This window comes from Triticum urartu, chromosome 6 (assembly GCF_003073215.2).
Source record: "Triticum urartu cultivar G1812 chromosome 6, Tu2.1, whole genome shotgun sequence".
Lineage (NCBI taxonomy): Eukaryota > Viridiplantae > Streptophyta > Magnoliopsida > Poales > Poaceae > Triticum > Triticum urartu.
In genome coordinates this window covers 87,854,365-87,925,679 of record NC_053027.1, presented here as the reverse complement: position 1 = coordinate 87,925,679, position 71,315 = coordinate 87,854,365, and the positions used below count along the sequence as shown (strand labels likewise).

General features: G+C 46.3%; 3 protein-coding genes across 9 annotated transcripts; 2 read left to right on the top strand and 1 right to left on the bottom strand.

Moving 5' to 3' along the window:
- Positions 1–21,905: 21,905 nt before the first annotated feature.
- LOC125514720 lies at positions 21,906–27,670 on the top strand. 4 transcript variants are annotated; one of them, XR_007286590.1, is made up of 5 exons: positions 21,906–21,956; positions 24,847–24,906; positions 26,668–26,841; positions 26,934–27,098; positions 27,191–27,670. XR_007286590.1 is itself a non-coding variant. In XM_048680070.1 (5 exons), the coding sequence occupies exons 1-5, from the start codon at positions 22,194–22,196 to the stop codon at positions 27,308–27,310; spliced, it is 603 nt and encodes a 200-aa protein (XP_048536027.1). In that variant the 5' UTR covers positions 22,027–22,193; the 3' UTR covers positions 27,311–27,670. The 4 variants fall into 4 exon arrangements, 2 of the variants coding, with proteins under 2 accessions (XP_048536027.1, XP_048536026.1); XM_048680070.1 differs by lacking the exon at positions 21,906–21,956 and adding an exon at positions 22,027–22,280 and having other exon boundaries at positions 26,937–27,098; XM_048680069.1 differs by lacking the exon at positions 21,906–21,956 and adding an exon at positions 22,071–22,280.
- Positions 27,671–32,676: 5,006 nt separating this feature from the next.
- LOC125516593 (SNF2 domain-containing protein ENL1-like) lies at positions 32,677–38,429 on the top strand. The gene is made up of 16 exons (XM_048681975.1): positions 32,677–32,709; positions 33,245–33,466; positions 34,271–34,326; positions 34,415–34,505; positions 34,946–35,083; positions 35,173–35,250; positions 35,724–35,933; positions 36,023–36,094; positions 36,741–36,824; positions 36,921–37,039; positions 37,145–37,256; positions 37,371–37,439; positions 37,543–37,637; positions 37,938–38,066; positions 38,162–38,282; positions 38,370–38,429. Exons 1-16 carry the CDS (start codon positions 32,677–32,679, stop codon positions 38,427–38,429), a joined length of 1,689 nt encoding a protein of 562 aa, XP_048537932.1.
- An 8,098-nt stretch (positions 38,430–46,527) lies between these two features.
- On the bottom strand, positions 46,528–55,128 carry LOC125514719 (pathogenesis-related homeodomain protein). Of its 4 annotated transcripts, none has more exons than XM_048680064.1 (11): positions 54,840–55,128; positions 53,435–53,898; positions 52,608–52,773; positions 52,408–52,525; positions 51,466–51,581; positions 51,006–51,356; positions 50,306–50,539; positions 49,014–49,103; positions 48,597–48,647; positions 47,453–47,701; positions 46,528–47,319 (listed from the first exon to the last, which is right to left on the bottom strand). In XM_048680064.1, exons 2-11 carry the CDS (start codon positions 53,863–53,865, stop codon positions 46,834–46,836), a joined length of 2,292 nt encoding a protein of 763 aa, XP_048536021.1. In that variant the 5' UTR covers positions 53,866–53,898; positions 54,840–55,128; the 3' UTR covers positions 46,528–46,833. The 4 variants fall into 4 exon arrangements, with proteins under 4 accessions (XP_048536021.1, XP_048536022.1, XP_048536023.1 ...); XM_048680065.1 differs by having other exon boundaries at positions 51,030–51,356; XM_048680066.1 differs by having other exon boundaries at positions 50,306–50,506; positions 54,840–55,127.
- Between the last annotated feature and the right edge of the window lie 16,187 nt (positions 55,129–71,315).

Sequence of the window (71,315 nt, the reverse complement as noted above, 5' to 3'; positions counted from 1 at the left end):
GTTAGGCCAATAGTCATCCACCGTGGAGTTGATGATCATGACGGTGAAGCTGAAATCAATCACGGCCAAGTCAGCCGCGGGAACAGACAGATGAACCGGTCGCGGCGTTGTAAGCCGACGCGGACGGGCGAGAGAGTCGGTCGCGACGTTGGAAATGGCACGGACGCGGGCGAGTCGGTCGTGAGTGTGGATGACAAGTCAACTGTGTGTGTTGATGTAGCGGGGGTGGCGACTTGCGCACGTATCCATCCGGCAACATGGCACATACAAGCGCTAGTGCAAAAATAATATTGGCGCACGCCCCCTTGCGACACCTTTGTAATGAAATATGGTCCTGCAAAAAAAATCACAGACCAGAGTAACTGTTCTCGAATAATATGTGCTGATAAAATATATAAAGAGGATAGCACCTGATGTTCGCTTAGACTGGTCAAATGACTTAGACTAGCAGTTGGAGCACTAGTACCCTTTTTGCTCAGCCCGCCTACCAAGGAAGGTGGGGGAACAACAAAAATCAGACTGCCTTACTCTTGTATCTACCATTCTTAAGAAGTTGCTCCCCACTTCTCCCTATTCTCTCCACATGCACATTGTCCACGTCAGCTTCATGCCACATCAACATTCACATGAGTCTAATTCTTAACATGCATGATGACATGTCATCTTGCCGTTACCAGCATGCAGAACGGACCAGGGACCGCTCCCGTCCCACGCTCTTCCATAGCGCGTGTGCACGGTATAATCCGCAGCCCAAGTTGCAACTGCACCTCACGACGTGCCATCTAGACTTTTTTAACTGGAATAGACGTGCCCATCTACTCCCTCCGTTCTAAATTACTTGTCTTGAATTTGTCTAGATACTGATGTATCTAGACTCATTTTAGTGCTAGATACATCCGTATACAAATCTAAGACAAGTAATTCGGAACGGAAGGAGTAGCTAGCTTGATGCTAGCCCATGTAAAAATCAGGCCGTGGCTGGCTTAGTTGGTCGTTTGTTCTGGCCCATGTAAAACTGACATATCTTCTAAAAAAAACTAATCACAATACGACGCCCAACCTTCGTCTTCTCTTCCGCTCACCGCCGCCGCTCTCTCTTCTGTCCGCAGCCGCCGCGCTCTCTTCCACTCGCCCCCTTGAAACGGCAGCCACAAATGCACAAAAAACCGCAGTATTTATCGCCTCTCATTTCCTCCCCCCCCCCCCCAATCACCGGGGGCAGTGGATGCCTTCGTGTTTAAAAGGATGCCTGCACTGCCATCATCTCTTCGCGTCCTACTCTCGAAACCGGCCTGGCGTCCTCCACTCTGGTAGGTGATGCTCCATATTCTCAGTCACCCCGAATTTTTCCTATCACCGAGACTATGCTTTTGAATCTTACAGCTTGTGCATCGGAACCAAAGGTGCTCGATCTGACAGGTCTCTTGCTACTCCATTGTTATGCAGGCTCTCCTCTTTAGAAAAGCTCATTGCTTCAGTAGTCCAGCCAATGAACAGTTAGCCATATGCAGATTTGTTGGCTTTGGCCATATACATTTAGTCATATTGAATGTTATATTTCATTTAGTTTGACCGACAAAGATTGTGCTTTATTTACCCATTATACACGTCTTGGTATGTGTTCCTTAGAGAAGATCTATGGAGTATAGACAACAAATCAAATACATGGTAGGAAGTAAGCAAGGAAACATCAGAAGATATTTTTCGCATTCCATTGTACAAACACACTCGAATGTTATGCCCTTTGGGTAAAAAAAGATTATGCTTTCAAGTGTTACTTCGCTAGGTTAATGTTTCATATAATCCATCACTTGGGGTTGCTATCCATGAATCTGTGAGTATTGTATCATATTATGACAAGAGGTATTCATCCATAAAAAATAAGTACTCATGGTTTATGCAGATATGGATCTGCTATCATGCTTAAACTTTCTTTCTTCAGTTTGATGATCCAGAAAAGTTTGTTGTTGCTCGCACTCGCTTCATTGATTCACAGATCTCTTGCTACTCACCTTGGTACGCAATCTCTCATCTCTTAAATTAATTATTTAGAATACCTTCTATTGTTTTCATCCGTATTTTCTCCCTTATTTAGTTTCAGTGGCCCCCCTCCTGGGTGGCCCTCTTAAACCTCATGTAGAACTGGCACCATATAACAACTTCTCTGGACATACGTCTCTTCGGACATTGAACTATATAAGATTAATATTTAATAATACCAAAAGTGAATTATACATTTCCTAAAACTTTAAGATGACATGATGCAGGTGTGTCCTTGACATGGCCGCAATAGTGCTAACATATGGTAGAAACAGTAGTGTAGCATTTGAGGATTTGGACAAGTGAACTTTTAGTTCAGCCACTAGATTTTATTGAAGAGAAGAAAAAATGAAAAGCATGTTGGCACCTCAACTGGTTCCTTGATTATATACCTGGAAGCATATATACACTATTTAATTTATAGAATATTTCACATTGTATGTAGAGATAAAGTTACAAAGTACAAAGACGTTAGCATTACTGTGACTAAGCATAACCAATCAATTTCAGGAGGTTTGGTGTTCCGACAAACAATTTGTAAGTACTATCACTAAGCAACACTATGTAGCAAAATGACCCTAGAACGTCAAGTACGAATGGGCAATTAATGCAACAGGCATGCCTACTGAAAATTGGTTTCTTATATTATATTCATTTCACTTTTTACCCTCATTGACAATATACACATATCTTCCCCAGGACGCCACCATATTCAAACAATATTGTGGCATGTTCTTTTGCCGTTTCAATAGGAGAAGCTTAAGAGATACACAGATGCTATCGCAAAGATGAAGATCACAAAAGAACTGAAGTTTATGGCTCTCAAACGTGAGTCTGCGCCTGAACACACTGCGAACCCAATCTGTTGGTCATCTATTCTCTTCCATTGGATACATCGAGTGTGAAAAGAGCGGGACACCATATATCCATCTTGCGGTAACTGAAGAAGGAAAATCTGTAAACAACAACAAATAGTTCATGCTAGGAATATGATTCATGCTACAGCCTGCTAATAGTTTTTCATGCAGTGCATATTTATACCACCAATTTTTTAAATAATTACCTATTTGTGAACGCTACCCAATTATTGATAAATTATTTTATTCTTTGATACACGAATGTTACTTCAAAGTCCACGACAAAATCCCGCAGCAACGCGCGGGGCGTCATCTAGTTGCTATAGAAGAAACGTCGCGTAGTTGCGATATTAGAGCCGTTGTGTCCTTGTGCCCACGTTCTCCTCCCCCACCTTATCTGCATGCACACAGGTGCTCTGTCCCATCCATCTCTCTGGATGTGCATGCGTATGCCACATTGATGATGTGAGTGCATGCTTTCTCTTTACTGATTTACTGGCCCCCGCATGTTTGTTTTTAATCAAGATCTGTAGGACAATGCGACGGCGATTCTGTAGAAGTGCATGCTCTAGCCAATGCAACCAAAAGACCGATCTTAGAGAGAGGGCCGGACATTATACTCCAACACTCCCCCTCACGTCTATGTTCGTTTGGAGCTATATAATGTGGGCAGCGGAAGCAGGGGCAGGCCGCAATTATTTATTGTGTTTATTGGGTTTTGAACCATGAACCTATTGGTTGTAAGTTTATGCACCTAACCAGTTCATCCATCAGACCGATCTAAGGAAGAGACTAGGCAACACATTATACGTCAACACTCCCCCTCACGTGTGGCTCCCTCAGACCTAAACGTGGACCGAAAGTGGGCTACAATTTAATTGCGCCAGCCGGGTCTTGAACTCAAGACCTCTTGACTTTGATACCATGTAGAAGTGCATGCTCTAGCCAATGCAACCAAAAAACCGATCTTAGAGAGAGAGCCGGACATTATACTCCAACAGATTCAACTATGGGTGAACCGGCCTTGAAGCAGTAGTGAGTTTAGCGACCCGTCGGTAGGGGTGATTCGCAGGCGCTGGATGTGTGCGACGGATCAACAGCCAGTATGTAGGCGGCTCCTGGTTAGGCCAACTCCACCGCACGACCCCAAACGGACGTCTGTTTTGTCTGGATTCTGTACGTTTGGGTAGGGCAACGAGGTCGTGTCCGGGCGTGTCCTGGGATGCGGTGGTCGTGCGCCCAGCGTGCGGCCCCATCCCTTTGCCCCATCCTGTCCGTCAGGGCCAAAAATGCCCATATTTTCATCAAAACTAGTTTTACAACCCAAATTTGTCTGAAAATTAAAATAGTTTTACAACCCAATTGAAATTGTCTTTAATAAAATAGTTTTACAACCAAATCAAAATTGTCTTGAGTGAACATAAAATGGACCAATACATCTATTGGTTGCCAATGTGATCCCACACGTGCTCAACCAAGTCATTTTGAAGATTCAAATGAGTGTGCCAATCACGCATCTCACGGTGGAATTGGGCAAACTGTTCAAATGTGGCCGGGTCTTGGTGCAGGGGCTCAATATTTTCACCTTGATAATCAAATCCTTGGTTGAAGATACTCTCATCACGCTCGTCCTCGACGATCATGTTGTGCATGATCACACAAGCAGTCATCACCTCCCAAAGCTTCCTTTCATCCCATGACAGTGCGGGGTTTCGAACGATACCCCACCGGGATTGAAGCACACCAAAAGCACGTTCCACATCCTTTCTAACACTCTCTTGCATTTGGGCAAATCTCTTTCTCTTCTCACTTTGGGGTTTCGAGATTGTCTTCACAAAAGTTGACCACTGAGGATATATACCATCTGCTAGATAGTATCCCTTGTTGTACTGGTGGTCGTTGATCTCAAAGTTGACAGGTGGGGAGTGGCCTTCTGCAAGCCTCGCTGTAGCACGTTGATATCATTGTGAGAACCTGCCATGCCGAAGAAAGAATGACATATCCAAAGATCCTGCGATGCCACCGCTTCTAATATGACAGTGCACCCTTTGACATGCCCCTTGTACTGGCCCTGGCAAGCAAATGGACAGTTCTTCCACTCCTAGTGCATACAATCTATGCTGCCAAGCATGCCTGGAAAGCCTCTAGCTGCGTTGGTCGCCAACAATCTCTCTGTATCAGCGGCAGTTGGCTGCCTCAAGTACTCTGGGCCAAACACCTCGATCACATCCTGGCAAAACTTGTAGATTGACATCAGACATGTTGTCTCACTCATACGCACATACTCATCCACCAGATCGCCTGGAATTCCATATGCAAGCATGCGGATGGCCGCGGTGCATTTCTGGTAAGAGGAGAATCCAAGCTTGCCAAAAGCATCCGTCTTGCACTCGAAGTATTGGTCATGAGCAACCACTCCCTCTCGGATACGATTGAACACATGCCTTGCCATTCGAAAACGGTGACGGAATTTATCCGGCTTGAAGAGCGGGGTGTTGGCAAAATAATCGGCATAGAGCAGGGCGTGGCCTCTCTCCCTGTTGCGGTTCAGGTTGGGAGCACGGCCAGAGACTGACCCCCTGTACCGAGGAAGCTGCCATTGAATGTGGTCGTGAACGACCAGTGCAGCCACCACAAGATCTTCATCATCCGACGTCGAATCGTCCGATGAACAAAGGAAGTGATGGAAGAAAACTTGTTTCCACTGTCCATACCTTTGGGGGCAAAATGCCAAACACCTCGCAGTCGTGGTGGCGAAGAGGCCGCGATGATCACCTCGACGCAGTAGGGGTGGTTGCCGGCCGGCTACTGGCCGCTCTGGAGCTCTCGTCGGAAGCTGCCGAGGCCACCGTGGTACGTCGCCGGCGGTCGTGTCCCCTCTGCGACCGGCAAAGACGGCGACGGCCAAACCTCCGATCGACGGCCAAAACTACGGCCAAAGCGTGGGCGTGGTGGCGGCCATGTCGAGACGTGGTTTGGTAGGGATGGTCGGGGGCTGTGCGGTGAGGAGGCGGTCGGAGAATAGCGGCGGCGCTGGCGGCGGCGCTGGGCGGGAGAGAGAGGGTGGAAGCATTGGGAGCAGAGGGACTGCTAGTGTCCCCGGCAGGCGGGCCACGGGGGGGACAAGGGCATGCTTCCAGGCCGTCCGTGCGCGTCCGTTTCACCCCAAACCGAGCGCAAGTTTGGGCCGGGGATGAGCCGAAAACGGACGGAATCCAGACATTTGTCCATTTGAGGCCGCGCGCTGGGCCACGCTATTCGTCCATTTTACCCCAAACGGACGTGCGCGGACAGGATGGGGTCGCGCGGGTGGAGTTGGCCTTATGGCACCGGCCAGAGACGGTTTGGGATGCGGCAGCGCGCGAGGCAGCCCGGCGCAGCGGAGTCAAAGGATGGGCAACGCGCAAGGCGGCCCGGTGGCTCAAGAGGCCGGGGCACAACACGGCGTGGCATGGCGGCGGTTTGGAGCCCGGTGGAGAGGCAGCCTGACCACTTTGACGAAGACGACTCGCGGCCCGGCCGGAGATGCCGCAAATGGTGTCGGAGCGGCTCGGAGGCCGGTTCGATGCGGGGCGCTCCACGGCAGGTCCACGGAGGCAAGCAGAAAGGCGACTGAGGCCCCAGTGAGGCGGGTTACGCCCGTGGCCGATGACTTGACCCGAGACCGTGGTACGAGGTGAACGACAAAGGAGGTGCCCAAGGTCGGGGCGGCTCACTGCTAGGCGATGGATGCAGCTCGAAGTCGTTGAGGTGCAGCCATAATGGTGAAGATGTGGCGACGGCGACTTATGGCCTCAGGGGAGCTCAATGCAACGGTGGGTAACGTCGACTCACGGCAGGAGTAAGCCGGCGAGGTATTTGGCGAGGCCGGCTCTGCCGTGGTGGCTTGCGGAAGGATGAGATGCGCGACAAGGCGGGGCGACTCGGCCGTGCGAAGAAGTGTTTGGTGCGAAGCGAGTTGGTTCAGGAGGGAGAAGTGGCAGTTTAAAGCTTGCTCCAGTGACTTGGCATAGACAGGGCAGAGCTGGCGATTTGAGCGGCTCTGAAGGCCGGGTAAGGCCACATCGGCGGGTCAGAAACACCTGGCCGGCTCATTGAGGTAAGGCGACTCATCGACGACGGCTTTCAGGACCGCAACCGTACATGGCCTTGACCCGTGACCCGAGGTAGCAGAAGAATCCGCGGCAATTCAACAGTAGCGGAGAAACGCCGGCGACTTAGCGCAGGGTCGCGAGTGTGAGATGAGGCCCGAGGCAGCGTCAGATGGAGGCGGCCGACCATAGTGAAAACAGTGCGAGGCGAGTCACCGCAACGGGTCAGAGACATAGCTCGGTAGGCCGGCTCAACAACGGAGGCGGCGCAAGGCTGGGCTCGAGGCCGCGTTGATTTGCGGCAGAGTCGGAGTAGCAGGTAGCGGCTCACAGCGGCTCGGAGTCGCGGCAGAGGGCCAGCCCGGGGCCTGAGGCGGGCGGATTGGCGAAGCGCGACGGTGACTTGACAGAGGCTGGCGGCTCACGGCGCAACACGTGGTGTATGGCGCGACAACGTAGATGGAGCGGTCAATGAGGCGCCGACGGGTCGAAGTAGTGGCAGGTTAAAGCGAGGGCACGACCGGTCCATCTTCGAAGCAGCAGATCAAACGTGACGCGGCGGGTTAAGCGCGAGGTGGCTCAGATGCAGGGCGGCGGTGGCTTGGCCATGGATTTGTGCGGAGGCGGAGCGACGGGTCGATGGGAGGCGGCGCAAAGGAGCGCTAAGGCAGGGTGACTCTCGCAGCAACAAACCGAGGCGGAGAGGCACTCGTGGAACGGCGGCTCATAGCAGAGCGGTCGCAGATGGCGACGAAAGCAGTGGAGCCAGGAGGTTTCAGGAGACGGCTGCTCGACGCAAATCCGTGGAGGCAACGGCGAGTCAAGGCCGCAACAAACAGCGGTGGTCTGTGATTCTAATGACGCCGTCTCAACATGGCGTGTCCATGGCGGAGATGGAGCTTGGCGACTCAGAGGCGAAAGGCGGGTCACAACGGTGGGAGTGTGAGGACGGCTCAACGAACGCTCCAGCGGAGGCGACTCGGAATTGCTCTGCCGAAGGCGGGTTAGGGCAACTCCAACGCAGGGACCCAAACGGACATGGATTTTGTCCGCATTTTGTCCTTTTGGGTTGTCCGTCCGCTAAGCGGACGTGAGGCGGACACGCACGGCGTGTGGATAGACCCAACGCACAAGACCAAAAAGCGGACAAGCGAGACTGCCGGCGTCCCTCGAGGCCACGCTCCTCCGCGGCCGCGCGTACTGGACGTCTTGCCCTGGTGCTCAGCTAATGGCAGAGCCGAAGGCGAAGAGCACCTACTGCTTCTTGAGCTGCGAGTCGAAGTTGAGTTGGAAGGCGAGGTAGATCTTGGGCGTGGTCGTGGCCGTCCTGCACCATCGCGTTCCTCGTCCGCCGTCGCTGCCGCCGCGGCCTCTGCTCCTCCTCCCGCGGTGCTCCTCCACCCGAGGCGGCCTCCGACCGCCTCCGCTCCTCCTCCCGCCGCGCTCCTCCGCCCGCCACGGCCTCCACCACCGACCTACCGGCTCGCCGCGCCGCCGTGTTCCTCCGCCAATGGCCGGCCGCCCGCTGCGCTCCTCCGCCGCCATGGCCTGCACCACCGGTCGGCCGGCCGCCGCAGCCACCGCGTTTCTCTCGCGCCGCCCGCCGCAATCCTCTGCCGCTATGGCCTACACCTCGAGTCCTCGTATGGCAGGAAGTGCAAGTCGCTGCCTGGTGGGTCCAGGCCGGACACGAGAGGGAAGGAGCGGGCGAGAGCGGACGAGAGGAGCGCCCAGTTTTGTCCGCCACGGACCCATTCGTGGCCCATTTTTGCGCCCAGTTTGGGTTGGGACGGACACAGAGCTGTCAGGACCCCGATTCCAAGTCACATCGATCTAGCCGGTAACACCTCATATCACTTTGCAGCCTCACGCACGGTATTCCCACAGGTGTCGCCTTACCATGGCCCGGGACCGTTTGCGCCATTTGGCTCACGTATATGATAGTGTCGCTAGCAACCATATGACAGAGAACCCGGGCCGACATGGCTAGTCGTGAACCCAAAGCGGCACTAACCCAGAAGTCCTTTACCGCGGACACAGCTATTCGAATAGATCATTTATAACCCTGCAGGGGTGTACCTCTTCACACACGCTCTCGCCACTTACCACCATGTACATGTCATGTATCTCGGCAACCTTCAAGCGGAAGCCTAGCGAGGGAGTCGGCCACGACCTGACTAACCACACAAGTCTCTAGTCCAGGTTTATCGCCTATTCGGGTTCCATCCGCGAGGAGATCCGGCCGGAGTTTCGCTCACAGCCCCAAACGATGTGTGCAGGGTTCCCGGGACACCAAACGGGCACCCGGTACACCGTGCCACGGTGTATCTACCGCATCATAGCCCACCCCTAGGGTCAGCGCTACGCACGGCCGCCAACACATATCCTACAAACACCAGAAACTAGTTGCAACTCCTGGACAGAGGGCAAGGGCAGTTAATAAGTCGAGAGGGTCCATTGGTTTCGGGCCCAATGCGTGGTAGTAGTTGTTCATGGATCACAAACACAGAACTCAGTTCCTGAGGATAGTTTCAATGAGACAACCCACCATGTACTCCTACATGGCCTCTCACCGCTACCTTTACCAAATCGTGTTCACACAGTAGGACATGTTCATCACTGCTCCAATTCATCCCCGATGAATCAGACCTGACTCAACTCTAAGCAGTAGCAAGCATGACAAACAAGCATGAATGAGTAGGCACATCAGGGCTCAAACAACTCCTACTCATGCTAGTGGGTTTCATCTATTTACTGTGGCAATGACAGGTCATGCAGAGGATAAGAGGTTCAACTACCGCAGCAAGTAACAGTTGAATCGTTGTTGTCCTAATGCAGTAAAAGAGGGCAGGAGCGAGAGAGTGGGATTGTATCGGAATGAACAAGGGGGTTTTGCTTGCCTGGCACTTCTAAAGATATCATTGGGTCTTCATCAGTGTCAATGATCACAGCGTCGGTACAACGTCTATCGAGAGGGGACAACCACCGACAACAGAGAAGGAATACAATCAATGCAATGCACAGCATGATGCATGATAATGACATGGCAATATGTTGTTGATTGAGCTAATGCAACTAGCAACACAATTAAATGAAGTTGGTTTGAATACAAGATTCAAATTCAAACTCCATATATGATTAGTTAAATGCCATTTATTTGTTTTGTCCAAAATAGAGGACAAACATTGTTCAAACATGCATGAAAATGGTACAGATGGATTCCTTGAATTTTTCTGATAATTTTTCATATATAATTTATTTCATTTGGATTTACGGTTGATTTACTATGAATTTTTGAAGTTTAGGCAATTTTCTGGAATTTTCTGAATTATTTTTAATCTAGAAATGACTTATTGCGTCAGCACTGTGTCATGCCTGCATCACCAAGTCAACAGCAGCGGTCTAGGTCAAACCTGGCCAGTGGGGTCCACTGGTCAGTGACACAATGTTGTTCAGTGTCAAAGACAGGTGGGGCCTGGTCAACGGTGACGTGGCCAGGTCAAACTGACATGTGGGCCCGTGGGGTTAGTTTAGTCTAAACAGGAGCTAAGCAGTGTTAATTAGGCTGTGGGGCCCAGTAGTCAGTGGCTTTGGGGAGGGTTAGCTGGCGGTGATTAGCGCTAATCACGCGGCCACGTCGGCTCGCCGGAGTCCCACCGGCGGCGACCAAATCTACGGCGGAAGCTCGCCGGGGTTGCGCTATAGGCGGCGTATGGACGCGTGAAGGCCACCAGAAGGTAGCCCGAGCACGCCCGCATCTAGCTAGCCGCATGGGAGGCCGCGTGGTCACCGAAATCGACTACAGCAAGCGCATCTGCGGTGGCCGGAGTTTGGACGTGGAAGGGGTCGACGCTACGGTGCACTAGAGGGGAAACCGAAGGGTGCTGCGTGCTCCTCGAAGTGCAGCGAACACGGTGACGCGCTCAGGCGCAAGCTGGGTGGCCCTGGCCATGGCGGTGAGGAACTACGGCGGCGATGAGCTCTCGGGTCCGGTGGTTAGTGCGGCTACGGCACACAAACGAGGAAGAGAGGAGAGGGGAAACGACGAGGTGCTCATGGCGAGGCCGTCGGGGTGCTCAGCAGGCTCGGAGGAGGTCCGGTGCAGGTGGAACGGCGGTGACGATCTCGGCGGACCGAGGTTGAAGAAGACGGCGTGGTCGGCGTTTGAGGGCGTTCGGGCTTGCGCTTGTTGAGGGGGAAGCTTCACGGCGTCGAGGCGGACAGCGGGGATAGCACGGAGAGGCGTGGGGACGGCTGTGGCCGCGGTGGTCGGCGATGGTGGCGAGGGTGGCGTTCGGCCATGAGAGGGAGAGAGAGCAGAGGAGAGGAAAGAGGTCCAGGGAGAGAGGGGAGAGGACGAGGGGGTCAGGGGGTGTGCGTGGCGGCGACCAGGCAGTCGAGGGGGGCACGCAGGCAGGGAGGAGCCAGCGCGGCTCGCCTGCGCATCGGGCACGCAGCTGCTTCTCCTCCTGGCAGGAGGAAGAAGACAGTGCTGCCCCTGGTGGGCCGGGCTGGCTTTGCCCAGTAGGCCACTACAGTGGTGGGCTGCACGGTAAGGTTCCTCTCTTTTATTTCTGTTACCTTTTCTAATTTCTGTTTTTCTGTTCTGGTTTAAAATAAATAGTAAACCATTCATAAAATCCTAGAAATAATTATGGGTGCTTTCTGAGTTATTCCAGTGACCCTTGACAATTTCCAACATTTTTGGAGCAACTAATATATATATATATAGCATTTAAATAGCTCCAATTCAAATATGGTTGAATTAATTCAAATTCCAAATATGTCCTGCAAAAATGTCAACCATTTTCGGTAGATGCTTCCACCTTGATCCAGAAATGATGAACATTTTTAAAGGGCATTTTGAAATTATTGAAAAAGATTTTAGTAAACCCTAGTTGGTTTAAGGGGGGTGCTGGGGGTTCTGTCATCCCCATTTCAGTTTCATAAAAAAATAAACATGATGCCATGATGATCATGCAAGAGTAAGCAAAGCTAAGCTAGGGCTGTGACAACTCACCCCCACTAAACAAGAATCTCGGCCCGAGATTCAAGACGTGAGGTAAGAAGGAAGGGGGGTTACAAAACTATTGCAGTCTTCTTGATCCAACTGCCCCTCCCGAGGATGTTGACTCATTGCGTCATCTTGATCTTAACGTCTTTGCTTTCGGGATCTTCATCCAACATGACGACGGCAGAAAGAAATTCTACAGGAATCGATCTCCTCGGAGATCGAGCACTCAAGATCAACTCATGGAGTGAGATATAAAACATCTCTTGAGCTGAGACACGAAACACACATCAGGGGTGATGGAAAGAAGCGGATGATAAAGGTTCAAATTTGGTAGGCAACAATTCCACGCTTAAGTAGGATGGTGCATGGTTTCAAAGTAGCGAGGAGATAATTGCCATGATACCATAACGAGACATCTTAAGGAAGGTGACTCGCAGAAATATTCCCTTAAGTGGCAAAAAGAATTACTTTTGATTCAGAGATCATTGAAACTCTTCATACCAGCTTAAGGCAATTTACAATTGATCATTTGAGATAGCTCGAAGAGATGGCATACTCGGACTAGGATGGATGATGTGGACTATCTTGTTGAAGACAACACAAGGGATGTTTTTGCTTAAGCGTGCTCTCAAGAACTTGAGCATTTCCATATTCATCAAGGTTCTACCAACATCCGTGGCGAGGATCCTGGCAACACGACATACTACCATGATGACTAGTGATGGATGATGCGGATACAAAGGAGGATAACACCTTCTCAGATCTTCCCTTAGCGAGGCTAAGGGAACAGAATCTGGACAATCGACCGAGAGACATTTAGCACTCTGCCTCTAATGTTCTCCTTGATGTGCTAGCGTAATCCATTCATAGATATGGTTTGATATCTAGAACATCAAGTAAAAGGTCGGACTTCGAAAGCTCAAGAATCCATAAGGAATAACTACGGAGGCAGATCCTGTGAGATCCTTATGGGGAGGTGACCAACTTCTTCAACCAGGACATCCACGTTAGGTGTGTTGGCCACGGCATCCACGGTACCGGTTACAGAGGGACCAACAATACAGTTCTTGGAGTACGTTCCAACCAGCATATCTGCCTGAGATTCAGATCTGGTTGGTGTTAGGATATTCCAGACTCATCGAGTCTAGAAAGAAAATGAAAGTTTGCAACACAAATCGACGAGATGTCATTGCGAGATTCTCAGGAAATGGACTATGGTAGTAAGCTCCAAAACATGAGCTGGTTCTGCTAAACACATGTGAACATGTTGTCCCGGACAAGCATGACCACATAGTAGTCTTACAATGGAACACTACCGAGTCCTAGTTGGGAACCATCATCAAGGATATCGAAGTCCTTGCATAAGTCATATGATTAGCTCTTATGAAGAAACTTCTTTTCCCTGAACAAATCAGCCAGTGGCTTGGTGTGGTAGGGAATACAAATGGAATGGAGGTAGCGAGCCTGTCAAACCATAGAATACTTCGCACATGCATGACTGACTTGGGATGGTACCAGAGGAAACAAAAACAACCTTTCTCGAACTCACGGCGGCAACTTGCATCGTTTGTACGTGAACTTAGAGGAGGTCACTACTTTCATCCAAACATATTCTACATGAACGGGCATGAAGAAAATGCTTACACAAGTTTTCAACACTAGCTGGATGTTCAACACAAATCATGGAGGAGACAAAATGCTGCTGATGGGCTCAACATCAACTCATCGAAATTTCCATATCACTGGACTTCCACCATTATGTGAACAATGTGATAGTATTGGTCAGACCAAAAGATGTACTGGTGTATGCTCGAGGGATCATCCACAAGTAAGACAATATTACGAACATCGTTGGTTCTGATTTGACTTGACGATAGCCCATACTCAAGTCAAAGTTTTGACAAGGCAATAGATCCAACAACTGATCACGAGGACCAATCGATGGAGATATCACCTTCCTTCAGCACACACACACACACACAAAAGGATATCCCTTAACTTGAACTAAGTCAGACAAGTTTCTATCTTCCAACTCTCCAAGTTGTTGTTTATCTTAACCAACCAGCTCAGGGATATCCAACACGGATTCTTGGAGAAGGGGTGGTTTACAAGAAACCAACTTGATCACGAACTTAACATAGCGGTCAGGTGACAACCTGGTAGCACTTCCGAGAAGATATTCAGAGAGTCACGAACCACCGATATGTTACTAAGCTCGAGAACAACCTTGCTTTTCAGGGCAAGTTGATATGATCAAAAGAGTGAGGGATTGACACAATCCTAACTCATTGATCGAAGAGTGCACCGGAAATAAGGACTAGGTAGCACGATCAATCTTAGGATGATGATTCAATAACCAACACGCTAAGAATGAGAATATTGCCCATTAACTACCAAGCAACGAGGTTGCTAGGAGTACCGATTTCACACATCACAGTTCACTTGTCGGCATTCCGGTTATGGCAACACAGGACCGAGGAATGAACGATGATGGCGAGAGTATCGCTGCATCAAAAATTCATAAGAGAAGGTGCAATTCTCATGATGTTCCTGACATAAAAGTGGGTAATACTTCGGGGTAGAACAGAATCAAAGCTTGATTGCATTTGATCTGCGGAATACAACTGCTTCGACCCAATCCTAGAAATGGATGAGGTACTGGAGTTTGTTTCTCCTAGTCATTCTGAACTAGAATGGCTTGACGGACCACAGGAATAATAAGCATCGATAACACGGATGCACAATTACTCCTGACTATCAATTGATAGATGATGGTTGGAATACAAATGAAGAGGGACAACTCAAGGGAACATATATCTTTTTGAGTTGTGGATACATAGGTTAGTATGTTGAGCAAAGCTCAACATTTCTCCCGGATAACCCATGCAGAAAGGTAGAACTGGCAGATTCACAATGTAGAATGGAGAACTCATTAAGAGCACTCTGGTTGTGATCTTTTGATTCAAACAAATTTTCTGCCAAGGATGATTCATGGTATTTGGAAGAATGATATACCATGGACCTCGAGGACTAATGCAAAGGTTACTAATATCCTAAAGGTACGAGCAACACTATCGACACGAGGTAAGTAGAGTGAATCTTGGGTCAAGAACCCAAGAGTAGAATGCCTACTACTAAATGGCATCACGGGATGCTTTCGAGAATGGTGGCCAGAATCATCACACCGGGAACACAAAGCATTGATAGATTACTAGGTGACTCCCTAAGACACCTAGGGTCATAATAATAGCTCCGACATATAAGTCGAGGTAATAGAGTACCTCAACTCACCGATTAGTGTGGTTAAACTAGCCCAAAGGAACGTTGGTAACGGGAGGAAGGAATTTGCAAATGCATCAGACTAGTTAGAAACCTGGGATGACTCGGACAGCATAACGACTGTAAATGCTCAAAAATATTTGAGACATCCTACAAAATAGTGGCATGACCGCTCAACATCACCATATCAAGGTTCTGAGATCAACTAAGAACACATGGAAGTAGTAGGAACTGAACAGAGGCTTGAATACATCAATCCTATAAGTCTCTAACATAGTAACTCGTCATCCTGATAGATAGATGAGAAGGCCTAGTTCTTAATCCCCGTAGAAGGGAAGAGGTTGACTCAGATCAGAAGGCCATGAGGTATAAGGAGTAAAAAGAGCCTTACGTTCCCTTCCACAATCAATTCCCTTATATAACTAAAGCATTTCTAGACTCAACTTCGACCAGTTTGGCTTGGTAATCCTACAGGCAGTCAGGCTCTGATACCAAAGCTGTCAGGACCCCGATTCCAAGTCACATCGATCTAGCCGGTAACACCTCATATCACTTTGCGGCCTCACGCACGGTATTCCCACGGGTGTCGCCTTATCATGGCCCGGGACCGTTTGCACCTTTTGGCTCACATATATGATAGTGTCGCTAGCAACCATATGACAGAGAACCCGGGCCGACATGGCTAGTCGTGAACCCAAAGCGGCACTAACCTATGGGGACATGCATACACGAATCACATCGAGCATGTCGGTCAGCAGCGTGTGAATCCGGGCTGTAGCACTGGGCTAACAGGACTCCGGGAACCCGGGCTGTAGCAGGCTAGGCAGGACTCCGGATTTCACCGCGTGACATTTTCCCGAAGGGACAGACACAGGAACGAAGTGAAACACATGTCGGCTAATCAAGTGTCCTGAGCAGTAGTGCTGGGCTAGCAGGACTTCGGTGAACCGGGCTGTAGCGGACTACTATGGCTCATGGAAGCGCTAGACTGCATTTCCCCATAAGAGAGGCTGCCAAGGATAAACAACTAGATTGTCGGATCCCACACATACCAAGCATTTCAATCATACACACAATATGCTCGATATGTGTAAATACAACATGGCATCACAACATAACTCTACGACTCAAGTATTATTCATTAGGCTCCGAGGAGCGAGATATTACAAACATGGTCTCATGACCCAACAATCATAGCATACAGATCAAGGCACAAATGGAAGCTTAACATGTCTGAGTACAGACATCTACAAATGGAAAAGGCTAAGAAGCCTGACTATCTACCAGATCCTGCCGGGGGCACAAGATCGTAGCTGAGGTATCAAGCTAAACGTCGAAGTCCACACGAAACTACTAGCGAGACTGATGTCTCTCTGCAAAATATAAAATAGGCAAACGTGAGTACAAATGTACCCAGCAAGACTTACATCAGAACTATCTACATATGCATCGGTATCAATAAAGGGGGTGGTGGAGTTTAACTGCAGCAACCAGCTTTGACTCAGTGGCTAACCTGAACTACGACTGCAAGCAACTCTTTTGAGGTGGCGCACACGAGTCCACATCTTCACCATATCAATACACCACTATGGATCCGCTCCCGTCTCCCTACGAGAACGCCATCCATAGCACTCACGCTTATCTTGCGCATTTTAGAGTATCCACTTTCACTTGTGTATGAACTGTTATAGGCAACCCAGAAGTCCTTTACCGCGGACACGGCTATTCGAATAAATCATTTATAACCCTGCAGGGGTGTACCTCTTCACACACGCTCTCGCCACTTACCACCATGTACACGTCATGTATCTCGGCAACCTTCAAGCGGAAGCCTGGCGAGGGAGTCGGCCACGACCTGACTAACCACACAAGTCTCTAGTCTAGGTTTATCGCCTATTCGGGTTCCATCCGCGAGGAGATCCGGCCGGAGTTTCGCTCACAGCCCCAAACGATGTGTGCAGGGTTCCCGAGACACCAAACGGGCGCCCGGTACACCGTGCCACGGTGTATCTACCGCATCATAGCCCACCCCTAGGGTCAGCGCTACGCACAGCCGCCAACACATATCCTACAAACACCAGAAACTAGTTGCAACTCCTGGATAGAGGGCAAGGGCAGTTAATAAGTCGAGAGGGTCCATTGGTTTCAGTCCCAATGCGTGGTAGTAGCTGTTCATGGATCACAAACACAGAACTCAGTTCCTGAGGATGGTTTCAATGAGACAACCCACCATGTACTCCTACATGGCCTCTCACCGCTACCTTTACCAAATCGTGTTCACACACTTAGCTCACACAGTAGGACATGTTCATCACTGTTCCAATTCATCCCCGATGAATCAGACCTGACTCAACTCTAAGCAGTAGCAGGCATGACAAACAAGCATGAATGAGTAGGCACATCAGGGCTCAAACAACTCCTACTCATGCTAGTGGGTTTCATCTATTTACTGTGGCAATGACAGGTCATGCAGAGGATAAGGGGTTCAACTACCGCAGCAAGTAACAGTTGAATCATTGTTGTCCTAATGCAGTAAAAGAGGGCAGGAGCGAGAGAGAGGGATTGTATCGGAATGAACAAGGGGGTTTTGCTTGCCTGGCACTTCTGAAGATATCATTGGGTCTTCATCAGTGTCAACGATCACAGCGTCGGTACAACGTCTACCGAGAGGGGACAACCACCGGCAACAGAGAAGGAACACAATCAATGCAATGCACAGCATGATGCATGATAATGACATGGCAATATGTTGTTGATTGAGCTAATGCAACTAGCAACACAATTAAATGAAGTTGGTTTGAATACAAGATTCAAATTCAAACTCCATATATGATTAGTTAAATGCCATTTATTTGTTTTGTCCAAAACAGAGGACAAACATTGTTCAAACATGCATGAAAATGGTACAGATGGATTCCTTGAATTTTTCTGATAATTTTTCATACATAATTTATTTCATTTGGAGTTACGGTTGATTTACTATGAATTTTTGAAGTTTAGGCAATTTTCTGAATTATTTTTAATCTAGAAATGACTTATTGCGTCAGCACTGCGTCATGCCTGCGTCACCAAGTCAACAGCAGCGGTCTAGGTCAAACCTGACCAGTGGGGTCCACTGGTCAATGACACAATGCTATTCAGTGTCAATGACCAGGTGGGGCCTGGTCAACGGTGACGTGGCCAGGTCAAACTGACATGTGGGACCATGGGGTTAGTTTAGTCTAAACAGGAGCTAAGCAGTGTTAATTAGGCGTGGGGCCCAGTAGTCAGTGGCTCTGGGGAGGGTTAGCTGGCGGTGATTAGCGCTAATCACGCGGCCACGTCGGCTCGCCGGAGTCCCACCGGCGGCGACCAAATCTACGGCGGAAGCTCGCCGGGGTTGCGCTATAGGCGGCGTATGGAACCGCGAAGGCCACCAGAAGGTAGCCCGAGCACGCCCGCATCTAGCTAGCCGCACGGGACCGCGTGGTCGCCGAATCGACGACGGCGAGCGCATCCGAGGTGGCCGGAGTTCGGACGGGAAGGGGTCGTACTACGGTGCACTAGAGGGGAAACCGAAGGGTGCTGTGGGCTCCTGGGAGTGCAGCGAACACGGTGACGCGCTCAGGCGCAAGCTGGGTGGCCCTGGCCATGGCGGTGAGGAACTACGGCGGCGATGAGCTGTCGGGTCCGGTGGTTAGTGCGGCTACGACACACAAACGAGGAAGAGAGGAGAGGGGAAACGACGAGGTGCTCATGGCGAGGCCGTCGGGGTGCTCAGCAGGCTCGGAGGAGGTCCGGTGCAGGTGGAACGGCGGTGACGATCTCGGCGGACCGAGGTTGAAGAAGACGGCGTGGTCGGCGTTTGAGGGCGTTCGGGCTTGCGCTTGTTGAGGGGGAAGCTTCACGGCGTCGAGGCGGACAGCGGGGCTGTGGCCGCGGTGGTCGGCGATGGTGGCGAGGGTGGTTCGGCCGTGAGAGGAGAGAGCAGAGGAGGGGAAAGAGGTCCAGGGAGAGAGGGGAGAGGACGAGGGGGTCGGGGGTGTGCGTGGCGGCGACCAGGCAGTCGAGGGGGGCACGCAGGCAGGGAGGAGCCAGCGCGGCTTGCCTGCGCATCAGGCACGCAGCTGCTTCTCCTCCTGGCAGGAGGAAGAAGACAGTGCTGCCCCTGGTGGGCCGGGCTGGCTTTGCCCAGTAGGCCACTACAGTGGTGGGCTGCACGGTAAGGTTCCTCTCTTTTATTTCTGTTACCTTTTCTAATTTCTGTTTTTCTGTTCTGGTTTAAAATAAATAGTAAACCATTCATAAAATCCTAGAAATAATTATGGGTGCTTTCTGAGTTATTCCAGTGACCCTTGACAATTTCCAACATTTTTGGAGCAACTAAAATATATATATATATAGCATTTAAATAGCTCCAATTCAAATATGGTTGAATTAATTCAAAGTCCAAATATGTCCTGCAAAAATGTCAACCATTTTCGGTAGATGCTTCCACCTTGATCCAGAAATGATGAACATTTTTAAAGGGCATTTTGAAATCATTGAAAAAGATTTTAGTAAACCCTAGTTGGTTTAAGGGGGGTGCTGGGGGTTCTGTCATCCCCATTGCAGTTTCATAAAAAAAATAAACATGATGCCATGATGATCATGCAAGAGTAAGCAAAGCTAAGCTAGGGCTGTGACAAGAACGGACAGCAAGCGGACGCTGTGTCCGCTTGGGTCGCCCCGTTGGGCCAACTTTTGTGTCCGGCTGACCCAAACCGACGAAATGGATCGCCCCATTGGAGTTGCTCTTAGGGCATCTCCAGCCGTTGGCCCCCCAGGAGGGGCAAAAAATCGCCCCCTGGGGGCGCACCGGCGCTAAACCGCGCACTGGGGGCGTGATGCCCCCCAGTCGCGCCCCCACGGGTTTTTAAAATGTTTAAATTCGGGGCAAACACAACGCAAACACGGGCGAGTTCGTTCAAATTTAAACATATTTTACAAAAAAAGAAAAAAAACTACCGCGGGCTACCCCCGCCGTCTCCCTCGCCGCCCGCCCACGCGGTTCTACATGCCGAGGAGGCTGTAGAACCGCGTGTAGTCACCGTCGTCGTCGTCGTCGCCCCCGCCTACGCCTCTGCCGTCCCTGCTGCATCCCTCCCGCGGTTGGCGCGGCGGGTTGGACGGTCCGGGGGCATCGTCGTCGTCGCTATCGAGGACGACGACACCGTCCTCGTCCTCGCGCCCACGTTTGCGGGCGGCGATCTTCTCCAGGGCCCGGCGCTGCCAGATCATCTCCTCGCGCAGGTAGTCGTCGCGCGACCACCGCATGGCGTCCTCGTCGGAGAAGCCGCGCCGGGCTATCTCCTCGTACTCCGGGGGAGGCTGGACTCCACCTTGGGCTCAACGAGGGCGCCGGAGCTGCGGGTGCGGGCGCTGACAGGCGTGTCCTGGGGCTCCGGCTTGACGGGGCGGAGGTGGAGGCAGGGAGAGCCACCGGAGCTGCGGGTACACGCGCTGACAGGCGTGTCCTGGGGCTCTGGCTTGACGGGGCGGAGGTGGAGGCAGGGAGAGCCGCCGGACGAGGAGGAGGACACTCCGGTCTCCATGTGCCTCGGCGTCCAGGAGCTTCCCCGACGACAGCGTGAGGAGGACGGGGGAGCGGGGTACTCGAGGCGCGGCGTGTTGCCGCCCTCGATGTACTCGAGGACGGACTCCAACGTGCGCCCGGGCACGCCCCACCACCGACGCCGGCCGGCGGCGTTGAACCTGCCGGAGGGCACGACGCCGTTGGTGGCCTCGAGCTGCTCGCCGTGCCGGCGGCGGAAGTACGGCTCCCAGATTGGGCTGTCGGTGACGTACCGGGGCCCCTCCCTCGCCGCACGCGGCAGGGACGAGCGGATGCGTGCGATCTTCGCACGCCGCGCCGCGTCGGTGGGTACCGGGGGCACCGGCACACCGCCGGTGCTGATCCTCCACGCCCCGGGCACCCGCATGTCCGGCGGGACCGGGTACTCGGCCTCGAAAAGGAGGCGAGCCTCGTCCTCATGCAGATGACGGCGCCCGAATCCGTTCGCCGCCGCGCCCTCGCCTGGGAAACGCTCGGCCATGCTTTCTCAACTGGTGACGGCGAGAGGAGGAAAGGGGGAGAAATGAGCGCATCGTCGGTGGATGATCGGGGTGAGTCTCTCCGGCGCGCTTGCAGTCGGCTTTTATAGGCGGAGACGCGCGTGGTAGGCTTGGCCGGCGCGTTACGCGTGGCGTGATTGCGTGGCGGCCAAGGGACGCGTCGCCCAGCCTTCACTGCGCCGCCTGTGAGGCATCAATGGAGGCTGACCGGCGCGGCAGCGCGCGGCAGCTTTGGCATTGATTCGCCGCGGGAAACGAGACGATGAGGACGAGAAGGTGCGAGAAGAGAGTAGAGTCGCTAACGCGGCAGGCCCACGGCTCTTCGCGCTAAAAACGATTCGCCCGGCGCCCCCGAGCGAAACCCAGCGCGCCGGGTTTGGGTTGGGTCCGCCGGCGCCAATTTTGGCCCGAGCCGACGAAAACTGGGCTCTTGAAAATACGACTGGGCTGATTTTTTGACACCGGCGGACGAAAACACGCAGAGAGCCTTTTTGGAGGCGCGGTTGAAGATGCACTTAGAGTCAGAAGCGGAGCGAAGCGAGGCCACGCCCAAATCTCCGGGTCGTTGACTCCGTAGTTAAGGTTGTTTCTGATTCCAGGCCGTGTATATCCTTTGCTATTTTTTTACGGTTTTGCTATTTTTCAGCCGGATGAAAACAATTGGGGTTCATCCGTTTTTCTGTTCGTCCGATCGCTTTGTTGAGATTTGTGCTATTCCTTTTTTTCCTGATCTCTGTCTGTTTGGTTGCTACGGGGCCCGCATAATTTGTCGGGAGAGACTCGTTAATTGCGTGCGCCCGCCCGCCCTCTACTCGCTGAATGCCTTCTTCATTTCGAATTTTTTCTTTTCGCTTTCTCGCCCCCTCGTCTCTTCCCCTTCCTATTTTTCCAGCGGCGGATACCTCGGTGAGTTGGAGATCTGGAGTCATGGCGATTTTGATTGGGAGTTCTCCTTCGATGCTCGCTTGAGGGCTTGGTGGTCAGGCAGCCGGAGTTCTTCTCTCCCCGTCGCTGCATCTCTCCTCTGTTGCTATTTCCCTTTCGGTTCCCTGTTGCTCAGATCTGTGGGTTGCTCGGGTGTTATGATCTGTAGGGTTATGTGATGTTGTGCTTTGGGGATCGAGTGTTGTGATCTGTGATGTGATGTGTTGGGCTCTTGTGATGTTTCCCCTTTGGTTAGGCGCCCGTGTGTGTTTGCCTGATCGATTCTGTTTGCGTCATAGTGATTCTTCAGTTAGTTCATTTGGATCCTAGTTGTAGCTGCTATTTTTCGTTAGTTGGTATCCTGATTTTTGTTTAGTTATCTCCGGTAGTAGCTGTTAATTTTTAGATCTAGCATGCTTTGGTACGAGTTGAGTTTGATTTTGGTCTCTGATGTGAGGGGTTGGTCTCCCATAGTACGTTGCGCTGTTGTATTGCTTGGAGAATTATAGGTCCTCATAGTACTTGGCCAGCTCATGCTGTAGTTTTTGCTGCTGGGTAGTAGTACGTGGTGCTGTCGTAATTCTCATTTTTCTCTGTCATGGCATGGTAGAGGGTTCAGTTTCTCCAGTGTAATAGTTGATTGCCATTTGTTCTCTAATGTACTCCATGTAGGCAGGGGTGGTAGTTCTATGGGAATTTTAGGTGCTTGCCATTTCTTTTAGTATTTACTGAAGCTATGCCTCTGTAATTTAAGTTGGTTTGCCACTGTATTATATGATGCTTATAACCGTACTAGCATTGTGATTCTTGCTTGCTAGTCATTCTAATTCAAGTGTATCAGAACTGTAATTCTAGTAGTTTGTTTTTTTAGACCGGCACCGAATGCCTCTTTCTTATTTTGTATGTCACATACACGGCAGGTGGTCTCCTAGATTTAGTTAGGTCCAAATTAAGTGGTTTTATTCAGGTTGGATGTGAGAAAGCCACATCAATGTTCAGGCCGGGTTCGTTCAGTAGCTAGGTTTGGTTTACTAATTGGCCATTGCGAGTTGCGACTAGAGTTAATCTTATGCTCTGGATTTCTTGTGCATTTGTTTGTTACTGTTGGCTTGTTTCATCTCAAATTTGTTGTTTATTACTGAAGATGAAGATTGTTGGACTTGACTGATCTTCTGAGTTCTATTTTTTATCTACTGAAGAAAATGGCATGCTCCCTTTGGTAGGCAAAGCATATAATTGTGGTGTGTGAAGTTGTAAAATGGAATTAACGGGATAATAAGAACAAGAACATGGAACAGTACTAGGTACTTGTATTTGTGATTAAATCGGTTGATGTGTATGTTGATTCAGTATAACATTGTCTGTTTGTGTTGATGCTAGCTATGCCACAATTATATATCATAGGTTATGACTGTTTAGTCCTGATTTCCTAGGTTTTTTCCTGGTATGTACTGTAATTTATGTTGTCTGCCATTGTAATTTCAATTGTTCACTTTTGTAAATTTTGATTGCTTTGAATGTAATTCGAGTGATCTAGCTTTGTAATTCCAGTGGTGTTATGAGTGTAGTTCTAGCACTTTTTTTTCTTGGTTTCTACTGTAATTTTAGGGGAGTTCCATTGTAAATCGTTTGTAATTTTTTGATTTATTTCCGCAGTGATATCTCTATATTTTGCAGTGGCTTACTAGTGTATTTTTTATCGATTACGACTGTAATTCCAATGGTTATAGGGATCTAGCTCTGTAATTCCAGAGATGTAGCTTTGTAATTCCAGTAGTTTTAGTATTGCTGATGATTGTAATTCCAGTAGTTTTATTCCTGGTTACTACTGTTATTGTAAGTGAGTTCTATTTCTATACCAATGTAATTCTAGAGATGTAGCTCTTTATTTCCAATAGTATATTGTTTTAGAGTGTAGTTTCCAATAGTAAATAGTCAGCTGTATTTTATCAGTATTTTTAGTGTAATATCAGAGTTATTTTATTGTGATTTCAGCTTGAACGTGTGTAAATGTGAGATTGCTCCTGAGTGTTGTTTTCCTATCACTGGATTGCTCCGGACTGCCCTTTTCTTATCACTTTATTTACTCTGTAAATCTTAGTTTTTGCTGTTATTTGTAAGTGAGATCACAGTTTTATTGTTAGTATAATTTTAGTCTTTTTACTATAAGTTGTAAGTGAAATTACAGTGCCAATTGTAGTGTAATTTTAGGTTAGTTACTCTATCTTTGTCAGTGTTTTTACTCTTTAATTCTTAGTGGATTCTTTTAGTGCAATGACTCCTAATCTTTGAGTTTACTCAGCAATTTATAGTGGATTTCTTAGTGTAATTACTTTATATTTGTAGTGTAATTACTGTATAATTTTAGTGTAATTACTCTATCTCGTCAGTTCTTTTCACACTGCAAATTGTAGTGGAATTCACACTGTAATTGAGTGTGATAATCTCTGTTTCATTGATTTACACTGTAAATTCTAGTGGAATTGTAGTGTGGTGTCACCATAATTTTATTAATGTAATTTATTCCCCTCGCTGCGTGCTTGAGCAGGTTGGTGGTCAGGCGTCCAGCGCTCTCCCATCAGTTGCGCCGCCGCATCTCCCGGCCGAGGTCTGCCGCCTGATCTGTGCTGTATCTCCCACTCACCCTGCACCCCACCCCGCCCCTCCAAATCTCTCCCTCCCCTTCTTCTTTTTGCGGGTTTTTTGATGTGTTCTTTGGGTCCTCAGATCGATTTTGAGTAGGTTGCTGCTGGTGATGTGTGCATCGTTAGGGCACTCAGATCCGTTCCCGTTTGTTTTTGGTAGTTAAATGTGATAGCCCCCGCGGCCTCTAGTTGTCCTGTTCGCGCGCTTTGATTAGGCTTCAGGAGAGATTCGTCTGCTATAGGGGATTCATCTTCTATGTGTGGTCGTTTGGATTAGGGCGTGTTTGTTTTGAATCGGCTGGACCGTGTCCTGCTGCTTCTTCACATGTATGACCTTGACCTGCAGTCCAGGCTGCAGCGCGCCAACGCCGCTGGCTTCTGTACCACCAGACCTAGTAGAACCCACATCTGAACAAACAAAACATCTGCCATGTCCGGAATCTACATGATCCTGTTATCTGTGTTTGATTAGGCAGCTTTGTTTCTTGCTCTGTTATTGTAGGGTCATTTAGGGTTCCAAATCCCATTTAAGTTACCTATTCACTTTATCATGTACGTAGGTAGTTTTCAGTGTAACTTTAGTGGTAGTGGAATTACTGTGTGTTGTCTGTTTATTTTACAGTATATTTTAGTATGTATCTTATATGTAATTGCACTGCTATTTTGAGTGTTTTTATCAAATGTAATTTTTTAGTGGTTTAGGTGTTGCAAATTGTTCCAGTGTACTTTTCAATGCATTCTCATTTGTAATTGCTACAGTAATCTTGCTGTAATTACTTTCTTTAGCTATAGTCTTTTTGTTGTAGTTACAGAGTAATCTCACTATAATTAGAGAGTAATCGCACTGTTAATTGGAGCATATTGGGTAGAGTTTAATATCCTATCTTTTGTCAGTGATTATGTACTTTGTAGTGGGTTTTTAGTGCATTTAGTGCTGATATTGTAGTGTCAGTTTTGGAGCTTTTGTCGGTTGCTGGAGACGATTGCAAGAGCATGGGTTTTTAGTTCTTCAGTGTTGCACCTATGTGGTATCTTTTGCTTGAGGCAGCTGGTTTGGCCATCCAGAGCAATTTGTGTTAGTTAGGTATATGCCCTAGAGCTTGTTAGCCTAGGTCGATGTTCCTATCTCTTGTTATTTTTTTCTTGAGCTCAATAGCAGTCCATTTATGTCAGGCAGAATGTGTTTCTAGAGCTAGGTCCCCTTTTTTCTTTGTTTAGTAGGTCTTTTTTAGGTTAATTTTCTATGATTTTCATTTTTTGTGATGTTGGCTTTACCCATTTTTCGGATGCTAATGCTGGCCGTGGATTTATTTTGCCCCATTTCAATGTCACTAGCATCCCACCGGCCTCATTCTTCACAAATAAACTCAATTCTATCTCTGAAGAACTGCCTGATGAAGATATTTTCATCTGCTTCATGTGTGTTGCTTTCTCCACATTCTTGTGTCCAAATTCTAGCCTTTCGCCCAGCCCCAAATATCTCCATATCTTCAGAGATTGTAGCTCCGCGATGAATTTCGATTTATCTAGGCTTGTCTATGAGTGACTCCTTAGCAGTATTAAAAAGTTTAAGGATTCTACAAAGGTTGCTTCCAAGAGATCAATCACAGATGGCGGCTGTCACTACGCTTGAGCTGTGACTTATTTCTTTTCTTTTATTCCCTTTTTATGCTGCTTCCTTTGTTTATTGTTATTTAATTATCTTTTCTTTATTTTTCTGCTAGGTTTCTTACCTTGACCGTGTGCACTCTGGGTTGAATTCTCTTCCTGACAGCAAGCCTAGAATTCTGGTATGGAGAGGTAACAAAGTTAAGGATTTCTCGGAATTACATAAGAGCAACAGTCGTTCGTATGGCAAGAGGCCGTTGAAGCGTTTATCACCATCAGTTTACGCACAGGTTAGTCCTTGTTTGTCTTTTTCTTAACTTTCTTTGTCAACTTTTTTTCATAGTTAGCTCTCACCGAATATTCTACCTTTTTTTGTGTTCAGAAGTCTTGTGAAAAGTTTTCATGTTCAGTAACAAGTGGTGCAGCTACCTATAGTATCCCCTTTGCCAATAAGATTTCAACATCAGAAGTTCATGCTCCAGCTGTTGATAATGTCTCTTTTGCCTGTAAAGTTGAAACGGCTTATGCTTCACGGTTTGGAAATGATGTAAGCTTTTTTCATGCCTTTTTTGCTGTTTTCTCCTCCTTTTTTGTATATCATTTTTTCACTTATGCATGTCATTTGTTTTCTTTTTGTAGGTTGTGCAACAAATAGTTGGACTTGTTCAGTCTTCAAATGCCTCTAAGCCTCAGACTTTTCAAGATTGGTCGGAGTCCCTTGTTTCAAGATTTATACTGGATTTACAGTGTCCAGTGTAATTCTAAGTGGATTTACACTGTAATTCCTACTGGATTTACACTGTAATTCTAGGTGGATTTACACTGTAATTCCTACTGGATTTACACTGTAATTCTATGTGAATTTACAGTGTAATTCTTACTGGATTTACACTGTAATTCCTACTGGATTTGTAGTGTCTTAGTGGATTTGAACTGAAATGCTTGGTGTAATATTTAGTGAATTTTACAATGTTTTACGGTGGATTCATACTGGATTTACAGTGTTTTTCTTAGTGGATTTATAGCAGTATTTATAGTGTAAATCTTATTAGGAATATGCAACTTGTATTCTCATGAGGCCATAGGCTGATATATATACATGTACAGGTGTGGAACATATGCAGGAAACTCTTTATACAACGGGATAAATACAAAGGGGTACATGACTTATATTATAACTCTAACACCCCCCTCAAACTCAACTCATGGTGGATGAACAACACTGAGTTTGGAGAGATAAAAGCCATGTTGTGCTCTAGTCTGGGCCTTCGTCAGAAAATCCGTCAACTGTAACTCAGAAGGCACATACTAAAGAGCAATAACCTGATCCTACACACCAGCGCGCACATAGAAAGCATCAACACCAATATGCTTGGTGAACTCATGCTTCACAGGATCGCGCGCAATGCTAATAGCACATGTACTGTCAGATAAGAGCTGAGTCAATGTAGTGACAGCAACACCAAAATCCTGAAGTAATCACCGTAACCAAGTCACCTCTGCCGTCAAAAGAGCCATTGCTCGCAACTCAGCCTCGGCACTCGAACGGGAAGCTGCAATCTGTTTCTTTGTCTTCCAGGTAATGAGAGAACCACCAAGAAAAACACAGTAAGCAGAAAATGAATGGCGATCTGAAGGATCACTAGCCCACGTAGCATCCGAATAGGCCTGAAGCTGTAAAGAACTGGAGCGAGGAAAGAATAGACGGTGAGAGATCATGCCCCGGAGATATCAAAGAATACGAAGGAGATGACTATAGTGAACCGATGTGGGAGCAGAGACGAACTGACTCAGAATATGAGGATAAGAGATGTCCGGACGAGTGACAGCTAGATAGATAAGACTGCCAACAAGATGACGATAACGCGTCGGGTCAGGGAGAGGATCACCATTAGTAGCATGGAGGTGAAGATTGAGCTCCATAGGAGTCTCAACAATGCGCTCGTCAGTAAGAGCAGCACGAGCAAGAAGATCCTGGATATACTTTTCCTGGGATATAAAAAAGGCATCAGAGGTATAAGAGACTTCAATCCCAAGAAAGTAGCGAAGAGGTCCAAGATCAGACATAAGAAACTGCTCACTAAGACGAGCCTTTACAAAGGCACTATACTCGGGGTCATCTCCAGTGATGATCATGTCATCAACATAGAGAAGAAGAAGAGTCCGACCACAAGGAGAAAGGTGAATAAACAATGTTGGATCATGAGCACTTGCTGAAAAACCAGCGGCAGTGACCACAGAGGCAAAACGCTCAAACCAGGCATGGAGGGCTTGCTTAAGGCCATAGAGAGAGCGACGAAGACGACATACCATCCCATCAGGAATAGAATACCCAGGTGGTGGCTGCATGTACACCTCCTCACGCAGCTCACTATTAAGAAAGGCATTCTTAACATCAAGCTGAGAGATAGACCAGTGGCATGCAGAGGCAACGGCATGAAGTGTACGAACAATGGTCATATGGGCCATAGGAGCAAAAGTCTCATCATAATCACGACTATGCTCCTGCTGAAAACCACGAGCCACAAGACGAGCTTTGTGACGCTCAAGAGAACCATCGGAGCGAGTCTTAACCTTGTAGACCCACTTACAAGTGATGGGACGGACTCCGGGAGGAAGAGAAACAAGATCCCAGGTACCAGTGCGTTCAAGAGCAGCAATCTCCTCTACCATCGCAAACTGCCATTCAGGATGAATAACAGCCTGACGATAAGAAGTCAGCTCAAGAACAGCAGCACCAGCGGTGGGAAATCCAAAGCGATCAATAGGCGGACGAGGACGAGAATGCAAGCCATAAGTAGGCTGAGAGGAAGATGACGACTCATCCACAGAGGCATCCACAGGTCGTGAACGACGAATGTAATGCTGAGGAAAAGATGGAACAATATAAGGAGGAATCGCCAAGGTAGAATCGGGGGGTGGCGACGAAGAAGTCACCGGAGATGAAGGTGTAGAATCCGGTGACATGCTAGGCGAGGAGACCGAGGAAGATGGTGGCTGCAAATCGACTGGAGGTGGAGAAGCAGAGGGAGTGGAACGAAGAGGTACATGCTCGACGGGGGTGATAGGTGAGTCAGGAAAAGTGAGGAAAGAGATATCCTCCACTGAAAAAGTCGAGGAAGATGGGCGTGGGTAGAAGGGACGAGACTCATCAAAAGTCACGTCTCGAGAGATACGCATCCAAAGACCGATAGGATCCCAACAACGATAGCCCTTATGCTCATCACTGTAGCCTAAGAAGACACACTCAACAGACTGAGCGGTCAGTTTGGTGCGTTCGCAAGGAGCGAGAAGAACATAGCAAACACAACCAAACAAGCGAAGCATCAAATAATCAGGAGAACGATCAAAAAGATGCTCGAAAGGAACACCACCCTGTAGAGCGGCGGAAGGCTGTATATTGATAAGATAGGTGGAGGTGAAGACGGCCTCAGCCCAAAAATGAGGCGGGAGAGAGGCAGCAATCATCAATGCACGAGCCGTCTCAAGAAGATGTCGATACTTTCGCTCAGTCACACCATTCTGAGCATGAGCACCGGGACAAGAGAATTGAGAGAGAGTTCCTTGCTCAGCAAGAACACCACGCAACATCTTAGAGATATACTCGCCAGCGGAGTCAGCACGAAAAACACGAATGGGTGAAGAGAACTGAGTATGAACCATGGCAGCAAAACGCTTATAAATAGACAACACCTCACTATGAGAAGTCATGAAATAAAGCCATGTGTAACGAGAGAAATCATCTATGAAAATAATATAGTATTTATGACCACCTTTCGAAGCGAAAGGAGCCGGACCCCATACATCAGAATGGACTAAATCGAAAGGACGCTTAGACACTGACTCACTATGTGAATATGGTAACTGAATCTGCTTGCCAAGACGACAACCCTGACACTCTAAAGAGACATTTCCTGAGACAGACCCCAGAAGACCTCGACGAACTAAAGACGACAACCGAGAACCACACAGATGACCAAGTCGATGATGCCACTGCTTGAAGGAACCAGTAAAGAAGGCGACTGAAGCGGAGGAACTGGCAATGGTGGTGGCAGCGGAAGGAACATGAAGCCAGTCCAACTTCCAAAGACCCTGAGAATCACGGCGGCGAGGGCCAGCCCCAACCAGAGTGTGCGTGCGACGGTCCTGGACAGAACAAGAGTCAACGTCAAGGATGACGCGACAACTAGAATCAGTAAGTTGACCAGCAGAAAACAGATTCATGGTAAGTCGACGAACATGAGCAGCATCAGGAACAGAATAAGGAGTGGTAAGATTGCCTCTACTAGCAACAGAAAGTGGAGTACCATCAGCAGTGAAGACATGAACATGAGAATCCAGTGATCGAAGAGAGGACAAAGTGGAAGAATGAGAAGACATATGAAAAGAAGCTCCAGAGTCCAGAACCCATGGGGATGTACCTGACTGTGTAGAGGGCGGTTGCTCAGTGCGAGAAGCATCAGTCACAGAACCAGCAGTATCTGTCGAGGAAGAACCTGAAGCCGCGAGCAGACGCTTAAGTCTCAGAATATCCTGCTCAGTCAAAGCAATGGCTGAAGCTGTCGAGGTAGATGACGAAGTCCCTGAAGATGATGATCGCGCCTTGCGCAGGTGTTTCCTCTTCGTGTAGCACTGGGACTCAATATGACCATCATTCTTGCAGTAGTCGCAATGTGGACGGGGGAGACCTGAGCCTCCAGAAGGAGTGGGCAAGAGCGACGGAGCACTAGAGCGAGAAGGGGTCGGTGCAGCAAGTGGCGTGGAAGAAGACCGAGTAGCGAGCACAAAGGGAACCTCCAGCAAACCAGCACCACGTAAGCGAGTCTCCTCCGCACGAATCTCAGAAAGCGCCTCCATGAGAGAAATACGGCCACGAGCAAACAACTGAGCACGCCGGGGCTCAAACTCCTTACGGAGCCGAGACAGGAACTCGTAGACGCGATGAAACTCCAAATTGGCCTGGACAGCCTGGCAACAAGGGCCAGTACGACAACCAGCACTGCGGAGAGAATCAAGCTAGCGCCAGATAGCAGAACTCTGTGCATAGAAGTCATCAACAGTAGAGTCACCCTGCTGAAGAGCATGCTCCTGACGGACCACAGAAAGGTATAAGGCATCACCAGAGGGCTCATAGCGATGATGAAGAATGGTCCACATCTCAAAGACAGTAGGAAGACCCAGAAACTCAGAAGCAAACTGAGGCAGAACACTAGCAGTGAGAACAGCTGCAGCACGAGCATCATCATCAAGCCACTGGGTGTAAACAGATAGAGCACCATGATACGTCTGAAGAGCCTCCTCATAAGCCAAAACCCTCTCATCATAAGCACAATCAGTAGCCTCATCAGCAAGCTTAGCCGCATCCTTGGCGGCCTGATTAGCATCCATAGGAAGAACCAATGGAGTCGACGGAGTAGGGGCAACCGGAGGAACCGGACGTGGCGGACAGCAGACCTCGCCAGAAAGAACACCCCAGAGACGGATGCCACGCATGTGAATGCGCATGAAGCCAGTAAACTCGGTGTAGTTAGTACCATCAAAGATCACCGGCCAGCGAGGGACAGCAACATAGCCCGATGCAGCAGACATTTTTTTGATCAAGGGGCAGCTGGCAGTCGACGGCTGAAGAAACGCAGGGACCAGGGCCGGCGGGAGCAGGAGATCAGGCCGGCTGGCTGGGAGCTGCAAGCAGGACGAGCGGGCAGGCCGGCTGGGAGCTGCAACCGGGACTAGCGGGCCGGCTGCCAAGCGGGACGAGCGGGCCGGCTGGGGAGCGAGGCTGGCTGGGGATCGATCCGATCGAAGACTCCAGGAGATCGAGGGGGGCTTCGATCGGGAGCGAGACGAGCCGGACTAGATCGATCCGATACGGGAGACTCCGGGAGATCGAGGGAGAGCTTCGATCGGGAGCCAGACGAGCGGAAACAGGAGATCGAGGCCGGCGGCTGCGATCGACGGATCAATAGCACGAGTTGCAGTGTGCAAAAAATTGACCTAGCTCTAATACCATGTTAGGAATATGCAACTTGTATTCCCATGAGGCCATAGGCCGATATATATACATGTATAGGTGTGGAACATATGCAGGAAACCCCTTATACAACGGGATAAATACAAAGGGGTACATGACTTATATTATAACTCTAACAAATCTTAGTGTAATTTTAATGGATTTTTACATTGTAATTCTTAGTGGACATAAAGATTTTTACAGTGCATTTTTAGTGGATATTACATCTAAATTCTTTAGTGGAATTTTAGTTCTTTTCCAGATTGTATTTTTCATTTCATTTTGGTCGTGTGTTGTTAGTTTTAGAATAGTGGACATGGGAAAGTTTTGCCTGTAACTTTGGGTTATTTTTCTCCTTTCTTGCTGCTTTCCTGTACGGGTTGAAAAGAGTTGGGGTGTAGACCCGTTAACATGATGATGCGAGTGTGTTTAAAAGCCGGACAACAAGGAGCAAACAGAGGACAGGAGACACAGGACAGGGACACTTGTCATCCTTCCTTGAACTGGCGGAAAAAATATGACTGAAAGCAAATTTATTTTCATCCAGATGTAAAGTAGACAGTCCTTTTATTTTTATTTTGTATGTGAGGATCTTATCTTATTTGGCTGTGTGTGTCTTAATTATGCAGAGGCCGGGTGTAATGCTTAAATCTTTTAAGTAATAAAGCGTCCCTTTTCGAAAGAAAGAGGTGGAAAACCACCATGACATCGACGGCGACGAGGAGAAGGAGGAGGACTGGAGGAGGACTTTGAGATGGGGCCCGCCGCTGTACAGGCTCCCAGGGAGGGTATTCAAGATGCTCTACGCCCACCAGCACGATGGGCTCAGTTGGCTCTGGTCGCTGCACTGCAGGGGAACCGGCGGGATCCTAGGGGACGACATGGGACTCGGCAAGACCATGCAGGTCCCCTCCCTCCCTCGAACCCATTGACATCCACTCGTTCTTCTCGTTAAATTGTTTCTCACTTAATTGATTGATCATAACAAGACCTGTTAGTTCGTATTGATCTCATTCTCACCATCATCGGCTCTGTTTCTCCCTTAATTATACTTGCTAGCGTTAGGAAGGTTGTTGTGGATGAATGCTACTATTAGCCTACTAGTACTAGCTACGCTGCAGAGATTATTCTGAAAACTGCATCGTTCCTGCATAGTAAGGTGCTGAAACCAATCATATATCATCTGATGCGACCCAATAATCGAATTTGTTTTGTTGCTATTGTATCGTGTGCTTAATTATACTTGTTTCCAAGCTAGTAGTAATCTGCAAACTACACTGGCACTTGTTTCCTTCAGCCAAAATATATCTCGATATCAAGTTAGTGATGCAATATTCTCGATATCAAGTTGGTGCAGGTTTCTGCCTTTTTGGCAGGGTTGTTCCATTCCAGTTTGATCTGGAAGGTGCTAGTCGTCGCCCCAAAGACACTTCTCACCCATTGAATCAAGGAGCTTTAAGTTGTCGGCCTCAGCCACATGATATGCGAGTAGGATCTCCTATTTCACGACATTTCGCCCCCCCCCCCCCCCAAATTGATGCAGATTAATCCCTGTTGATTTTAAAATAAGCTTTACCCGCAAAAAAAAAGATTTCAAAATAAGCTTGATGGTACCACCTAGCTGAAATTTCTAAAACCCCGTACTTTACATGCTCCTATGTACTTTGTCCTCCTATTACTGATGCAAATAAGCATGCATACTCTTGTAGAAAATGTGGGCGATTTTCAATTTCTGTTGCCCGGAAGCCATGGGTGATGAGGAAGAGTAATTTACTTACTCCCTTGTTTTCCTGCATTAGTGATGCTGCTTTACTTTGCACCATGTAGTGTTATTTATTTCTCTATTTTGGGAGGTTCAGAACAAGGTATCAACGGCCTATCAGTCGAGGAAATGACAAGACCGCAAGCAATCGAGAGAAGCACATACGCTCAAATGCAGCGAAGGTACCTGTCATCTTTGTGTGTTTGAGTCCAATTGACAGATAGACTTTAGTGTGTCAGCGTTGTTTCTTACTTTTTGGTATGTCCGCATTTTAGTACTGTATAAATGGTGATCATGTTTGATATATTCCACCATGTGCAATGCCATTACTTCTTGTCATTGTGATTTGTTGAGAAATTACAAGCTCAACATGCTGATCTCTAAGATGTGCATAATGTATTCCTATATTAGCTAAGTAGTACTTTCGTCTCTGGTTTGACATGTGAAAGCAATTCTCTAACTGAACTGCATTTCAATTCCACATTATCTAATGTTGACTTCTAGTTGAACCATGAGAGGGCAAGCCATTTAGATTAAGCCATCTGAATCTGGATAATTACTTGTAGTCGTCTGAACTTACACCTATTATAATTCTTCTTTCATAATTAACTTTGTTTCACAGGAATTAAGAGAACGGATAAAGCCAAATTTCTTGCGACGCATGAAAAGTGAAGTGTCCCTTGAGACTGGGTTGACAGATGATAAAAAGCTTCCAAAGAAGGATGAGCTAATTATCTGGCTGAAATTAACAGATTGCCAGGTACTATAAATTTTGGTGTCGCTAATGCAAAACTGGTCGAGTAATTGGGCGAATGACAATTTTGCAATTTGTCTGTTTTTTGGGTGCAGAGACGTCTATATGAAGCTTTTCTGAACAGTGAGCTAGTTCAATTTGAATCGGAAGGAAATCCCTTGGCTGCTCTTAATGTAAGCATAAGCTCCAAAGCCTTCTCTTTGCATCCATCTTGTCGAACTTTGTTTGTTCTCTTGTTGCTGTCATCTACTCCTTTAGCTCTGCTTATGTATGCTCATTCATATACTTGCTCTGATTCAAAAGAGTTTGCAATATTATATCAAAATATAAGGCATGCTTGTAGAAATGATGACTTTTTCTATCTCTTGCCCTCATTTATCTCTCAGTCTCTTCATCATTTATTGTTAAACTTGCATCTTGACTAACTATTCTAAGACAATAATGTTCCCTTACTATTAATCCTATCCGTTACCTCTGAGCTAAACCAAAAATACACTTATAAAGTAAAATGGAGGTTGTATGGGAGGCAGCATTTGCTAATTGTATGGCCTTAATTTGTCATTTGTTTTTCTGTGCACATTTTTGAGGAATTCTTCTGTGCACATTCTTTTGTGCAATTATGTCCGTTTCACGTTTTTCCTTACAGGTATTGAAAAAAATATGTGATCACCCACTGATATGCACTCAGAGAGCTGCTGGGGACATCTTGGAAGGCATGGATGGAGATTTTAGTACTCAGGATATAGTGATGGTTGAAAAAATGGCCATGAACCTCGCAGATATGGCTCATGATGATGATGCAGTACAATTCAGTCAGGAAGTCTCATGCAAGTTATCTTTTATCCTGTCTTTGTTGGTAAGCATTCATTGAAGCATATTAGTTGTTAGTAATGTACTCCAACTATTTCTTTATGCAAACTCAAATGGTTAATGTTGATGTTGCAGCCGAATCTTCTTGAAGAGGGCCACAATGTTCTGATATTTTCTCAGACTTGTAAAATGCTAAACCTTATTCAGGTCTGTTGTCAATTCTTGGAGTGCATGCCGTGTTTTTGTGTTATACTATAACATTCAAATTAGATCTACTCACTCGGTCCCAAAAAGCTTGTCTTAGATTTGTCTAGATACAGATGTATCTAGACACGTTTTAGTGTTAGATACATCCATATCTAGATAATCTAAGACAAGCTTTTCGGGACGGAGGTAGTACTATTTTATATACATTGTTGTTTTTGTATATTCACGTACTCCCTCTGTAAACAAATATAAGACGTTTTGGAGACTTGTGTTAAGTCTCTAAGACGTCTTGTATTTGTTTACAGAGGTAGTACATGATAAACTCTGTTAATAGAGTAAATGGGTAATTTCTGCTTACAAAATATACTGATGTTAAAATATGTGCACGTCTTACTGTTACGTCGAGTCTTAGACACTTGTGTGCAACAGAAGAGGCATATCACATTCAAGTTCCGTTCAATAGACAAGTAGTACTTGAGATAAAATATTATCTTAGCATAACTGGTGGCTTTTGGCATGTCTGATCTAGTGCTGGCATCAGAATATACATTCCCATTTTCGTTGAGTATGTACTACAGTATACCATAAAAAGTAGTTTTGAGACGTGGATTGTCATCTGTTGTAACACATTCAATTATTGCAAAAGGAAGCTATAATATTAGAGGGCTACGACTTTTCTCGCATGGATGGTGGCATCACTGATATTTCCGAGAGGGAAAGGATTGTGAAGGTTCCTATTCTCACTTCCCTTTTTCTATGTTATGTTAGGCAATGAACTCAATTATATATGCTATGTTGCTTACGTATTATGCATTTGCATATCCAGGATTTTCAAGAGGGCTACGGAGGTCAAATATTTTTACTGACCACAAAAGTCGGTGGTCTTGGACTTACACTCACCAAGGCAGCTCGTGTCATACTAGTCGATCCTGCTTGGAATCCAAGGTATCCGAACATTGGCACGCCCTTAACAAGTGTATTCCTTTTGCTTTTATGAATGCTTGTCACTGCAAGTTTTTTTATTCCACAACACGATCTTCCATTTTACAGTACGGATAATCAGAGCGTTGATTGGGTTGATCGAATTGGACAGACCAAAGAAGTGATTGTGTACCGCTTAATGACCTCTGCAACTGTCGAAGAAAAGATGTATAAATCGCAGGTTCAAATATGATCTAGAATTTTCTTACTCCAATGTTTTTCATAATGACATCTCCAGGCTCTATCTTTAAGTTCCATACTTTCGCATCCTTGAATCGTATGTACCTTTTTGCAGGTCCTCAAGGGTGGTTTGTTTAGGGCAGCCACGGAGAAGAAAGAACAGAGACGTTACTTCAGCCAGAGCGTACGTATCATGACGTAAACTCAAGTTTAGTGATAATCCACTTGTCATTGCTTGCTGGATGTTTTACTGGATAGTACGGCTAATTCTTTGTGCACATCTTCAGGACCTTTGGGAGCTTTTCAGTATGCCGGAACAAGGTTTTGATATTTCCCTCACGCAGAAACAACTGCAAGAAGAGCATGGACAGCAGCTTGACATGTAAGACATTTGCTTTTGTTCCATTAATTCTGATGATATCAGCGCTCGACTATCTGAGGCTCCATGTACTTTAACATGGATATAAAATGAAAAATAGCTTTAATAATTACCTGGTACAAATCAGTCAGAAAATGGACACCAAAATGTTGTGTTACGCATGCATTTTGGGACGCAGAAAGCTTTAGTTCTTCTTGATAGGATGATATGGGGTACCCAAAGGAAAATGTAACAGCTAGTTTTGCATGAACTCTACCTCCTTTGCTGCGAAGTTAATCTGTTTGCCTGTACTGTATCTTCCAGGGACGAGTCGTTGCGGGAGCACATCCAGTTTCTGGAGAAGCAAGGAATAGCAGGTGTGAGCCATCACAGCCTCCTATTTTCAGAAACAGAAATCTTGCCGATGTTGAGTGAGAACGATGCTCCGGGCAGGTCAGTGCTGCTGCCTCCAACACACCACATTTTGTCATTCTTTTGTTAGCAGCCATCAAGTGGATTATCACTAAACTTGAGTTTACGTCATGTAGGGGTGCCCATGGTAAGCCGAAGGTCGAGGGCGTCACTGCTAGAACACACTTGGCAGGCAAGAACACAGATTCAGATATCCCTGAAGAAATCAACTGGCTGTCGGAAACCCTCGCGAGCACGGTAAGCCTCCTTCGGTTCTGCAAAAGAGCTATGTGCTTTCGCCTATCTGTAATGAGCTGAGAAGAATGTACATATTGTGGCTGGCAGACGCTGGCCGCGGGAGCCGAGCCTGCCTCAGTGTGGAGACGGGACACATGGTTTGGATGACAAAAGCTGGCGGTGATCGCCGAGTCGTCGTCGTCGTCGCCATCCAAGAAAGTGGTCTGCTAATTATGCTCACTTCACCAGGCTGCTGCATCTTAGCTCATGACCAACCGAAGTAGTTCATCTGCTTGCTGAATTTTATTATGTCTTTTGTTCTGTCGAACTCTACCGAGGCTGTAAGTGGCTGCATCCAACGTTTGTTGGTTCAGCTTCTCTTTTCTATGTTCTGGATGAGTGTATGAAACACCATGGATGCTGGTTGAATGTTGCTATTGATTTCCAATGGAAGTAGCAGGTGTCAGAGGGCGGTCATCCCGACCCTCTGAACGTGATGTCATCTTTTTCGTACAAGTCAAATGTATTTGAACCGAAGTCTCCACAAAGTTGATGTGCATGAGAATACTACTGGTGCTTTTCATAATTGTTTTTTGAGTTTCACAATGAGGAGAAGTCCTGACAGGGAGAGAAAACGCTTCACCAAAGAAGAACGGAATTGGAAAGAAGACGAGGACTCAAGAGATACGAAGAACATATATATGTCGTGCCATACATGACAAATCCTACTAACTAATCAGAGGCATGCAAAGTAACAACAAAACAATCCTGTGTAGTTAAATGGCACACCAAGTCAAAGAAGAAAAAAGAAAGAGAAGAGACAAATTTGGTACAAGAGTGTTGAGATGTATATTGCATGTGTGTTTCTTGTACAACAAGTCTACCTCCTTTCTTGTATAGTTGAGGTCTAGACTCCTCTTGTACCTATATATATACGTGCATACGCACCCGATAAATATATCGTGAGTTGCACCTATTTTCTACATGGTATCAGCCTAACACGGTCCCTCGCGCGCCGCAACCCTATCACGCTCCCTTCCTGCTGCGCCGCTCCCTCCTCCTAGCCGCGCCTCGCCTCCCTCGCAGAAACCCCATCGCGCTGCTGCTCATCTCTCAGCCGCGCCGCTCCCCTCCAAAACCCTAAACCTCACCCGCGCCCAGCCCAACCACCGTTGCCGCTGCCATGTCTCACTCCACCCGCTCCCACCGCAGCAACCCGTTCGCCTCCTCCTCCGAGGCTGGTTCCCTCCCCGACCCGGCGTACATCCGTGACGTCCCGATCTTCGATCGCGTCCCGATCAAGCTTTCTCACACGGAGGCCAATTTTTATGCTTGGAAAACCTACTTTAACCTCCTCTTCCGCGAGTACAATCTCCGTGATCACATCGACGACACCACTGACTTCCTCGCCATGCGTCGCGATGAGGATTGGATGGCGGTTGACGCCACCATCATCCGGTGGCTTTTTCTCACTGTGTCGAAGGACATCTTCCACACTGTTGTTCGCGACGGGGACGATGCCTACACGGTGTGGACCAAGATCATCGGCCTCTTCACCGACAACAAGCTCCAACAGATCGTCTTCTTGCAGCAGGAGTTTTTTGGTTGTCACCAAAACGACTCTTCCACTGATGCCTACTGCATGCGCCTCAAGACCCTCTCCGACGAGCTCAACGACGTCGGCTTCAAGGTTGGGGACGAGTTTGAGATCATAGCAATCGCGCCTGACGGCCAACCGATTGAACCCCTCCGGACAAAGAGCGCATTTGTTGCTCAGTGCGGGGTTTTGGTTAGGGACAAGATCCTGATCAGCATCCAGCAATTGTTAAAGCCGGCTACAGAAGACCCTGAGGTGTCTTATGTCAATGATATGCAGAAAAATGATCTTTGGACTGAGCTGAAGTCAAATTTCACCCTACCGCAAGAGGTTGTTGGAAATATGCCCTAGAGGCAATAATAAATTAGTTATTATTATATTTCCTTGTTCATGATAATCGTTTATTATCCATGCTAGAATTGTATTGATAGGAAACTCAGATACATGTGTGGATACATAGACAACACCATGTCCCTAGTAAGCCTCTAGTTGACTAGCTCGTTGATCAATAGATGGTTACGGTTTCCTGACCATGGACATTGGATGTCGTTGATAACGGGATCACATCATTAGGAGAATCATGTGATGGACAAGACCCAATCCTAAGCATAGCACTAGATCGTGTAGTTCATATGCTATAGCTTTTCTAATGTCAAGTATCATTTCCTTATACCATGAGATTGTGCAACTCCCGGATACCGTAGGAATGCTTTGGGTGTATCAAACGTCACAACGTAACTGGGTGACTATAAAGGTGCACTACAGGTATCTCCGAAAGTGTCTGTTGGGTTGGCACGAATCGAGACTGGGATTTGTCACTCCGTGTAAGCGGAGAGGTATCTCTGGGCCCACTCGGTAGGACATCATCATATGCGCAATGTGACCAAAGAGTTGATCACGGGATGATGTGTTACGGAACGAGTAAAGAGACTTGCCGGTAACGAGATTGAACAAGGTATTGGATTCCGACGATCGAATCTCGGGCAAGTAACATACCGATAGACAAAGGGAATTGTATACGGGATTGATTGAGTCCTTGACATCGTGGTTTATCCGATGAGATCATCGTGGAACATGTGGGAGCCATCATGGGTATCCAGATCCCGCTGTTGGTTATTGACCGGAGAACGTCTCGGTCATGTCTGCATGTCTCCCGAACCCGTAGGGTCTACACACTTAAGGTTCGGTGACGCTAGGGTTATAGAGATATTAGTATGCGGTAACCCGAAAGTTGTTCGGAGTCCCGGATGAGATCCCGGACGTCACGAGGAGTTCCGGAATGGTCCGGAGGTAAAAAATTATATATAGGAAGTGCTATTTCGGCCATCGGGACAAGTTTCGGGGTCACCGGTATTGTACCGGGACCACCGGAAGGGTCCCGGGGGTCCACCGGGTGGGGCCACCTGCCCCGGGGGGGCACATGGGCTGTAGGGGGTGTGCCTTGGCCTATATGGGCCAAGGGCACCAGCCCCAAGAGGCCCATGCGCCAAGAGAGAAAAAAAGGGGAGAGTCCTAAAAGGGGAAGGCACCTCCGAGGTGCCTTGGGGAGGATGGACTCCTCCCCCCCCTTGGCCGCACCCTTCCTTGGAGGAAGGGGCAAGGGCTGCGCCTCCCCCTCTCCCTTGGCCCTATATATAGTGGGGAAAAGGAGGAGCAAACCAATCTAAGGCCTGGCGCCTCCCTCTCCCTCCCGTGACACATCTTCCTCCTCCCGCAGCGCTTAGCGAAGCCCTGTTGGAATCCCGCTACTTCCACCACGCCGTCGTGCTGCTGGATCTCCATCAACCTCTCCCTCCTCCTTGCTGGATCAAGGCATGGGAGAAGTCTCCGTTCCGTACGTGTGTTGAACGCGGAGGTGCCGTCCGTTCGGCGCTAGGATCATCGGTGATTTGAATCACGACGAGTACGACTCCATCAACCCCGTTCTCTTGAACGCTTCCGCGCGCGATCTACAAGGGTATGTAGATCCAATCCTCCCTCGTTGCTAGATGACTCCATAGATTGATCTTGGTGACACGTAGGAAAATTTTGAATTTATGCTACGTTCCCCAACAGGGCCACGGCGCCCCGCACCCGTAGCAGCCTCGTTCGCCGTTGCCTCCAGCACCGGCTGGCGCGGGCGGGTATGGTGCCTTCCCTCCTCGGCCTTCCATGCCTGTCCCGCCGCCTCCACCACAGCAGCCCAACCAGGGCGATCGCCGCGGCCGTGGTGGCCGCCGTGGTCGTGGCAACCGCAACAATAACGGCGGCGGACAGCAGCGCACCGGTGGGCAGCAGCAACAGTTTCCTTCGCCGCCCTGGGGTACTGGCCACAACCCCTGGACTGGGGTTGTGCATGCTTACACGATGCCAGTTCCTCGTGCTCCACTCCCGGGTCTTCTCGGGCCTCGGCCGGCGACGCACCAGGCTTTCTACGCGGCTCCTCAGCCCGGCGCTGCTACCCAACCGCCTCCCCCCTACCCTGCATCGTTCGGCTATGGTGCGCCGAACCCTAGTGGGGGGTGACGGGGTTCACTGGCTACCCACCGTCGGTCCCGCCGGTCTCCTACGACCCGGCCCTGCTCTCAGCGCTGTAGTACACGCCTCCGCCCGGCTCCTATACCGGCGGCGGTGACTGGTTCATGGACACCGGTGCATCATCTCATATGGCAGCCTACCCGGGTAACCTCTCCTCCGCGTCTCCTGTTCATACTTCTTCCCATGTCATCATCGGTAACGGCGCTGGTCTCCCCATTACTCATGTTGGCTCTACTCCCTTTCCTTCCCAGTCTCGGCCATTGTCTCTTAATAATGTGCTTGTATCTCCTCACCTTATTCAGAATTTAGTCTCTGTTCGTAATCTTTCTCGTGATAACTCTGTAACTGTCGAATTTGACGAGGTTGGGTTTTCTGTTAAGGACGCCCGTACCCGGATGGTTCTTCACCGATGTGACAGTCCCGGCGACATGTACCCAGTCCAGCCTTCATCGTCTTCGCATGCTGGACCTCTTGCTCTCTCCGCCGGCGTTGATCTTTGGCACGCCCGTCTCGGCCATCCTAGCTCCACCGCACTTCGTAACATAGTCAAGGATTTTTCTTTTTCATGTAATAAAGCGGATGCTCATTCTTGTCAAGCATGCCGCATGGGCAAACATGTTAGACTCCCGTTTAGTTCCTCTTCGACAGTTGCATCTTTTCCTTTTGAATTAATTCATAGCGATGTATGGACGTCACCTATCACAAGTAATTCTGGTTTTCTCTATTATCTTGTTATTCTCGATGACTATTCTCACTTTGTGTGGACCTTTCCGCTTCATAGGAAATCCGACGTTCCCGCCACTCTCCTAGCCTTTTATTCCTACGTGTCTACACAATTTGGTCGTCCCATACTTGCTCTTCAAACCGACAACGGAAAGGAATTTGACAACCTCACCATCCGTACACTTCTCTCCAACCACGGCACTATCTTCCGGTTAGAACGAGTCCTTCGTACTCTTAATGATTGTGTCCGCACTCTTCTGTTCCATGCCTACCAACAAAATGGCCGGGCAGAACGAGTCCTTCGTACTCTTAATGATTGTGTCCGCACTCTTCTGTTCCATGCCTACATGCCACCCCGGTTTTGGCCGGATGCCCTTGCCACCGCCACACTTCTTGTTAACCTTCGTCCTTGTCGTGTCCGTTGGAATTATACACCTCACCATCTTCTCTTCGGTTCTCCTCCCTCTTACGATGGTCTTCGCATCTTCGGATGCCTCTGTTTCCCTAGTATAGCCGCCACCACTCCTCACAAACTTGCTCCTCGCTCCTTGCCTTGTGTCTTTCTTGGTTACCCGGCTAACACTAAAGGCTACCGATGTTATGATCCGGTGTCTCATCGTGTCATCACCTCTCGGCATGTTTACTTCGACGAACATTGTTTTCCTTTTGCACAGGAACAGTTGATGGCGCCACCTGCAGGAGATGATCCCGCCTTGCCTGGCACCTCTCGTCGCCGTGTTGCACTGGGCCCTGCACCGCCGGCCTCGCCAGCTCCCTTGCCTGGCGCGCTGGGCACGCCGGTCTCCTCGCCGGCCTCGCTGGATTCGTCGGCCACGCCGGCCTCTTCGCTGGGCTCCCCGGCCTCTTTGTCAGGCTCGCCGGGCATGCCGGCTTCTTCACCGACCACGCCGGGCTCACCAGCTGCTTCGCCGGCCTCACCGGCTGCTTCGCCGGGATCGCCGGCCTCCTCTTCATCGACACCCTCACCGAGGCAGATGCCCAGCGTGCCATCTTCTGGCGTCGCGCCTGGGTCGCCCTCGGCTCCTGCAGCCCCGGCCGCTGTCCTACAGCCCGCCGGCCCTACCACCCGTGCCCGCATGGGGGTTCATCGGCCGAGTTTTCGTTACTCCGCCGACGAGTATGCCTGTCCAGCCTCCACGATGGCTCCGTCGCCTCTTCCGACCTCCGCTCGTATGGCTCTTCGTGATCCACTTTGGTACGCAGCGATGAAGGAGGAATTTGAGGCATTGCAGCGCAACGCAACTTGGCAGCTTGTTCCTCGTCCCCGGCACGCCAACATCATTACCGGGAAGTGGGTGTTTAAGCACAAGTTTCACCCCGACGGCACACTCGATCGCTACAAAGCTCGTTGGGTGGTCCGAGGCTTCCGACAGCGTGCTGGCATTGATTTCACAGATACATTCGCCCCGGTTGTCAAGCCCGGGACGATTCGCACTGTCCTTCAGCTTGCAGTATCTCGCGCCTGGCCGGTGCACCAGATGGACGTCTCCAACGCATTCCTCCATGGTCATCTCGAGGAGCAGGTGTATTGTCAGCAGCCGACGGGATTCGTCGACGCCACTCATCCGGAGCATGTTTGCCTGCTTTCCCGTTCCCTATATGGGCTCAAGCAGGCTCCCCGCGCTTGGTACCAGCGCATCGCAGCGTTCCTCTGTCAGCTCGGCTTCCGCTCCACACGCTCCGATGCTTCGCTGTTCATATACCAACACGATGATGCTACCGCCTACCTGCTGCTCTATGCCGACGATATCATCATGACAGCTTGCTCTAGTGCTCTTCTTCGACAGCTTACCGATCGTCTTCGTGCTGAGTTTTCCATTAAGGACTTGGGTCCTCTGCACTACTTCCTCGGCATCGAGGTTGCTCGCCGTGCGGATGGCTTCTTTCTTCATCAGCGGAAGTATGCTCATGAGCTTCTTGATCGCGCTGGGATGCTTAATTGCAAACCCGCGTCTACACCTGTCGACACGAAGGCCAAGCTCTCTGCCATCGACGGCTCCCCTGCTCCAAATGCCTCATTTTATCGGTCTATTGTGGGCGCTCTTCAGTATCTCACGCCGACCCGACCGGAGCTTCAGTATGCTGTACAGCAGGTCTGCTTACACATGTATGCTCCTCGTGATGCTCACTGGACCGCGGTCAAATGGGTTCTCCGTTACATCCGCGGCACCATGGATCTCGGCTTGACGCTTCATGCCTCGACTGCTATGGACATCACCGCCTACTCTGATGCTGACTGGGCCGGCTGCCCCGATACGCGACGTTCCACCTCGGGGTATTGTGTTTATCTTGGACCATCCTTGATCTCTTGATCGTCTAAACGACAGCCCACTGTTTCTCGCTCCAGCGCTAAGGTAGAGTATCGAGCGGTGGCTAACGTTGTTGCAGAGTGCTCCTGGCTTCGCCAACTTCTTCATGAGGTCTCTTGTCCTGTCGACAAGGCCACGATTGTCTACTGCGACAACGTCTCTGCGGTTTACCTCTCCGCCAACCCGGTTCATCATCGTCGCACCAAACACATTGAGCTGGATATTCACTTCGTTCGGGAACAGGTAGCTCTTGGTCATGTTCGAGTTCTTCACATCCCTACTTCCCAACAGTTTGCGGACATCATGACCAAGGGGTTGCCCACGGCCCCTTTTGAGGAGTTTCGTTCCAGCCTTTGCGTCGGCCGTAGCGACGCTTCGACTGCGGGGGGGTGTTGAGATGTATATTGCATGTGTGTTTCTTGTACAACAAGTCTACCTTCTTCCTTGTATAGTTGAGGTCTAGACTCCCTTTGTACCTATATATATACGTGCATACACACCCGATGAATATATCGTGAGTTACACCTATTTTCTACAAAGAGGACAATCATAGTGGATGGATGGGGTCAGAGGAAGGCCCTCTCAATCTTCGCGAAGGCACAAATGGTGCTCACAGGATGAACTAAAGCGGTGAGCTTCCCCGCAGCCTTATCCACGAGATATTGGAGATCGATCTTCCTGAGGCGGTGGATTGACAGAGAGCGATGGCGCCTTGGTCATTGCGTGATTGTGGCCAAAATTTGTTCAAGGGCCGGCGCCGTTTGCAGCGACACTATCAGCAGCAAGGACTCTTCCTGACGGGGGGTCAGAGTGCAGTGAGACTGCAGCATACGTCCGATGGCTGGGAGCTTGGTCAGCTGGAACTGTCTTGAGTTCACCCTTTCCCGATCAAATTGCTAATGTCCTAGTTACTTCCCATGAACAAAAAATGGCACTAAAAAAAGGACGTGAACCCTCAAGCACTATCAAGAAACCCAGCGCTACAAGTTGCGCTTGGCTGCTGTTTGAGCTGCACGAAAGAGCTCAGTAGCAATAACGGTAACTGAATCTACAGATTTTTCACTTGCAGGTAAAACTGAGTTTTCTAAAAAAATTGAAATGGAAAAAAAAGAGAATTGAGGTTACCAAAAGTTTGCACATCGACATGGTTCTAATCCAAAACATTTTGAACCCCAAACGGTATATAACTCCAACCCATTAAGACCAGTAACAACTGCCCTTGTATACTAGTAACACCGACGACGCACTTTAATGTGACACACAGTAACGACCACTGTTGAGGCCCCTTGTCCGCTAGAACCCTAGACTGGAGCCACTACTTTTCTTTTCTTCTCCTTCTCTACACTATTTCTTCTATATGTTTTAATAACTCCTATCGACAACGCGCAAATGGAGTATCAGAATTTCAGATGCTAGGCTGTGATTTGTCCTTCAGCTCGGCAGTCGGCACGAGAACCACTAGTTGGTTCTGCAAGTCATGCTCCGCGGTTCCAGCGCCGCCTGGTGCTGCTGCTGATGATAGCATGTCCCCCTTGAGTCTCTGCAGCCTATGCTCGAGCCCGCACACGTTCTGGATCACATCCAAGAAAGGCTGGTCGCTGGAAGGCCGCCTCACGTCCTCGTGAGAAGCGGCTCTCTCCTCGGTATAGATGTCACGGTTTGCTAGCATCACGTCCAGGAAAGGATCGTCCGAGAAGGCCACCGGATCCTCCCGAGAAACAGCTCTGTCGTTGGTGTTGATGGTGGGATATGATAGGATCGCATCGAAGAAAGGGTCATCCGAGAAGGCCACTGGATCCTCCCGAGAAGCAGCTCTATGCTCGGTGTTGATGATGCGATCAGCTACATGGCTAGGATTCAAGCCAGGCTTGGTTGTAGGTGATGTGCTCTCCTGCAAACACGTTAGGAGTACACTCAGTTGAACAAATCTAATCAGAGTAGATTATTCCAGGTGGAGGTCATTATTAGTTCATATTAGATCTGCAAATTACCCAAGATAAACAATCAAACTTTTGTCTTTGTACCTTGACTTCGGCAGGCGCGGGCGGACACAAGGGAGCTCCTTTATCGTGTACCCGCCTCCTCACAGTTCTACTAGTTGATTCGGGCTTCCTCTCAGGACTCCCTTGTGGATGTGTAGGTACACTGATGATTTCAGGCATGGGAAGAAGATATGAATTGTCCACTGAATCAATCTTGCCTGAACTTCCAGATTTCCCTGCACTCTGTTTCGATCTTTTGCTGGGACCAGCAACACGACTATTTCCTTCAGCCTGCAGACAGCACTAGTGTTATGCAAACTGTGTGTTGAAAATTTTTGACCACAACGTATACCTAAAGAAAAAAACTGAAACTGGTGTAGTTTATTCTTAAAGTTCTACACATGGAATGGAATTGAAACATATGCTGTGACGAAGGAGCGCAGTACTTGAAGATAGTTCAGTCTATACCATATGTACTTCTGTAGCTAAATCCATCGAAAGTGATAATTTGTCATTTGTGCAGTTATAGAAACCAAAGATTCAAGTATGGAATGAAACCTTCAAAAAGTTCACTTTTTAACCCTAACACCCTTGGAAATTCACTTTTCCACCTTGAACTCTAAAACCGTTTGAATTGTAACCTCAAACTACTGAAATAGTCCACTTCTCGACTTTGGCTGGTTTCACAAGGAGTTGGGATGACATGGATGTCACTGTCATGTTGCTGCCATGAACAATAAAATACACCCAGAAAACAATCTAAAAAAACTATCATCTCAATAGAAAATTTTCACAGAAAAAATTGGCTGAAACAAAGAAAAAGAATGGTATCTGATGGCGTGGCAGCAACATGGCATTGAGGTCGTCAGTCAAAGTCAAAATTACTTGAGAGGGAAGAGTGGACTGTTTGGTTGCATTTCAGACAGTTATACAGTCCAAGGTTGGAAAAAAGAACCTTCCCAACCCTGAACTTTTGCCATAGTTCAGGGTAGAAAATTGAAAAATAAAATCTCTGTTTAGTACTTTCCATTTAGGTGACAGCTGAATGTTTGCAATATAGCAAACGGAAATAAGAAAAGTAAGCAATATCCAGAATTGAACACGGGAGACCACGTGAGAATGCAAACACATGCTAAAGACTCAACAAAAATACGAGTATGAATAGTTATGAGATAGAAATGCATGCCTTCCGATCTCTGAGAGCAGCACACCTTGTATTTTTGAACCACTTGTCAATCTGTAAATGGATCAGACATTGGTTAGTGACTCTTTTTTCAGGTTACACTTCTCTACTTCAAATATGCTACGTTTATGATATTTTATAAGAGACGAAAGAGTACCAACTATACTATGAATCTGACCTTACTGATATGAGTAGTGATTATAATATACTATATTTATTTTTTAAAGAAGATGTGATGTATGGCCCAGTCAGTGTCAAAGGGTGATTGACTAGCAGAATGAGAATATGAGATACACATGTCAATAAGCATGTGTAGGTGATTGACTAGCAGAATGAGATACGCATGTCAATAAGCATGTGCCAGTAAGCTGTAATCAGTGATACACAGCTGTGAAATTTATTCAATCCAACATTACTCACCTTTTCAAAAGAAATACCCAATTCTGTTGAGAGATTCTCTTTCACCTCCCGGGATGGAAGCTCACTTTCAGCAAAAGATTTGCGCAGTACCTAGTTTAGCAACATGAAGAGGATATTAGAATGTGGTAAGCAAGACTGAACCTGATGTGAAGAACACATATCCACAGTTACAAGCACAATAAACCCAAAGAGGAATCTCGTTATAGCCATCAGTAAGAGTGCAGATTATATGAAAATGCGTGTGTGCACACGTTGTCGGTAGAGGCACCCCAAAGTTTTCGAGATTTATGATTTTTCTTCCGATGGATTTAGTTCATGCTATACATGATGTAGTTCATGCTATACATGTGGACATGGAAAACATCAACCAAAAATTGAGACCATCTATGGCCAGCAGAACAAAATATACTTTAAACTGCAAGACTGTTAACTCGACTAATTTTTGTGTAGGCTAGAGTTGGTCAAAGTTTTGAATGAAAAGCTTTACATGCTATAGCATGAACTGCATTCTAATTTCTTTACAATTTCGGCGGCCTCTGCCAATGTTAAAAAATCAGTATAAAAATTTGTTCTTCGGATTTTTTTTCTGACTATTAATTATTAATTAAATTAAGAATAAAAAAATTGATAAAAATACCAGTTTTTGGGCAGACCAGTAAAAACCCTCACACGGGCATGCAGACTACACCAAAAAGTTTAATAACAACCACTTGGGCGCATCTGATCAGGACACCATCAGTGATCATATAGGCAAGCATCCAACCCCCCTTCTGTGGAGGGACGAAAGGGAGCGCAGCACAAGAGGTGGGCTCGAGGGAGGTGCACGAGATTGCGGAGGTGACTGGTAACAGATTAGATCCCACTTTGTGCCCTTGTGCGACACGAGCTCACATTGGGATGCGCTCGAGGCAGCAGAACCACCTCCCTCAAGCCCACCTCCTGAAGATGAGGCTGCACTCCATCCCGTCCCTCCACAGCAAGGGCAATGGATAGGAACTTGGGCGCACGCATGTGGGCAATTAGACAGTGTGCTATCTGTGTGTCGCCATGTGGAGGGAGAAGTTTCGCCTATACGACGGCCAATGATGTCTTGATCAGAATGTGGTGGTTGTTGTTGTCTGTCGTTTCTCCTTTTGGGAGTAGTCCACACCATGCACGGGTTCTTTTTACCGTTTTGCCCCAAATTTGAGGTGCTCGTATCTTAATTAAAAGGCAGAGCTCCAGCCATTCATCACGCGGAGGGGGGGGGGGGGGGGGGGGGGGGGGGGGTAATTATTACTATCACTGTTTACCTGAACTGCCTCAGGTGGAATTCTGAAGAGTTTTCTCCTCTGCGGTTGGGCTTTCTCATTCGATTTTACATCTAAGGAACCCTCGGCAGACTTAACTCCAACACCAGCTGAATCCACTCTTCTTTTCTTTCTCCTATTATTAGTACCCCAATCTTCATCTTCACTCTGCTTTTCATTCTCAGTCAGCTTTCCAAACATTTCCTGTGAAGGGTGAAAAGCAGTTAAAGCCCCAACCTGTTGAACCAACGTAATGCTTATGAGTAACTTACTCAAGGTGCAACTAACACACAACACATAGCTAATTCAAAAGAGAAAACTTTGTTTTTGCCACTCTAGTTTTTGCCCACTTTGCTTATGCCACTCTAGAATTTGACATCTCACTTTTGCCACTCTTAGCTTTTGACAATACATCACAAATGCCATTCAGTGGCAAAAACGATAATTTTTCATTTCACTTTTGCCACTCTTAGGTTTTGCAATGTAGCACAATTGCCACTCTGAAAATTTTGCTTTTGCCACTGAATGGCAAAATTGATATATTGTCAACATCTAAGAGTGACAAAAGTAAAATGTTAAATTTTAGAGTGGCATAAGTAAAGTGGGCAAAAGCTAGAGTGGCAAAAACAAAGTTTTCCCTCAATTCAAAATGCAGTTCCTTGAATTGCAAGTATAAGAAAATATTCTGCTTAGCAAAATACACCTCATTAAGTCTTTTATAATCAACCTCTCTCTTTGGCCTTTGGTAGGTAAGCATCTCGGCAACATCATCATCATCAGAATCAATTCCTAAATTTGAATTGGTGTGGTAGAATCCTTCCGCATCAGTGAAATCTGCTGATATAAAGCCTGGAATATCATCGTTTGGAGAATAAAGCGGACTTCCTGAGCAATTGGACTGATCAGATATACTTTCTTCACCACTATCCAGGCTGCTGCTTGTGAAGTCATTTTCTTCAGGGTCATAGTCCTCATCACCTGAATACTCAGATAACCAATCCTCTCCTAGTCCATCCTCAGAGTCCATCTGTTTAGTTGCTTCCTTAAAAATGTCCTATAGAAAGCTAATGTTAACATTGTCTGAATAGGATAACATCCTTCAATGTAAAAACGATAAAAGAAGTGGATGCATAAAAAATGAGGGGGGGGGGGGGGGGGCTTACTTTAGAGGGACACATCACTGTAAGGCTTGTTCCCAAATGTGCATTCACAGCTTCTAAAATTTTCATCTTGCACAAACAGAATTTACAAAGCCATCCAGGACCACCAGTAGGAAGACCTGAGAGATTGCACAATACAGAGACAGGTACATTATAAACCATAAACTAATTAGGACTACAACATCTACAAAGCCATATTAACAAATATAAAAATCCATCTCAATACAGAGTAAGCAACCACAGGAGGCAACAAGAATGTATATATAATTGTCAGAATGGAAGGTACAGCATGAGTGTGTGTTATTGCAAACTAGATTAACCTGGTAAGTATTACCTGATTTCATCCTTTGATTTCATTTGTGAGTAATATTAGGATTATTATTCTTAAACAATTTCCGCATGCAAAAAAATTGGACAGCTTTTGCGTATTGCATGACTCCACAGTTCATTTGTTTTCCAGCATTTGAGCTCACCTTCCAGAGTTATTTGATGTTACCCAATGGTTACATCAGTCCAATGGATACAACACACAAGGAAAGGATTGAATGGATAAAACTATGAACACCAACATGACATGAAAATTGTTAATAATGTAGGCAACGATGATATGCTAGGGAGTAAGAAACTAGGAGAGATTTTTTTTTAAATAAAACAACCACAACTAAATCTGGAAACTTATTTAATAAAGATGAAATTGAGATCATTTAGTACTGGAAAACATAGTTTCGTAATTTGCATCCGTGCAGAACTACAGATATCTTTTAATTCCATTTGCTACTGTATTTGCACAAGAAACACAGACAAAATCAGAAACAGAAGAAGTGTTGTTTAGGTGATCAAGATGAAATTGCAAAGCTTTACACCAATCAAGGATGCAAATAAGCATGTTACAAAAACATGTGCAACCTAGTAGTTTGAAAACAAAACCGAGAAAAATTTACCCACTTTTGTCTAGAGGAGGTTCTAAACATTTCTCATGGTATGCCATTTTGCAGGCCCCTTCACAGAAGATAAATTTATTGTTGGGAACTGATTCAGGAGACTTGCATCTTGAACATATGGTCTAGCAAAGAGAATATTGATAATCCATCAGTTACATAATCATGTGGAAGTAGGGAGTATGACTGATTTGATGATATACATACATTATCAGGGTTAACAGACTCATCTGGAGGCATCACGGAATCTTCCATGCTCCCACTAGAACTATACAAATCAAGTTGATGGATAATATCACGGATAGCAATTTTGCATTTAATGATCTGTTTCTTAGCACGCTGTAGCTCCTTCTCTGGCTTTAATTTCTCTCGGCTGTTTAGAAAAGCACACCTTCAATTAATATAACTAGCACTCTTATTTTACTGTAAGAAACTTCAAAGCAGAAGAGCGAAAAGAGTAAGGGGGGTCATATGCAGCATGAGTAAAGTGTGCAACATAGATTAATGAACAATAATATGAACTGTTTGCATGATTCTATCATGACAATTGAAAGGCAAATCAGACTTAGCTTACACTACTTAGTGACGAAAGCTACTCGACTATACTTCTATTATCTCAAGAAATGGACATGGACATCATGTTGTCCAACTAATCAAGTCCAATGGGTACTTCCCACAAATAATTACTTTAATAGATCAGTCATCAATGGCCACTACCAATGAACTTAGGACGGATTGTGATCCTCCTATATAAGAAACAAACAGCAAGTGGTTAAAACTACATGAGTTTTCATATGATTTAAAAGCGTAAAATAGTTACAAACCTCGTATATATATTCATGCGCATAATTATTCTAAACAAACTGGAGTAGCCTAAAACTGTGTCATACTTTACATTTGTTCATGCTAGAATTGAAGATATTTACAGGTACCCTTTTTCTTTTTTATTGCATGTAAAATTATATGGATTTAAGATTTTCCTTTACCAGCAATAGACAGTAGAGAGAGAGAGAGAGAGAGAGAGAGGTGCAAACCTGTGCCCATTCCAGCCATCTCCAGAGTATGCATCTATTAAATTCTGCTCCGATTTTATTTTGACCAGCAAATATCTCGCCCTTCTTTCCATGCGAGTTGCCTCATCACAATCAGTATTGTGCCTTCTCCGTTTCCGGTTCCTCCTCCTGACTGGTCCTGTTGCAGTTTTTCCAGTAGCAGCATTTGAAGCCTGCCGCTTGCTCAGAGGACTACGATAATACTTGTTCTTTATATATTTTGCCAGATTAACATTCCTGACTGTTCTTACTGTTCTCTTGGGAGGAGAACAATGATCTGGCTTATAACTGCTGGAGGTATTGTGGCCAGTTGACCTTTTTGCTGAAGAAACCAACTCAGAAGAGGACTGTTTCCTCCGTTCTGATGATCTTCTAGGAATGGAGCATGCCGATTTCTTGTCTGAATTATTCATTGTCAGAACTGGAGTATCACATCCAACCGAGTCCTTTACCATAAAAGAATATGTTAATTGGAAAGACGAATGGGACATCATGATGAGTATTTGCTGAAACTATTTAACATATTTGGTAGTAACAAGAAGGAAATGCTCCGTCCATACAGTGTTAAGAATAAATAGACATTTTTCCCCTTTCACACTGTCTGTGTGCAACATGCTCAGTTATTAGTCATACACCTATTACTAAGACATATATTTAGTACACTTGGCGCAAGCTAGCTAAAAAAAGGAAGCAGACAGCAGTTCAGGGCTATGGACTGGCATCAGAATGCCAAGGTGCATAACACAATTAATCGCAATATATGCACCCATGCCAGGCCCAGTGCAACACGACAAGCCAGAGATGCCAAGCCGAGACCACGAGCATATCGTGAAAAGGTGTTCAGCAGTCCCAGGCTCGGTGACGATGTATACAACGGTCAAACGATGGTGCTGCAGGGCAGCCAGCGGAATAAACGGCATTTTAACAGTGCTATAGCTTTGCCAATGATCTTACAGTGAGGCAATAGTGTCCTGACAATTAAGAAGGATGCCATCCTCACACAAGGGATCAATTGGGGACACTGAGAAGTTAACCCCCACCAGAGCATCACATTCCACAACAAACGTTACTCCAAATGGAACTTGCTGCCTAGTAGTAGCAGCTCTACGGAATCTATAGATGCATACAGGGTTCAACTAGCCTTCCGCCCTATACCCATGCGAGACAAACGATTTGCGCGTCGGCATCGCTTTCAGCCTCCGCCACAGTTTTAATCTAGACTCCGACATAGTTCACCATTTTTGGGTTCCGTCGACTCGACACGAGTGACGGCCTGCCGGTCGTCAGCGCGTCGTCTCACCAAGGTTTCAGCACCTTCGGCCTTGCTCGTAGCGAAGGGAAGACTAAGAAGACGACTAGCAATGCGAGGAGGTCAGGGTTTCCTTACAGAGAACTGAGGTCCCGGCGGATCTCCGCTCCAAGCAAGCCCAGCAGAGGAGGAGGAGATCCGAATTCCTCCAATTGGAAGCCCGCGGGCGTGCCCCGGTGGGAGGGCTGCGCGCGGGCGGCGGCGGCGGCCGGCGGGGCGAAGCGGGCCGGAATCTGGGGAGGCAAATCTGGGGGAGACGGTGAAGAGGAAGGAGAGAAGGTTTATGGGAAGAACACGGCACGAGTGTAAACGGGGATTAGAATTGGGATTTAGTAAAGCGCAATTCCAAATGCAAGGTGGCTACCGAGGTTAGCCAGGCACATCTCCAGATGGGCGAGGGCATTAAATTTGTTTTATTACCCCCATAAAATTGCAGATGGGCCCCGTATACACCACCACAGATGCACATACTCGCGGAGTTGACGGAGCCGTGTTTGTAATTTTTACACAATTCTAAAAAACGCAGAAAAGGAAAAAAAACACGAGAATTAGATAGGAATGTGCGCATAAAATAGAGAATCAGAAAATATAGGAATGCGCAGCCGTTGGTTCCCTCTCCCTCTGCCGACCGCTCCGGCGGCAGGAGGGAGGGGGAACCTCGGATCGTGCGTCGAGTGGGTTCTCAGTAGGATTAGGATTGAATGAGATGTTGTCGAGGCCGTTGCGGGCGGCTTCGCGTCTGAATAATTTTTCTTGCTTCGTTCACGGTGAGGCGAGGCTCTTGCCTTCGTCTAGGAGCTAGACACGTGGGGATCCCCGGATCTCGTCGAGGTCGCGGGCTATGATGTTTGGAAGTTGGCCGGCACTGGACGGTTTGGTCCTGAGATTGGTGGTGGTTGTGCAGAGACCGAGATTCTTCTTCCTCCTCATCGGTATAATTTTTTATGCTACTCTTCATCTTTATTGGTGTTGCTGCTAGAGAGATATCTTTGTTCTGTCCGGGTGATCGGTCCGGCCGCGGCGCCACAACCGGATCCTAGTTCTCTTCCATCTTAAAGAGGCACATAGATTGGTACTCAAAGTCACGGATGGCGAAGGCTGGTGTAGGCGTGTTGGATGCACAGTGTGTCCTTGTCTTTTCGGCATCAAGGCGAAAAAAGGGGAAGCAATGTGGCGGCGATTATGTCGTGGTTGAAGATAATGGCCTACTTGGGTCTGAATGCATATTCTTGTATTGCATGGGTTTTCTCGCAAGGTTCAGGAATGATAACACAAAGCTCCGACGATCTTTGTGGTTTACTGGTTATTTTAGGGTGCTCTTTGTTTTTTTGGTTATTTGTGTGTGCATTAGGGTATATTTGTATTTCATTATTTGAATGCAAGCATACTTTCTAACAAAAGGAGTTTTGTACTCGTGTTTGGTTCACATGCATAGAAAATTACAGAAATCCTAATAAATACAGTCAAATCAAAGTCAAACCACATGAAAAGGTATAATTAGCATGTTATTATGCCACTGAGAATCTTAGTGTCATGTGTAGGAATTTGAAAAGGAGTTCCAAATAGATTGTAAATTTCCTGCATTTTTTTGTTAAAACGGGCACTAAAAGAAAATTATCTTTGTGATTTCCTTTACTACATTCCTTTGAACCGAAGGTTTGAATGGTTTCACTATAGGAGATTTTTCTATTCCTATGTTTTTTTCCTCTACTTTTTCTTTGAACAAAAAGAGGCCTTGATCTTGATGGTAGAAATTCGGGAAAAAATATCTTGGTGGGTAACAACTTGGCCTCAAGAAAACAAAGCATCACTCTATTGGTTAGGAGCGCGGGTGCACAACCTGCGATTAAAGAATGCCTCCATGGGACTAGTTCTGGATGGTTTCATTTTAACAACCTAACCTCAAAGAGATGGTTTATTTTTATTGACTTGTTCAACAACTATCTCGAAGGTATTCCTCTCTTTGGAAAAAAAGGCGTGAACTATTTAATGCAATTCAACGAGAAAAGCGTGTGTTTTTTCGGGGTGTGTGGTGTGAAGAAAGTACCCCAATTTTCCCTGCACCGATCCTAAAAACCCGATTCTCCCTCGGCCACATGCCCCTGCCCATTCGTCTTGGCGTTCTCCACGTGTAGCTAGCATATTCATCAAAATGATCCATGTCATCATTGTCCTTGTCCTTTATCTTTATCTCTTCACCACATTCTTCTCTTCCTCCTTCCTAGGTTGCTTGTGTAAGACCTCCAGATTCTCAACTTCTTGCACCTTATGGGCATGGATATTGTCATGTTCCACTTGCGGATGAGAGAAGAAGTTTGCATTTTATAACATAGCTGCTTGAGCCCATCCGGATGTTCTATTTCTTCAGTAGAGTACTTTTCTAAGGGATTAGCATAGTACATGTGTGGTCTTTTTTAGGCCTCCTTTGATTCATAGGATAGGAATGTTACAGGAATAGGAAAATCATAGGAAGTGAGATGACATGCATCTCAATTTTTATAGAGAAAGACATGTCATTTGATGCATAGGATAGGAATTTTTCCCGTGAGTCTTAGCTAATGTTTTTCCCCTTCAAAATGTGAAGGATTGATTCCTATCCTATATAGGAATAGGAATCCATTCATATAAACCAAAAGGCTTCAAAGGAAATTTTCCTTTGCAAATCCTATCCTATAGAAATCCTACGAAATTCCTACAAACCAAAGGAGGCTTATAGGGATATCTTTTGATGTGGTGTTTTTTAGCAACCGTTGTGGTATGTGGATAAGAGACCGTAAGAGCATCTATAGCTGGAGCCCTCATATCCACCCCAAACGTTCGGGCGGCCTGCCTGGCCGCTGCCCTTACAGAAAACAACCACCCAACCGCACCTGGCAAACCAGGCCCAAACACCCCGGTTGTCCGGCATTCCCCATACCGGACCCATATATGGGGCGGATATGGGGATGCCCAGATACACCCTCCACATAGGCTCCGACAATCCGGGTCCATCTCAAATATTCTCAAAATTAACGAGTCCTTCACTTTGATTGAACTCCTCCAGCTTTCGTCCTCCATTTTTCCACCTCTGTGAAGCCGCCAACCCCCTTCCTTGCTCGCAATCTGTGTAGTCATCCTCATCCGTTGTCGCCGATGTCGTCGCCGACAACCCTGTCCGACACCATTGGCATGGATGATGCCTCAGCGGAATCGGTCAAGCTACCTGGCATGGCGGTTCCTTGCAAGGCAGAGAACCTTGCCCACAAGGACCGCCGCCGAAGGCAGCCTGGGCGTGAGGCAGTGGAGAAGGTAGCGGCGGAGAAGGCAGTCACGGAGATGGTCGGTTATGAGGACATGGACTTTGGCCCGAGCAGTTGACAAGTGGATTTCATGCATACTTTTTAGAGTATATTCTAGTGCCAAAATCTCTTATATCATATCCATCTACTCCCTTCGTTCCTAAATGTAAGTCTTTTATAGATTCCACTACGGACTACACACGGAGCAAAATGAGTGAATCTACACTCTAAAATATGTCCATATACATCTGTATGTGGTTTGTAGTGGAATCTCTAAAAAGACTTATATTTAGGAATGGAGGGAGTAGCACTTTTTTAAGTTTCCGATGCATGGTTTTCGATATTTACTTCTTTTACCAAGTTCACTGCACACTTTTTATTTTTATTTAGTTTTTATTAGTTTTCCTTTGTTTTGTGGTCTTTGTAGGTGTGTTGACACGTTCATGGACTTGGGACATCGAAAGAATCAAGCTAGGGGTCAAACCGTAGAAGTTCCAGACACTAGATCGAGGCCCTTTGGAGAGTTTAATGATTTGACATTTATCAAAGTGTCTAAAACAAAGATCCAAGGCAAATGCATCGGGATTTTTACTAGCAATCCAACGAGCCCAAGAACGTCAAAACTCAAAATCGGAGCTCGTATGAAGAAATGGCGACTAAAGCGGCTCTCGAAGTCCAAAATGAAAGATGGCCTTTCATACGACCGGAGTCGCCCATTTGAGTGGTTGTGTGAGCTTCAGATAGCCACGAAAATTGTCCAGAACTTTCCAAATTTTTCTCTGATTTCGTCCCCGTTTTTCCCTATGATATCCTTGACGACCAAGGCTTCTATTGGACATGAACTTGGCTCCCCTTGAGCCCTTGGATGAAAGGGAGGAGGCTAGATCAACGGAGGAGACCCGAGGAGGACTTCTATATGAAGACCTCCAACCCTAGCCGTCGGCTCACATCATCTCCATCCACCACAAGTTCCATCAGCCACCACACCTCCATGGCAGCAACTCCACCATAGAGAGAGGTCTAATACAAGGAGAAGGAGGAGAGGAGGCACCCCCAACACCTAGCGCCGACCAGAGGGCTGGTGCCCTCTCCATCGCCTCCACCACCATGCTCCTCGCCATCTCCAACATCATGTTTGCCTATAACTTGTCTCAATCTTCTATGTACTCCCTACATGTTTGAGATGTTTGAGTGAATTACTAGTTCTTGGGGAATAGGATGAACTCTAGTTTGTACTAGCACCGAATAATTTTGCGCGATATGAGATAACCTTTTCATGTATTGTTAATGTTCTTCGTGATGTTGGGTGAAGTGTGCCATCCAATATTTGCCAATTTTGGACACAAGGATATTACTGTTGGATAAAGTAGAGAGCGGAGAAGGCAAGTCATAGCGCAATCTCTAGGCAAGTGGAGCGGAAAAAGTGACAGTAGTATCCTCTACCTATCCCATCTCTACCAATTCGATAGGGGAATAACGGAGACCACATGGCCGTGTCCACGGGGAAACCCTTAATCATCGTTATCGTGACCCGCTACGGGAGGAAACGGTGGTGGCATGCGTGGCACGAAGTCTACTCTAAGTAGAATGTGTTCTGTACCAGGCTCCATGTTGGGAAACATAGCATGCAATTTTAAAAAAAATCCTATGCTCACGCAAGATCTATCTAGGAGATGCATAGCAACGAGAGGGGGAGAGTATATCTACGTACCCTCATAGACCGTAAGCGGAAGCGTTTCATAACGCGGTTGATGTAGTCGAACTTTCTTTGTGATCCAACCGATCGAGTACCGAGCGTACAACACCTCCGCGTTCAGCACACGTTCAGCTCGGTGACGTCCGCGCCTTCTTGACCCAGCAAGACGGCGAGGTAGTGGATGAGTTCCGACGACACGAAGGCATGGTTACAGTGATGGTGAAGTTATCTTCGTAGGGATTCGCCTAAGCAGTACGAAAAATATGACCGGGGTGTAAACTATGGAGGGGGGCGCCGCACATGACTAGGCAATTGTCTGTTTTGTGCTAGGCGCCCCCTCCCACATATATATAGGTGGGAGGGAGGGAGGAGCAGCCAAAGAAGGCACCCAAGTAGGAGGAATCCTACTTGGGGTCCCACCCAAGCCGCGCCCCCTTTCCTTATTTGGAGTGTGGGGAAAGGCAGGGGAGGGTGGCGCCCCCCCTTCCTTTCTCCCATGAGAGGGAAAGGTAGGAGGGGCTAGCCATCCCCCTTTTCCTTCCCTAGGGCTGTCCAAACAAGGGAGGAGGTGCACCAGCCCCCTTAGGGCTCGTTTGGTAGCGAGGGATCCTCCTGGGATCCTGGCCCGTTCCCTGGGTGGAAAGCCCGCGTGGAAACTCAGCCCCGGGCCAACTGCGTGGACATTTAGATGCTCGAGTCCACGTGGTTTTCTCAGCCCAATCCCCCTTATTTCCCCGGGATCAGATCCACGGCTCGCGACATCTGGAAAGATTCCCCTATTTCGCTCACTCGCGACGCACTCCCGCAGTTACCTCTCCTCTCGGTAGTCTCCGCCCACGCTTCTGTAGTGTGGGGGATTTGCAATTTTGAACCAAATGCCGATGCCAATTTTCCACGGGACTTCTAGTTGGCCAAGAATATTTCAACCAGTGCATCTACTCCCTGGAAATATCCACCCTAACATTCAAATGAAGCCTTATGGGCTGGTCTGTCCCCTCCTTTGGCCCATAAGGCCCATAACTTGCTCGGGGGTGCCCGGAAGCCCTTCTGTTGACCCGATTCCTTCCTGGTACGATGTCCCAAAACACATCCGGTGTCCAAATACCATCATCCTATATATCAATCTTTACCTCTCGAGCATTTCGAGACTCCTCGTCATGTCCGTGATCTCATCCGGGACTCCGAACAACATTCGGTCACCAAAACATATAACTCATATAACACTATATCGTCAACGAACATTAAGCATGCGGACCCTACGGGTTTGAGAACTATGTAGACATGACCGAGACACCTCTCCGGTCAATAACCAATAGCAGAACCTGGATGCCCATATTGGCTCCTACATATTCTACGAAGATCTTTATCAGTGAACTGTTATGACAACATACGTAATTCCCTTTGTCCATCGGTATTTTACTTGCCCGAGATTCGGTCGTGGTATCTTCATACCTAGTTCAATATCATTATTGGCAAGTCTCTTTACTCGTTCTGTAATAAATCACCTTATGACTAACTCCTTAGTCATTTGCTTGCAAGCTTATGATGTGTATTATCAAGAGGGCTCAGAGATACCTCTCCGATACTCAGAGTGACAAATCCTAATCTCAATCTATGCCAACTCAACAAACACCTTCGGAGATACCTGTAGAGCATCTTTATGATCACCCAGTTACGTTGTGATGTTTTATAGCACACAAGGTATTCCTCCGGTATTCGGGAGTTGCATAATCTCATAGTCGAAGGAATATGTATTTGGCATTAAGAAAGCAACAATAATAAACTGAATGATCATTATGCTAAGCTAACGAATGGGTCTTGTCCATACATCATTCTCCTAATGATGTGATCTTGTTATCAAATGAAAACACGTGTCTATGGTTAGGAAACCTTAACCATCTTTGATCAACGAGCTAGTCTAGTAGAGGCTTAATAGGGACACGATATTTGTTTATGTATTCACACATGTATTTAAGTTTCCGATCAATACAATTCTAGCATGAATAATAAACCTTTATCATGAATAAGGAAATATAATATAAAATAACAACTTTATTATTGCCTCTAGGGCATATTCCCTTCAGTATCCCACTTGCACTAGAGTCAATAATCTAGTTCATATCACCATGTGATTTAACACCCACAGTTCATATCGCCATGTGACCAACACCCAAAGAGTTTACTAGAGTCAATAATCCAGTTCACATCACCATGTGATGAACACCCAAAGAGTATTAAGGAGTGATCATGTTTTGCTTGTGAGAGAAGTTTAGTCAACGGGTCTATCACATTCAAATCCGTTTGTATTTTTGCAAATATCTATGTCTGCAAAGCTCTGTATGGAGCTACTCTAGCCAATTGCTCCCACTTTCAATATGTATCCAGATTGAGACTCAGAGTCATCTGAATCAACGTCAAAGCTTGCATCGACGTAACCCTTTACGATGAACTCTTTATTACCTCCATAATCGAGAAATATCTCCTTAGTCCTCTTAGGTAACTAAGGATAATTTTGACTGTTGTCCAGTGATCTACTCCTGGATCACTATTGTACCCCCTTGCCAAACTCATGGCAAGGTACACAACAGGTTTGGTACACAACATGGCATATTTTATAGAACCTATGGCTGAGGCATAGGGAATGACTTTCATTCTCTCTATATCTTTTGACGTGGTCGGGTTTTGAGTCTTACTCAACTTCACACCTTGCAACACAGGTAAGAACCCTTTCTTTGACTGATCCATTTTGAACTTGTTCAAAATCTTGTCAAGGTATGTGCTTTGTGAAAGTCCTATTAAGCGTCTTGATCTATCCCTATAGATCTTGATGCCCAATATATAAGTAGCTTCACCGAGGTCTTTCATTGAAAAATTCTTATTCAAGTATCCTTTTTATGCTATTCAGAAATTCTATATCATTTCCAATCAACAATATGTCATCCACATATAATATCAGAAATGCTACAAAGCTCCCACTCACTTTCTTGTAACTACAGGTTCACTGTAAGTTTGTAAAAAACCATATGCTTTGATCACCTCATCAAAGCGTATATTCCAACTCCGAGATGCTTGCACCAGTCCATAGATGGATCACTGGAGCTTGCACACTTTGTTAGCACCATTAGGATCGACAAAACCTTCTGGTTGCATCATATACAACTCTTCTTTAAGATATCCATTAAGGAATGCAGTTTTGACATCCATTTGCCAAATTTCATAATCATAAAATGCAGCAATTGCTAACATGATTCGGACGGACTTAAGCATCGCCACGGGTGAGAAAGTCCCATCATAGTCAACTCCTTGAACTTGTTGGAATCCTTTCGCGACAAGTCAAGCTTTGTAGACCGTAACATTACCATCAGCGTCCGTCTTCTACTTGAAGATCCATTTATTATCTATGGCTTGCCGATCCTCGAGCAAGTCCACCAAAGTCAACACTTTGTTCTTATTCATGGATCCTATCTCATATTTCATGGCCTCAAGCAATCTGTCAGAATCTCGGCTCATCATAGCTTCTTCATAGTTCGTAGGTTCGCCTTGGTCTAGTAACATGACTTCCAGGACAGGATTACCGTACCACTCTGGTGCGGATCATGCTCTGGTTGACCAAGGAAGTTCAGTAGCAGCTTGATCTGAAGTTTCACGATCATCATCATTAGCTTCCTCTCTAGTTGGTGTAGGCATCATGGGAACAGTTTTCTCTGATGTAGTACTTTCCAATTCGAGAGAAGGTACAATTACCTCATGATACTTCTCCAACATATCTATAATTTTTGATTGTTTCGTGCTATTATATTATCTGTTTTGGATGTTTAATGGGATTTAATATGCTCTTTTTTATTATTTTTGGGACTAACCTATTAACCGGAGGCCCAGTGCCAGTTTCTGTTTTTTGCCTATTTTAGAGTTTTGCAGAAAAGGAATACCAAACTGAATCCAAACGGAATGAAACCTTCACGATGATCTTTCTTGGACCTAAAGCAAACCAGGAGACTTGGAGTGGAAGTCTGGAACTCCGTGAGGCAGCCATGAGGCAGGAGGGCGCGCCCCCACCCTCGTGGACCCCATGTAGCTCCATCGATGTACTTCTTTCGCCTATATATACTCTTATACCCTAGATCGATCACAGAGAGCCAAAAACCCACTTTTCCAACGCCGCAACCTTCTGTACCTGTGAGATCCCATATTGGGGCCTTTTTCGACAATCTGCGGGAGGGGGAATCGATCACGGAGGGCTTCTACATCAACACCATAGCCTCTCCGATGAAGCGTGAGTAGTTTACCACAGACCTTCGGGTCCATAGTTATTAACTAGATGGCTTCTTCTCTCTCTTTGATTCTCAATACAAAGTTCTCCTCGATGTTCTTGGAGATCTATTCGATGTAATACTCTTTTGCGGTGTGTTTGCCGAGATCCGATGAATTGTGGGTTTATGAACAAGATTATCTATGAATATTATTTGGTTCTTCTCTGAATTCTTATATGCATGATTTGATATCTTTGCAAGTATCTTTGAATTATAGGTTTAGTTTGGCCTACTAGATTGATCTTTCTTGCAATGGGAGAAGTGCTTAGCTTTGGGTTCAATCTTGCGGTGTCCTTTCCCAGTGACAGTAGGGGCAGCAAGGCACGTATTGTATTGTTGTCATCGAGGATAAAAACATGGGGTTTATATCATATTGCTTGAGTTTATCCCTCTACATCATGTCATCTTGCTTAATGTGTTACTCAAAATAAATTGCTGGACGTGAGGAATTTATCTATTAATCATCTGCAAAAAGAATTAACTAAATAGCACTCTTCAAATAAAAATGACAGCAGTTCTCGTGAGCGCTAAAGTTTCTGTTTTTTACAGCAAGTTCAACAAGACTTTCCCCAAGTCTTCCCAACAGTTCTACTTGGCACAAACACTAATTAAACACAAAAAACACAACCAAAACAGAGGCTAAATAATTTATTTATTACTAAATAGGAGCAAAAAGCAAGGAATAAAAATAAAATTGGGTTGCCTCCCAACAAGCGCTATCGTTTAACGCCCCTAGCTAGGCATAAAAGCGAGGATAGATCTAAGTATTGCCATCTTTGGTAGGCAATTCTTCGATGAGGCATCTATTTCCCTTAGGAATTTCTTTCTTTCTAGTGATTATCAAACTTTTAGCACAAGATCGAAAAATTCATTTGTAGCAATCGGAGTGCTAAGGAAATCATTATTATTGGTATTGGTGAAGTCACAAAATTTAGTATTATCTTGAGCCATCGTGACAAACAAGCAATCTAACACACGGGCAAACAAAAAGTCAAGCGGGCAAAAAGAGGCAAATAGAGAGGGAGGATAGAGAGAGAGAGGGTGAATAAAACGACAAGGGTGAAGTGGGGGAGGAGGAAAACAAGAGGCAAATGGCAAATAATGTAATGCGAGAGATAGGGATTGTGATGGGTACTTAGTATGTTGACTTTTTGCGTAGACTCCCCGGCAACGGCGCCAGAAATCCTTCTTGCTAGTCTTGAGCTTGCGTTGGTTTTCCCCGACGAGGAAGGGATGATGCAGCAGAGTAGCGTAAGTATTTCCCTCAGTTTTTGAGAACCAAGGTATCAATCCAGTAGGAGGCCACGCTCAAGTCCCTCGTACCTGCAGAAAACGATAGCTACTCGCAACCAACGCGATTAGGGGTTGTCAATCCCTTCACGTTCACTTACGAGAGTGAGATCTGATAGATATAATATTTTTGGTATTTTTGGTATAAAGATGCAAAGTAAAAAGTAAAAGCAAAGCAAGATTAAAGTGATGGAGATTGATATGACGAGAATAGACCCGAGGGCCATTGGTTTCACTAGTGGCTTCTCTCAAGAGCATAAGTATTCTACGGTGGGTGAACAAATTATTGTTGAGCAATTGACAGAATTGAGCATAGTTATGAGAATATCTAAGCATGATCATGTATATAGGCATCACGTCCGTGACAAGAAGACCGAAACGATTCTGCATCTACTACTATTACTCCACTCATCGACCGCTATCTAGCATGCATCTAGAGTATTAAGTTAAAAACAAAGTAACGCCTTAAGCAAGATGACACGATGTAGAGAGATAAATTCACGCAATATGAAATAAACCCCATCTTTTTATCCTCGATGGCAACGATACAATACGTGCCTTGCTGCCCCTTCTGTCACTGGGTAAGGACACCGCAAGATCGAACCCAAAGCTAAGCACTTCTCCCATGGCAAGAACTACCAATCTAGTTGGCCAAACCAAACGGATAATTCGAAGAGACTTGCAAAGATAACCAATCATACATAAAAGAATTCAGAGAAGATTCAAATATTATTCATAGATATACTTGATCATAAACCCACAATTCATCGGTCTCAACAAACACACCGCAAAAAGAAGATTACATCGAATAGATCTCCACAAGAGAGGGGGAGAACTTTGTATTGAGATTCAAAGAGAGAGAAGAAGCCATCTAGCTACTAACTATGGACCCGAAGGTCTGAGGTAAACTACTCACCCTTCATCGGAGGGGCTAGGATGATGTAGAAGCCCTCCGTGATGACGGCCCTCTTCCGGCGGAGCTCCAGAACAGGCCCCAAGATGGGATCTAGTGGATACAGAAAGTTGCGGCGGTGGAATTAGGTTTTTGGCTCCTCTTCTGATCATTTGGGGGTACGTAGGTATATATAGGAGGAAGGAGTATGTCAGTGGAGCACCGAGGGGCCCACGAGGCAGGGGGGCGTGCCCCCCACCCTCGTGACCTCCTCTTTGACTCCCTGGAGTATGGTCCAAGTCTCCTGGATCACGTTCAGTGAGAAAATCATGTTCCCGAAGATTTTATTCCGTTTGGACTCCGTTTGATATTCTATTTCTCCGAAACACTGAAATAGGCAAAAAACAACAATTCTGGGCTGGGCCTCCGGTTAATAGGTTAGTCCCAAAAATAATATAAAAGTGGAAAATAAAGCCCAATATAGTCCAAAACAGTAGATAATATAGCATGGAGCAATCAAAAAATATAGATACGTTGGAGACGTATCATGCCCCCTACTGGATTGATACCTTGGTTCTCAAAAACCGAGGGAAATACTTACGCTACTTTGCTGCATCACCCTTTCCTCTTCAAGGGAAAACCAACGCATGCTCAAGAGGTAGCAAGAAGGATTTCTGGCGCCGTTGCCGGGGAGATCTACGCCCAGTCAAGACATACCAAGTACCCATCATAAACTCTTCTCCCTCGCATTACATTATTTGCCATTCGCCTCTCGTTTCCTTCTCCCCCACTTCTAAAATGATTTTCAAAAACCTTTGCCTTTTCTTTGCCCTTCTTCTGTTCAATCTTTTGTTTGCTTGTGTTACCATGTATCATCTTTTTGCTTGCATCTTCGCTTGCTAAAAGTTTATGGATCCTCATCCACTTGCTAATCTCTTTAAGAGATCCAATTATGATGAACCTATTGCTGGTGAGTAGAGTGCACTAGATTATCTTTATGAGGTTTTGCTTGAAATTCATGAATCTGAAAAGTGTGATGAATTACTTTATGAAGTGATTCACGATAGATCTTTGAATAAAAAGCATGATTGCAATGATGTTATTATAAATTCTATTAATGTCAATTTTGTTAATGATATGCAAAACCCTAAGCTTGGGTATGCTAATTTTGCTATGTCTACTACGTGTTGCAATGATCATGATTGGGGTGAGTTTTCTTATGATCTTGAAAATTTATTTAAGCCCCATGACAAATATGAGATTGATAATAATGTTTGCAATAATATTGAAAGTGGGTTTGGAAGAGTGTCAACTTTAGATCCCACATGTTTGGATAACATTCAATGTTATGAAGTTTTTGATAAAAGTGGGTATGGAGAGGTCATGACTTTATTTTATGATAATCCCACTATTTTGGAAGAGTGTCAACTTTGCATGCATGTGGATCATGAAGAGAAAATTTTATGTTATAGTTATATTGTTTAAATTGATTATGATCCTACATGTAATTATTATGAGAGAGGGAAATATGGTTGTAGAAATTTTCATGTTGCTAAATTACCTCTCGTTATGTTGAGATTGCTATTGTTTCTTTCCTCTTCCTTGCATATACTAGTTTTTGCTTGCTATGATAATTTGTTTGCCTATGTTCCTTCAAAAAAATATTTTGTTTGCCTATAAGATGCCTATGCATAGGAAGTATGTTAGACTTAGATGTGTTTTTCACATGATATATGATGCTCTCTTTTTGTTTCAATTGCTATGTTTCATGTGAGCATCATTAAAATTATCAATGCCTAGCTAAGGGCGTTAAACGATAGCGCTTGTTGGGAGGCAACCCAATTTTATTTTTGTTATTTACTTTTTGTTCCTGTTAAGTAATAAATAATTCATCTAGCCCCTGTTATGATTGTGTTTTTATGTTTTAATTAGTGTTTGTTCCAAGTAAAGCCTTTAGGATCTTCTTGGGTGATTGTTGTTTGATCTTGCTGATAAAAACATATAGTATGCGCTCACGAAAATAATTTTCATTTTTTACCAGACAGCGATAAAATATCAATTCCAACTGCAGTGGATCAATATACAAATTATCCTGGTCGTCCTAATTTTTCATGATTTTTGGAGTTACAGAAGTATTCGAAACCTATAGATTGCTACAGTTTGTTCTGTTTTTGACAGATTCTGTTTTTCGCGTGTTGTTTGCTTATTTTGATGCATCTATGGCCAGTATCGGGGGGTATGAACCATAGAGAAGATGGAATAAAGTAGGGTTAACACCAATATAAATAAATAATGAGTTCATTACAGTACCTTAAAGTGGTGGTTTATTTTCTTATACCAACGAAGCTCATGAGATTTTCTGTTGAGTTTTGTGTTGTGAAGTTTTCAAGTTTTTGGGTAAAGATTTGATGGATTTTGGAATAAGGAGTGGCAAGAGCCTAAGCTTGGGGATGCCCAAGGCACCCCAAGGTAAAATTCAAGGACAACCAAAAGCCTAAGCTTGGGGATGCCACGGAAGGCATCCCCTCTTTCGTCTTCGTCTATCGGTAACTTTACTTGAGGCTATATTTTTATTCACCACATGATATGTGTTTTGCTTGGACCGTCTTGTATGATTTTAGTCTTTGCCTTTTAGTTTACCACAATCATACTTGCTATACACACCTTTTGGGAGAGACACGCATGAATCGGAATTTATTAGAATACTCTATGTGCTTCACTTATATCTTTTGAGCTAGATAATTTTGCTCTAGTGCTTCACTTATATCTTTTTAGAGCACAATGGTGGTTTTATTTTATATAAATTATTGATCTATCATGCTTCACTTATATTATTTTGAGAGTCCTTTAGAACAGCATGGTATTTTGCTTTGGCTATAAATAGTCCTAATATGATAGGCATCCAAAATGGGTATAATAAAAACTTTCATATAAAGTGAATTGAATATTATGAGAAGTTTGATTCCTTATGATTGTTTTGAGATATGAAGATGGTGATATTAGAGTCATGCTAGTTGAGTAGTTGTGAATTTGAGAGATACTTGTGTTAAAGTTTGTGATTCCCGTAGCATGCACGTATGGTGAACCGTTATGTGATGAAGTCGGAGCATGATTTATTTTTTGATTGTCCTCCTTATGAGTGGCGGTCGGGGACGAGAGATGGTCTTTTCCTACCAATCTATCCCCCTTAGGAGCATGCGTGTAGTACTTAGTTTCGATAACTAATAGATTTTTGCAATAAGTATGTGAGTTCTTTATGACTAATATTGAGTCCATGGATTATACGCACTCTCACCCTTCCACCATTGCTAGCCTCTCTAGTACTGCACAACTTTCGCCGGTACCATAAACCCACCATTTACCTTTCTCAAAATAGCCATCATACCTACCTATTATGGCATTTCCATAGCCATTCCAAGATATATTGCCATGCAACTTTTCACCATTCCGTTTATTATGACACACTCCATCATTGTCATATTGCTTTGCATGATCATGTAGTTGACATTGTATTTGTGTCGAAGCCACCATTCATAATTCTTTCATACATGTCACTCTTGATTCATTGCACATCCCGGCACACCGCCGGAGGCATTCACATAGAGTCATATTTTGTTCTAAGTATCGAGTTGTAATTCTTGAGTTGTAAGTAAATAAAAGTGTGATGATCATCATTATTAGAGCATTGTCCCATGTGAGGAAAGGATGATGGAGGCTATGATTCCCCCACAAGTCGGGATGAGACTCCGGACGAAAAATAAAAAAGAGAAAAAAAGAGGCCATAAAAAAAGAGAAAATGCTCAAATAAAAAAATGAGAGAAAAAGAGAGAAGGGGCAATGCTACTATCCTTTTTCCACACTTGTGCTTCAAAGTAGCACCATGATATTCATGATAGAGAGTCCCCTATTTTGTTACTTTCATATACTAGTGGGAATTTTCATTATAGAACTTGGCTTGTATATTCCAATGATGGGCTTCCTCAAAATGCCCTAGGTCTTCATGAGCAAGCAAGTTGGATGCACACCCACTTAGTTTCTTTTTTGAGCTTTCATACACTTATAGCTCTAGTGCATCAGTTGCATGGCAATCCCTACTCACTCACATTGATATCTATTGATGGGCATCTCCATAGCCCGTTGAGACGCCTAGTTGATGTGAGACTATCTTCTCCTTTTTGTATTCTCCACGACCACCATTCTATTCCACCTATAGTGCTATGTCCATGGCTCACGCTCATGTATTGCGTGAAGATTGAAAAAGTTTGAGAACATCAAAAGTATGAAACAATTGCTTGGCTTGTCATCGAGGTTGTTCATGATTTAAATATTTTGTGTGATGAAGATAGAGCATAGCCAGACTATATGATTTTGTAGGGATGGCTTTCTTTGGCCATGTTATTTTGAGAAGACATGATTACTTTATTAGTATGCTTGAAGTATTATTATTTTTATGTCAATATTAAACTTTTGTCTCGAATCTTTCGGATATGAACATTCATGACACAATAAAGAAAATTACATTGATAATTATGTTAGGTAGCATTGAAAAATTATGTTTTTATCATTTACCTACTCGAGGACGAGCATGAATTAAGCTTAGGGATACTTGATACGTCTCCAACATATCTATAATTTTTGATTGTTTCCATGCTATTATATTATCTGTTTTGGATGTTTAATGGGATTTAATATGCTCTTTTATATTATTTTTGGGACTAACCTATTAACCGGAGGCCCAGTGCCAGTTTCTGTTTTTTTTTGCCTATTTTAGAGTTTCGGAGAAAAGGAATACCAAACGGAATCCAAACGGAATGAAACCTTCGCGGTGATCTTTCTTGGACCGAAAGCAAACCAAGAGACTTGGAGTGGAAGTCTGGAACTCCGTGAAGCAGCCACGAGGAAGGAGGGCGCGCCCAGGGGGGTAGGCGCGCCCCCACCCTCGTGGGCCCCACGTAGCTCCATCGACGTACTTCTTTCGCCTATATATACTCTTATACCCTAGATCGATCGCAGAGAGCCAAAAACCACTTTTCCACCGCCGCAACCTTCTATACCCGTGAGATTCCATCTTGGGGCCTTTTCTGGCGA

Excerpts from the sequence above, each read along its gene's own strand:
- LOC125514720 (XM_048680069.1), top strand. The coding sequence starts at position 22,194 with ATGCCTTCTTCATTTCGAATTTTTTCTTTTCGCTTTCTCGCCCCCTCG. Across the intron at positions 22,281-24,846 it reads TTCCAGCGGCGGATACCTCG|GTTGGTGGTCAGGCGTCCAG; the intron begins GTGAGTTGGAGA and ends GTGCTTGAGCAG. Across the intron at positions 26,842-26,933 it reads CACCATCAGTTTACGCACAG|AAGTCTTGTGAAAAGTTTTC; the intron begins GTTAGTCCTTGT and ends TTTTGTGTTCAG.
- LOC125516593 (XM_048681975.1), top strand. The coding sequence starts at position 32,677 with ATGACTTATATTATAACTCTAACAAATCTTAGT. Across the intron at positions 35,251-35,723 it reads ATCCCTTGGCTGCTCTTAAT|GTATTGAAAAAAATATGTGA; the intron begins GTAAGCATAAGC and ends TTTTCCTTACAG. Across the intron at positions 37,257-37,370 it reads AAAAGATGTATAAATCGCAG|GTCCTCAAGGGTGGTTTGTT; the intron begins GTTCAAATATGA and ends ACCTTTTTGCAG.
- LOC125514719 (XM_048680064.1), bottom strand. The coding sequence starts at position 53,865 with ATGAATAATTCAGACAAGAAATCGGCATGCTCCATTCCTAGAAGATCA. Across the intron at positions 48,648-49,013 it reads TGGGTATTTCTTTTGAAAAG|ATTGACAAGTGGTTCAAAAA; the intron begins GTGAGTAATGTT and ends ATCCATTTACAG. Across the intron at positions 47,702-48,596 it reads CTGCTCTCAGAGATCGGAAG|GCTGAAGGAAATAGTCGTGT; the intron begins GCATGCATTTCT and ends TGCTGTCTGCAG.